Source organism: Mustela erminea, chromosome 1, assembly GCF_009829155.1.
Source record: "Mustela erminea isolate mMusErm1 chromosome 1, mMusErm1.Pri, whole genome shotgun sequence".
NCBI lineage: Eukaryota > Metazoa > Chordata > Mammalia > Carnivora > Mustelidae > Mustela > Mustela erminea.
Window position 1 is genome coordinate 10956022 of NC_045614.1, and position 72089 is coordinate 11028110.

General features: G+C 38.1%; 3 protein-coding genes and 1 pseudogene across 3 annotated transcripts; all 4 read right to left on the reverse strand.

Moving 5' to 3' along the window:
* Nucleotides 1–2810: 2810 nt before the first annotated feature.
* LOC116568070 (olfactory receptor-like protein OLF4) lies at nt 2811–3767 on the reverse strand. The gene has a single exon (XM_032303556.1). It carries the CDS (start codon nt 3765–3767, stop codon nt 2811–2813), a length of 957 nt encoding a protein of 318 aa, XP_032159447.1.
* A 20048-nt stretch (nt 3768–23815) lies between these two features.
* Nucleotides 23816–24748, reverse strand: LOC116568078 (olfactory receptor 7A17-like). The gene has a single exon (XM_032303566.1). It carries the CDS (start codon nt 24746–24748, stop codon nt 23816–23818), a length of 933 nt encoding a protein of 310 aa, XP_032159457.1.
* A 371-nt stretch (nt 24749–25119) lies between these two features.
* On the reverse strand, nt 25120–47462 carry LOC116568085 (olfactory receptor-like protein OLF4). Its single transcript, XM_032303579.1, has 3 exons — nt 46554–47462; nt 44672–44690; nt 25120–25148 (listed from the first exon to the last, which is right to left on the reverse strand). Exons 1-3 carry the CDS (start codon nt 47460–47462, stop codon nt 25120–25122), a joined length of 957 nt encoding a protein of 318 aa, XP_032159470.1.
* Nucleotides 47463–62863: 15401 nt separating this feature from the next.
* LOC116568092 lies at nt 62864–65487 on the reverse strand (annotated as a pseudogene).
* Nucleotides 65488–72089: the final 6602 nt, after the last annotated feature.

The following is a 72089-nucleotide window of genomic DNA, read 5'->3' on the forward strand; positions in this document are numbered from 1 at the left end:
TGAATATGAATGCCAAGATTCTCAACAAGATCCTAGCTAATAAGATTGAACATTAAAATGATTATCCACCACTGCAAGGTGGGATTTACCCCTGTGATGCAAGCTTGGTTTAACAGTTGCAAATCAATCAATGTGATAGAACAAATTAGTAGCAGAAGAGTGTAGAACTACATTGTCCTCTCAATTGATGCAGAGAAATAATTTGACAAAATACAGCATCCCTTCATGATTAAAACTTTTTAGAGTATTGGAATAGAGGAAATATTCTTCAATTTAATAAAATCCATCTATGAAAAACCCACAGCAAATATTCTCAATGGGGAAAAGCTCAGAGCCTTTCCCTTAAGATCATGACTTTTGGTTTCATCTCAGGTCATGACCTTGTGGTGGTGAGGTCAAGAGCTGCATGGGACTCCAAGCTCAGTGTTGAGTCTGCTTGAGACTTTCTCCCTCTCCCTCTGCTCCTTTTGATCTGTTCTTTCTCTCTTAAACAAACAAACAAACAAACAAATCTTTAAATAAGACATTCCATTTATTCAAATATCTCTTTCCATGTAGACGCCACTGGTAAATATGTGTTTGATAATCAGGTCTGTCAGTGACTACTGTAAACAATGAGACTTACAGACTGAGCAGAGAGCAGGAATCTAGCTAGGAGAATAAAACCCATGCATTGTTATAAAACACATTATTATGCTTATGAGGAAGAGCAGTGAATGTAGGGATATACAAAAATGACAGACCCAAATTGAAAAACTGTGGTCTCAGATTTATAACATGCCATAATGTAATATAACATAATGTAATGTAACGTAATGTAACGTAGCAACACAACAACAGTAAATAAATGGCCTAGTGGCCAAATGGAATTTTTTCCATCATGGTGGTTAACACGTGACTATTCTTTTAGTAAAACTAAAAACATATTTGTGCAGTGATTTTTGCCTTTAGGAAGAAATGAATCTTAGGAAATTCAAGCAGTTCCATGAGATAAATGGGTATTTCTAATTTTTTCATATCAAAGGTTGCACTTCTTGGCATTCTCCCAAAGGATACAAACATAATGATTTGATGGGACAGCAACACCCCATTGTTTATAGCAGCAATGTCCATAATAGCTAAACTTTGGAAAGAGCTCAAATGTCTATGGATATGGATAAAGATATTATATATATATAATATCTTTATATTTATAAATATATATATTTTATATATTTGCATATATATTTATAAATATATATATTTATATATTTTATATATTTGCAGTGATGTGGATGAAACTGTAGAGTATTTTGCTAAGTAAAATAAGTCAATCAGAGAATGGCAAGTATCATATGATTTCATTCACATGTAGAATTTAAGAATGTAAAACAAAACAGAACATCATAGGGAAAGGGAAGGAAAATAATATAAGATGAAATCAGAGAGAGAGAAAGAGAAACCATTGAGACTCTTAACTGTAGGAAACAAACTGAGAGTTGCTGGAGGGGATGTGGGTGGGGGGATGGGGTAACTGGGTGATGGGCATTAAGGAGGTCCTATGATGCAATGAGCACTGTGTGTTACATGCAACTGATGAATAACTGAACTCTAGCTCATTCATGATACACTCTTTGTTAGTTAATTAAATTTCAATAAAATAAAATTTCTAGGGGTTCTGATTTAGAGATGGTTAGAAGACATAAATAGACACTTCTCTAAATAAGGCATACAATGGCCAACAGACTCATGAGAAAATGCTTCACATCACTTTTCATCAGGGAAATACAAATCAAAAGCACAATGAGATTCCACCTTATGACAGTTAGAATGGCTAAAATTAACAGAGCAGTAAATAAATGTTAGTGAGAATGTGGAGAAGGGGAACTCTCTTCCACTGTTGGTGGGAATGCAAGCTGGTACAACTACTCTGGAAAACAATGTGGAGGTTCCTCAAGAAGTTGAAAATAGAGTTACCTCACAACCCAGTAATTGTACTACTGGGTATTTGCCAAAAAGACATAGATGCAGTGAAAAGATGGGGCACCTGAAACCCAATGTTCATAGAAGCAATATCTACAATAGCCAGACTGTGGAAGGGACCAAGTTGTCCTTCAATAGATGAATGTATAAATATGTAGGTCATATATACAATGTCATATTACTCAGCCATCAGAAAAGAGAATACCTGCCATGTACATCTTATGGATGGAACTAAAGGGTATTATGCTAAGTGAAATATTCAGTAAGAGAAAGACAATTATCATGTGGTTTTACTCATATGTGGAATATAAGGAATGGCAGAGGATCATAGGGGAAGGAGGGAGAACTGAATGGGAAGAAATCAGAGTGGGAGACACTTTGAGTGACTTTTGACTCCAGGAAACAAACTTAAGTTTGCAGAAAGGGAGGAAGGTAAGGGGATGGGATAACTGGGGGATGGGTATTAAGGAGGGCACATGATGTGATGAGCACTGGGTGTTATATTCAAGTAATGAATCATTGAACACTACACCAAAAACTAATGATATACTATATGTTGGCTAATTGAACTAAAAACAAACAAAAAACAAACAAACAAATGAACAAAACAAAACCCTAAATTAAATTTAAAAACCCAAATTTTGGGAATAAATTAAGAAATAAAGGAAGAAAATAAAGTGAAAAACAGTTAGATATCAGAGAATGGTAACTGTTTACTAAAATGCATAAATAAATTATACTTAGAAATTGAAAAAAATTAAAATTCTAAGAAATAACTGAAAGAAGCAAGTTCTACTTCCAGAATATGCTTTAAAAAATCATAACTTCCAACTCTAAGGCTTTGAGACCTACAGTCCCAGGACAACTGGCCCTTTGATAGCTGTCATCCCAGAGAATCTCATCAGAACTCGTTTTATGTCTCTGTTCCTCAGGCTATAGATGAAAGGGTTCAGCATGGGTGTGACCACCGTGTACATCACTGAAGCCACAGCACTTGCATGGGAGCTCTGTGTAACAGCAGAGCTAAGGTACACTCCTAGGCCTGTACAATAAAATAAGGAAACAACTGAGAGGTGAGATGCACAGGTGGAAAATGCTTTGTACTTCCCCTCAGCTGATGAGATTCTATGTATACAGGAAACTATCTTAGAATAAGAGTAAAGGACCCCAGCCAAAGGAGCACCACCCAGAAGCATAGCTGCAAAATACATTACCACATTATTGAGAAAAGTGTCAGAACAAGCAAGTTGGATCATCTGATTGAGTTCACAGAAAAAGTGGGGGATTTCGAGCTTTGTACAGAAGGACAGCCGCAACACCATTGAAGTTTGTAAGAGGGAATGCAAGACACTCGTGATCCAGGATGCCAGAACCAGCAATGCACAGAGCTGAGGATTCATGATGACTGTGTAGTGCAAGGGTTGGCAGATGGCCACAAACCTGTCATAGGCCATCACCGCCAGAAGATAGATGTCCAACCCTGAAAAGATTATGAAAAAGTACATCTGGGTGATGCAGCTTGCATAGGTTATGACTTGGCTCTGAGTCTGGATGTTCCACAGCATCTTTGGGATGGTGGTGGAGGTGAAACAGATGTCTGCAAAGGACAAGTTTATAAGGAAGAAGTACATGGGGGTGTGAAGGTGGGAGTCAGAGGCAATAACCAGGATGATGAGCAGATTCCCAAACACAGTGATCAGGTACATGGAGAGGAAAAGCCCAAATATGAGTGTTTGCAGCTCTGGTCCCTCTGAAAATCCAAGAAGAAGGAATTCTGACATCGTTGTATCATTGTTTGGTTGCATGTGGTTGCACTGACTTTTCAGGAAAGAGGAAAAGATGTCATTAATTTTCACACAAATAGCATTCCTCACATGCTTAAAATGCTACATTTTATATTTTGCAGTCAAGAAGTTAATTTCAGTATCTTGTTTAGGGATTGTCTTCCTTGAAGAGATTCCCTCCCATTCTATCTCTGATTAGGCTTTTTTTTTTTCTCCTTTTCTCCATTCTCCACAGAGGTCATGCTTTCTACCGTTCTATTGAGAATATCTTTTGGGAAACCTGGGTGGCTGAGTTGGTTAAAGATCTGACTCTTGGTTTCAGCCGAAGTCATGATCTCAGTATTTTGAGATGGAGCCCTTCATCAGACTCTGCTTTTGGTATGGAGTCTTCTTGATGTTCTCTCTCTCCCTTGCTCTCTGTTCTCCCTCCATTCACACACACTCTCTCTCTCTCAAAAAATTATCTTTCATGCATTCAAGGAGTATGTATTGAGTGTCAAACATGTTCCATGTGATGTGTGATCAATGAGTATATGATCCTTAAAATCAAAAGCCAGTATAATCCAGTGATGGAGAAAGAACAGAAAAAAATAAAAATATTAATAATATATGAGAGGGTATCATTGCTATAAAGAGAACAAGAGTAAGTATCAAGGAAAGAGAGGATATGAGTGTTATTTTGTAATTGGTGTTCAGTTAAGACCAGTAAATTAGGTGACATTTGAAGAAAGACCCTAAGTTAGTGAGAGCAGGATCCTTGGACAAGTCTGGGGAAGTGTGTGCTGGCAGAAGGAATTGCCTCTGTAGAGGCCCTGGGGATTATATTACTTTGAGCTACTCGAGTTCAAAAAAGGAAGTAAGTGTGGGAAAGGGAATGAGCAGGAGAGTGGTGAGAGATGGTGTCAGGCAACTTCAGAGATAGGTGACTTCACTGTAGTTAAACTCCAAGAAAAAGGAGTCAACAGTCCAAAGTGCATACTTCTTGTATTTTATAATCTACTTGCAGAGGTGTCCTGTAAATTGAAATGCAATCCCTCCCACATACCATCTGATCATTGAATTCTGACCTCTCTAATATGAGTCACCTTGGAATATGTTAAATTGTGAACCTGAGCTCTGTGGTCTCTTCTCACTCCACAAGACACATACACGTGTGTGTGTGTGTGTGTGTGTGCGTGCACACACACACAAGCAAACACACCCCAATTCATTGTCCCCTGGTCTGTGTTCTTACTATGACTTCTCACTCCCAACCCCAATGATGAAGTTGGAATGGCTGTAACTTAGGCTGGCCAGATCAATTATCATTCCTCTAAACAATGAAAATGCTACCCAACATTCCAGTTATTAAGTTTCTCATGGATAAATAAAATTGACAAATCAGACTGGCATGCTCATTTTCTGTCCTGTATTTTTAAGGAAACACAAAGAACCTCTCAAAAAGCAGAGAAAGGGAGAGAGAGAGAGAGGATCTAAAGAGGGAAATCAAACAGAAATGACAAAAAGATCAAATGGTTCAGGTGGTCCCTGAAACCTTAGAGACCAAGAGGAAGAAACCACCCTTTGTTCTGACAACATTCTAACTCTCATTATTTCCCTGATGCCCCTCAAAATAATAGAAGGACAAAATTAAATCCATCCCAAAGACAAAGGTAGTGGCATCTTCATGGTGTCATTAAGCTTACAGAACGAATGAACCTAGAGAAGAGTGTGCTAAGGGGAGAAACAAGCACTTCAGCAGAGGAAAAAGGCCAAGTACAGCATGGTTGTTCACAGTAGGATGAACTGTGTGGAGACTTGTTTCTCTGCACCTGTCACATGTTTGTTTGACTGATTGGGTTGGGATCTATGAGGGGGTGGGGAAAGTCCCTCTCCCTTTCCTTATGTGACATACTTTCTTGGTTTTTCCTTGGCTTTGCATTCTGATCTTTTTTTGACAATCACACACTCTGATCCTTTTCTGGACACACTCTGATCCTTTTCTGGTCTTTGTACAACACCTAAGGCCAATTCAGACCTCACTCTAGCAAGTTCAGCACATGTCATGATAATCTGTCCTGTCTCTAAATGAAGGTCTTCATAAGATTCATGCCCGAGGGTTTCATATAACATGCACTTATGCCATTATACTATAACTTCACTATCATTTTGCGAGAACAAAAGGAGCAGGGCCTTCATAGACAATGCTTAGTATAAGTTTTCAAAATGGGATGTGGAGTATGCACACATATGGAAATAAATTTGAGAAAATGAGAAGTTCTGACCTAAAAGCACCGGCAGTGACACCAAAGACAGTTATGTAGAGTGGTTTCATGAAACAGTGCTAGACAAAACTGAATGGAGCATTAAAATGAACTAAGATAAGATGTGCAATAGTAGTAACTGAAAAATATCAACATGGGTCAGCAATTGGTTGTTCACAGTAGGATGAACTGTGTGGAGAATATATCATAGAAATTCCCTAGAACTCTCTGACCTGAGCAGATGCTTTGTTCATATTTGTTCATTGAATAAGGAATTAGGTTTCAGATCACTATGGACATTTCATATATGTCAAGGTTTTATTTCAATTTATTTGGTAAAGGTTGTTCCATACAAGCTGGCACACATGTTATGCATCTGGAAGAAAATAAATTTGTTCTTAATTTCTCATATCTTAAATAATTCAGAGGGCTTACAGACCTCTATGTAAATGGGAAATGCTCATTCAGGTGAAGGTGTAAAATACTATAGATACAAGTTATAGGTTAACAAAACCATTTTAGTTGCAATTAATGTAATTAATTGTAATTAATTCTGTAATCAATTACAATTAATTACATTAATTAATCTCTGATTAATTAATTAGAAGAAGATAGACATATTTAACTATATAAAATTTAAAACTTTTAATGGACAGTATATCCAACCAAATGTCAATGAAGGGCTAGTTCTAGGGAAGATGCCAGAACATTAGGGGACCCTTGTTTCATCTAGTCCCTTGAATTCAGCTAGATATCTATTAAATCATATTGAACACCTGTGAACTCAATATGAGATACAAGAAAAGAATTTCTCTAATTCTACAAATAAAAAAGTGACCACTTTTTGCAAGACAGGAGGTATGGAGAAATGAAGAGATGCATTTGAAGGTAAACTGTGGGGAAAGGGAACCTTCATAAGCTGGCTACTGGAAAGTGATATAGCAGTGGAGTGCAAAATTGGAACTTTTAGAAGTCTGCTCCTAGAGGGATATCCTTGCCTGGAAGGTGCTTAAGTGGTGAAGCAGGGTAGAATCTCAAGTGGGACAATGTGGTCTCAGAATCTATAGGCTTCCAGAAAGAATGGGGGTGACTGAGTGAGACAGAGTTCCCAAGCATTGAAGTGGGGAAGCCAGCTACAGTCAGCAAGCCCAGGAATGGGCTTTCAGCTCAGTGTTGCCATAAACCAGGAAGCACAGTAGAATTGGGAAACCACTGTCTGAGAAGGGGCCCAGTAAGCAGCAGAGCTGGGGTGAGATCCTTCTCCTTCCCCCAGGAGGAGTGGCACAGGTGCACACTATGGGAGTATGCAAGGTTTTGAGACTTGAAATGGGGTTGCATGACTGAGATAGAAATGTAGATCACAGTCTGGGTGAAGACAGAGTGTGAATGGAAACCAGGGAGACAAAAATGATTGACTGCTTTTCTCTGAGGGCACACTGAAGAGTAGGAACTGAAACATTTTAGTCCTGGGGCAGGAGAGTGGGGTGCTACCATTTTTATTTTCATCCTCTAAAACCATGTGGGAAATCCTTCAGGTAAGAAAAAAAAAAAAAGAAAAAAGAAAAAATGCCATATAGAGCAACCTGAAGCCATTTTACACTGAGTCTGGCCTCTTGGCAAAGGTATTACAACTGGACTGGGCAAAGACATCTGAGAATCAGTGCAACATCTCCCCCAGAAGACCAGCAGGAACATCAAGCTTATACCGATTTTACAGATCACACAGAACTGAACATTTCCCCAGTGCTAGGGAAAATACTGTATAGAATTTGAGGTTTTTCCTTATGGTTCTTTAGTCTTTCAGTTTAAAATTTCCTCTTTTTTTCATTTTTTCCATTTTAAATCATTTCTTATTTTATTAATTTTTAAAAAGACTTTTAATTTTTTATTTGACATTTACATTTAATAGATATATTCTTCATTGTATTCAGTGTATCCATTAATTGTATCCATTCACTGGGGTTGCTGGGGTTGTGGTTGATATTTCTATATTTTGTCTCTCATTCATCTATTGTTTCTGGATAAAATGACCAGAAGTAAAAATTCCCAGAAAAAAAGAAGAAGAGACAGTACTAACTGCATGAGACTTAATAAATATGGATATTAATAAAACGTCAGAGCTAAAATTCAGGATGACAGTTATTAAGATACTAGTGGGCTTGAAAAAACCATAGAGGATACTAGGGAATATGTTTCTGGAGAAAAAGAACTAAAATATAATTAGGTCAAATTCAAAAAAGTTATTAATGAGATGCAATGAAAATGGAGGCTCTTATTGCCAGCATAAATGAGGCAGAAGAAAGAAACAGTGATATAGAAGATGAAATTGTGTAGAATAAAGAAACTGAGAAAAAGACAAACAACTACTAGATCACGAGGAGGGGATTTGAAAGATCAACAATTTCATAAAGTGAAACAATATTAGAATAACTGAGGTCCCACAGAAAAGGAAAGAGAGAGAGAGAGAGGGGCAGAAGGGATATTTGGGCAAATTATATCTGAGAATTTCCCTAATCTGGGGAAGGAAACAGGCATTCAAGTCCAGGAGGCAAAGAGAATCCTCCTCAAAATCAAGAAAAATAAATCAACACCTTGACATACAATAGTGAAGCTTGCAAATTTCAGAGACAAAGGAAAAAAATGCTGAAAACAGCTCATCTAACAGAGAGATCTGGCAGGGCAGAAAGGACTGGCATGATATATTCAATGTGCTAGACTGGGAAAATATGCAGTCAATAATACTTAATCCAGCAAGGTTGTTATTCAGAAAAGAATGAGAGATATAGAGCTTTCAGGACAAACAGAAACTAGAGGATTTGTGGTCACTAAACCAGACCTGGAAGAAATATTAAAGAGGATTCTTTAAGCAAAGAGAGAAACCCAAAGTAACAAAGACCAGATAGGGACAAAGACAGTCTCCAGAAACAGTGACTTTATGGGTAATACAATGGAATATCTTTCTTTTCTTTAATCTCTAAATTTTAAAAATTTTATTTATTCTTACATTTCTTTACAGTGTTCCAAAATTTTTATCTTTCAATAATTACTCTGAATATAGGTGAGCTAAATGCTCCAATCAAAAGACACAGTGTATCAATTTGGATAAAAGAACAAGACCACTACTAGGTATTTACCCCAAAGATACAGATGGAGTGAAAAGAAGGGCCATCTGTACCTCAATGTTTATAGCAGCAATGGCCACAGTCGCCAAACTGTGGAAAGAATCAAGATGCCCTTCAATGGACGAATGGATAAGGAAGATGTGGTGCATATACACTATGGAGTATTATGCCTCCATAAGAAAGGAAGAATACCCAACTTTTGTAGTAACATGTACGGGACTGGAAGAGATTATGCTGAGTGAAATAAATCAAGCAGAGAGTGTGAATTATTATATGGTTTCACTTATTTGTGGAGCGTAACAAATAGCGTGAAGGACAAGGGGAGTTAGAGAGGAGAAGGGAGTTGAGGGAAATTGGAAGGGGAGGTGAACCATGAGAGACTATGGACTCTGAAAAACAATCTGACGGTTTTGAAGGGGCGGGGGGGGTGGGAGGTTGTGGGAAGCAGGTGGTGGGTATTAAAGAGGGCATGGATTGCATGGAGCACTGGGTGTGGTGCAAAAACAATGAATACTGTTACACTGAAAAGAAATTAAAAAAAATTGTATACCCCTATAAGTCAGTGACTATCTTAAGCAGATACTAGATGCTCGTTGGCGAAAGATGGTCTATAGCTATTTTTTTTCAGGAAGGAATTTGAACAAAATAATGTCTGAGACACTGCTTTTGTTTAGTGGTGCTCTTATTCCAGGAATAAACTTAAACAGAACATGCCAAAAAAAAAAAAAAACCATCAAAATCTTAGAGAAGAACTCAGGCAGAAGCCTCCTTCACCTCCTCTGTGGCAACTTCTTTCTAGACATATCTCCAAAGACAAGGAAAACAAAAGCAAAAATGAACTACCGGGACTTCATCAAGATAAATAGCTTTTGCACAGCAAAGAAAACAGTCACCAAAACCAAAAGACAACCTACGGAATAGGAGATGATACCTGCAATTGTCTTATCAGATAAAGGGCTAGTATCCAAGATTTATTTTTTTAAAGATTTTATTTATTTATTTAACAGATGGAGATCACAAGTAGGCAGAGAGGCAGGTGGTGGGGGGGGAGCAGTTTCCCCGCTGAGCAGAGAGCCTGATGCCGGGCTCAATCCCACCACACTGGTATCATGACCTAAGCCAAAGGCAGAGATATTAACCCATTGAGCCACCCAGGTGACCCTGTATCCAAGATTTATAAAGAACTTATGAAACTCAACACCAAAAAAAAAATATATATATATATATAGCCAAGAAATGGGCAGAAGACATTAACAGGCATTGTTCCAAAGAAGACATCCATATGGCCAACAGACACATTAAAAAAATTCTCAACATCACTCAGCATCAGGGAAATACAAATCAAAACCAAAATGAAGTACCACCTTACACCTTTCAGAATGGCTGATAGTAACAAGTCAGGAAACAATAAATGTTGGCAAGAATGAAGAGAAAGGGGAACCCTCTTACACTGTTGGTAGGAAAGCAAACTAGAACAGCCACTCTGCAAAACAGTATGGAGTTTCCTCAAGAAACTAAAAAATAGAGCTATCTTATTACCCAACAATTATACTACTAGGTATTTACCCCAAAGATACAGATGTAGTGATCCAAAGGAGCAACTGTACACCAATGTTTATAGCAACAATGTTCACAATAGTTGAACTATGGAAAGAGCCCAGATGTCTATTGACAGATGAATGGATGAAGAAGATGTATTTATATACAATGGTATATTATTCAGCCATCAAAAAGAATGAAGTCTTACCATTTACCTTGACTTGGATGGAACTGGGGGGGGATGTTATGCTGACTGAAATAATTCATTCAGAGAAAGACAATTATCATATATCTCACTTATATGTGCAAGATAAGAAATAATGCAATGGATCATAGGGGAATGGAGTGAAAACTGAATGGGAAGAAATCAGAGAGAGAGAGAGAGAGAAACCATGAGAGGCCCTTAACTATAGGAAACAACTTGAGGGTTTTTGGAGGGATGGTCGGTGGTGGGATCGGGTAACTGGGTGAGGGGCATTAGGGAGGGCATGTGGTGTGAGGAGCACTGGGTGTTACATGCAAGTGATTGATAATTAAATTCTACATCTGAAACTGATGATGTCTTATATGTTGGTCAATTGAATTTAAGTAAAATGAAAACAAAAATAAGTCAATGAGCAGTAATGCCACAGGCTGCAGTATAGGCTAAGAGTTTATGGGCAGATAATAATGATAAGCATCTAAAAATGAACCTGGTGATAAAATATATAAATATCTGCTCAAGTTTAAAAATGATAAGAAAACAACAATAAATCTCTTGCACATACATCAGCCTGTGAGACAATTTAAAGATTTTGGATTCTACTTGGTTAGGAATTTTTCAACACGTAGCAAAAGAAGATTCTCTAATTTTGCTGGCAGAAAAGTGAACTGTTTCTATGCTGGGAAAAAAACCCCAAAGACAGCTATAAATATGAAAATACATATATTCTTTAGTTCAGTGATTTTCAATCTTGGCACAATTGACATTGTGGTCCAGACCATTTTCTGTGGTATCATGTGTCCTAGGCTTTGTGAGATGTTAGAGAATCCCTGGCTTCTTCTGCCACCTCCCATATGACTCCAAATTGCTCAGTATTCCCCTGGGGAACATTATTTCCTTCAGCAGAAAAACAGAGTTTTAACATAACAATCTTAAAATATTTTTGCAGAATTGTTGAATGTAGTTAGAAAGAATAGAAAAAGCTTTCAAAGTGTGAATAGCATAGCCACATTGTGAAATGTTATGCTGACCCTGAAATAAAGAATCAGCATTTCCCTAGTTGATTGGAGGTGAGTCCATGAGGTATTATTGAATAAGAAGGAAGAATGGACACAGGTGGGAAAAAAGACTGCCCTAAAACTTAAAAGAACATTTATGATGACACAGGGTACTACTCATCCATTTGTTTGTTGTATATATGTGTATGTGTGTATCATATAGGACCAAAAGTTTTAAAAAAAACACAAAGAATTTAAGAATAAAGATATTCAGGAGGAAAAAAAATTAGGTCAAATATAGTGGCTTCAAAACAACTGTATGAGACAAAACTGCATGAAAATCTAAAACTAAGTGATATAAAGACATAAAATAATAATTGAGTGTTGTCAAGATGGGTCGCTTGTCCAGATTAAACTTCTGAAGACTTAAAAATAAAAGAATATTATGGAATGAACTTTATGACTGGAGAGGAAGTAGTATCAAAGTTATAACTTTTTTCTTATATAAAGATATATATGTTCAAATATGCTTATGTAAGGTAAAGGCAGTATTCAGTCAAATGTAAAGAAGAGAAGATGGTCAAAGATTATGCGACTTTTAGAGATTTGAAGGGACACCTGCACCCCAATGTTTATAGCAGCAATGTTCACAATAACCAGAATAAAGAAAGAGCGCTGAATTCCATCGACCAATGAATGGATAAAGAAGATACGGTGTATATATAGAATGGAATATTACTCAGCTATCAAATAGAATGAAGTCTTCTAATTTGCAATGATGTGGATGGAACTAGAGGGTATTATGCTCAGTGAAATAAGTTAGTGAGAGAAAGACAAATACCATATGATTTCATTCATATGTGGAATGTAAGAAGCAATACTGATGAATATAGCAGAAGGGAAGGAAAAATAAAATAAGATGAAAACAGAGAGGGAAGAAAATCATGAAACTCTTAACTCTAGGGAACAAACTGAATGTTCCTGGAGGGGAAGAAGGTGGGGGGATGGGTTAACTGAGTGAGCAACATTAAGGAGGGCACTTGAAGTAATGAGTGCTGCTTGTTGTATGCAACTGATGAGTTAATAAATTCTACCTATGAAACTAATAATACAATATATGTTAATTAAATTAAATTTAAGTAATTTTTTTCTAAAAAGATGCAAGTTTCAGAAATAGATCTCATCACAAAGAGCCAAAAGGAAGCATGGGAAATAAGAGAAGTGTAAAAATAAGTGGAAAATATGTATAGGGGTGATTTATTAGCACTCAATGTACAAAATATTATTTTTAAATTTTTTATTTATTTTTTGAAATTTCTTTGCAGTGTTCCAGAATTCACTGTTTATGAACCACACCCAGTTCTCCATGCAATACATGCCTTCCATTTTACTCACCACCAGGATCATCCAACCTACCACCCTCTTCCCCTCCAAAACCCTCAGTTTGTTTCTCAGAGTCCACAGTGTCTCATGGTTCATCTCCCCATCCAATTTCCAACTAACTTCTCCTCTCATTTATTTTTTAATCTTGTTTATCTCAAGGGTGGGCAAGTGAAGAATATTAGTGACAGCTCAACTTTTCAGTAGGATAATAAAATAAAAAAATCTAACATAGAGAACAGCATATTACTGAGTGACAGATTTGGGTCCATATGGATAGTAAACACAACCCCCCACATTTATATCTATAGATAAGAAAATAGAACTCATTGCAAACAACAAAGCTGGTAAAACAAAAAACAAAGCCCTCCTTCAATTCCTTGTTTGAAAGAAGGCAATAAAACATGGGAATAAAATTCCCTGACCCCACTGTACAAATTCAAAGACCTGGTAGAGACAATGTACAATACACAAAACCAATGAATAACTAATCCATAAATATGTTCTGCTCCCTGGGTAATGAAATCATTGCAAAACAAAGCTTCTTCCAGTAGTTTATACTTGTCAGATATTTGTTTTCATATGATAACCCAGAGTAAAAGGGGATGTTGTGAAAATGTATGGTTCATGAATTACCACTGCAAGGTCCTACCTGCAAGCAATAAATCAGTGTAGGTCTTTCTCATCAATATAGAAACAGAGTCCAATATGCCTCATTTTAAAGATGAAATAGAAATGCCCTGACTTCACTGCACATCCCTCCATCTGTAGTATTTCTACTCTCTTTAAATAAAAAATTGGTTGGGTTCTATTTTTACTGGAACTACTTTATGCCTCCTGCCCCCTGACTTCATTGTCAACAATCACCCATGTGCTGCCGAGCTCAACGTTAATTTCTTTCTTTAACAACCTCTATGAATCCATTAATAGGGTTGTCAGGCAAGCAAATGAACATAGAGGTTTCTAGGTTCTGAGTTAAGATTGTGAAGGTCAGCTGACTTCAGGTATGTGGACCTGGATTGGACTGTATTCTGAATATTTCCTGCAGTATCTGGTGGGCTCTTAGACTCACCTGAATGGGAACTCTGAAGGAGGAGTCTCTGGTTGGCAGTTGTAATTCCTCTTGGATGGAGATGTTGGTGACTAAACTCTGTCCCCACACAAGATGGCAGAAAAGAGGCTGCTGCCAATCTCCCAGCCAAGCTTAGAACTCCAGAAGAAACAACCAGGTCCTATGCAGCCCAAGGTGGCATAGGTAGAAGGCTGCCACACAGGGGGATATTTAGAGCTTCCTCTGTTTGTTCATGAGGCATGTCTACTTCTTCTCCAATCTCTAAGCACATGATTTCCATGTGGTGCACTGGTGTGGACACAAAAAAAAGTTTTCCTGGAGATTGTGTGTTCCCAAAAGACCAGGTTATAACCAAGGGAATCCACATCTAATTATTCTTTCCTTGGGAACTGTGCTGCACCCAGAGTTCAGACCTCCTGACACCATATTCCAACCCTGACTTCAACTTTTCCCTGAAGTCTAGGCCTGAGAAATATGTCTGGGTTAGATCCCTTGGATCTCCAAAATGTTGACTTGTGGTGCAGACACTGCCCTGCCATCTACAGAATATTGGTGTTTTCCTTTTCAACAGTGAGAATGGTTTATTTAATATAAACCCTGAGCCACAACATATCTGAGAAACAAACTGAGGGTTTTGGAGGAGGTGGGGGGATGGGGAAACCTGGTAGTGAGTATTAAGGAGGCCACCTATTGCATGGAGCACTGAGTGTGGTGCATAAACAACGAATATTGGAACACTGAAAAAATAAAATAATTAAAAGAATAAAAAATAATTTTATTTATAATGGAAATTCTTATTGAATTGTCATGGGATCTTTGTTGAAAATTGATTGGCTATAAGTGTACTGGTTTATTTCTGAATTCTCAATTATATTCCATTGATCTATATGTCTATCCTTATGCCAATACCATGTTTAATTCCTGCTGCTTTAAGTTTTGAAATCCAGAAATGTGAGTTTCAAATTGATATGGGTACTTAAAACTCTTCGTAATTTCACATGAATTTGTATATAATTTTTAAGTCAGTTTTTATATTTCTGTAAAAATGGCTATTGGCATTTTCATAGGGACTGCCTTAATCTGTAGATCATTTTGTTATTTTTGACATCTTCACAATATTAAATCATTCTACATGAAAAAAAATAAAACAATACACTTATAAAAAGGAATTTTCAGTAGCAAGCTGAAGAAGGTCCTCCTAAATATGGGCCCTCCCACATTTTTAATCCCTAGTATGATTAACGTGTTGTTATAGCAAAGAAAGTTTAAGGTAATAGATTGTACATGGTTGCTAATCAACTGCCATTAAGATAAAAAAATTAGAAATGATTGTACTGGTGGGACTAAGGTAATCACAATGAGCCTCCAAATGTTGATGAGGGAGACAAAAGAGCTGGTGTCAGAGAGACTTTGAAACTGTTGCCCTACTGACTCTGAAGGTGGAGGAAGAGTCAGGAGCCCAGAAACACAGGAAGCCAGCAAGAGAGACTGGACTTGGAAAGGAAACAGATTCTCCCTTGAACCTCCAGAAGGAGCTCAAACCTGCAGACATCTTGCTATTAGTCCAATGAGACTCCTTCCATGCTTCTGACTCCAGAACTGTAAAAGCATGTATGTTTTTTTTTTTTGTCGAATCACCTTATTTTTTTAATATATTTTTTATTTATTTTCAGCATAACAGTATTCATTATTTTTGTATCACACCGAGTGCTGTATGTATTTGTTTTAAGCAATTACTGTGGGGGATATTGTACAGAAGCAGGAAGAATCTGCTATGGACATGGTCATTAACATTATTGAAGGAAACTGAGTTTAAGTCTCTCAATTCACTCAGCAACTTCCCTTGGATAAGGGCAAATGCATTTTTTTTTCTTTTCTCCCTTTTTAAAAATTATGTTCATTTAGCCACTGTATAGTACATCATTAACTTTTGACATAATGTTCCATGATTCATTATATGCAGTTAATCCAGTGCTTATTACAAAACGTGCCTTCCATAAGAACCTACACTAATAGAAAAAAAATCTATTTGGAGATATTCTGCCCCAACACATGGTAGAGCAAATTCCTTTGGCTTAAATGTGAGTGTGGTCTGACTATGAGGCCTTTGAGACAGTGACATGGGAAAGGAACTCATGATCAAAATTAAGGTCACCCATTGTAATTTATAATTTCGTGTCTATATTTTTTTAAATATTTTATTTATTTATTTATTTGACAGAGAAAGATCACAAGGAGATGGAGAGGCAGGCAGAGAGAGAGGGGGAAGCAGGCTGCTGAGCAGAGAGCCCAACGTGGGGCTTGATCCCAGGATCCTGAGATCACAACCCGAGCTGAAGGGAGAAGTTTAGTCCACTGAGCCACGCAGGAGACCCTTCTGTCTTTATTTTTTCATTTTTTTTTCATTTTTTTTTTTTATTGATTCAACCATTCATTTTCCCACAACCACTTGAATGTTTTCTTTGGAGTAAAAAATTATTTTCCACGTATTTCATTCTATTCTTACAATAGTCATATCAAGTTTTGCTTGGTATTCCACCCTGGTTTCAGAAATAAGGAAGGAGGCTCAGGTGTCTGGAAATTTTTTTCAATTTTCTCTATTTTTTAAAAAAATTTTAATCTTATTTTTTCAGTGTTCCAAGATTTATTGTTTAGGCACCACACCCAGTGCTCCATGCAATGTTTCCTCCTTAATACCCACCACTAGGCTCACCTAACCTTACCCCAAACCCTCCCCTCCAAAACCCTCGGTTTGTTTCCCAGAGTCCACAGCCTCTCATGGTTCATCTCCCCCAATTCACTTTTCCTTTCCTTCTCCTAATGTCCTCCATATCTCTTATTCTCCACAAGTAAGTGAAACCATATGATAATTGACTCTCTCTGCTTGACTTATTTCACTTAGCATAATCTCCTCCAGTCATCCACGTTGATACAAAAGTTGGGTATTCATCCTTTCTGGTGGCTGTGTAATATTCCATTGTATGTATGGACCATACTGTCTTTATCAATTCATTTGTTGAAGGGCATCTCTTCTCTTTCTACAGTTGGGCAATTGTGGCCATTACTGCTATGACCATTGAGGTACAGATGACCCTTCTTTTCACTACATCTGTATCTTTGGGGCAAATACCCAGTAGCACAATTGCAGGATCATTAGGATAGCTTGAGGGATCTCCACACTGTTTTCCAACATGGCTGCACCAATTTGCATTCCCACCAAAAGTGTAGTAGTTTTCCCCTTTCTTCACATTCTCTCCAACACTTGTTGTTTACTGTCTTGTTAATTTTGGCCATTCTAACTGGTGTAAAGTGGTATCTCAATGTGGTTTTGATTTAAATTTCCTTGATGAAAAATGGTAATGAACATCTTTTCATGTGTCTGTTAGCCATTTGTATGTCTTCTTTGGAGAAGTAACAATTACCTAACAATACAGGTAAGGTTTATGGAACTGTCTTAAATTATACACAAATGGAAACTTGTGCTAATCACTTCATTTTTTCCATTTTTATGTAGCTCCTTTAGTTCACCAAACTGTGCACTCTAAATCTGAAGTTTATTGTGTGTAATTATACTCCTGTGACTTAATAAAGTAGGGAGATATCTGTGGTGCATGGCTAATGGTAGGGTCTAGAGCATAGGTAGCTGACTCTACATTGAAGGTCTGGGAGAGAGCTCTTCTAACAGGGAAGAAAAGCAAGAGTTGTATGGATGTACGAACGGTGGGGAGAAAGTAAAACAATCCACAAGAGTTCATTTAATTTGTAATAGAAGAGTATGTTACATATAGAAATGTGGCAATAAGGCCATAAATTGGCTGAAAAAGAAGAGCACTATAGCTTCATATAACATCACTTATGAACCTTAGAAATGCAACATAGATTTCACACCTGACTCCAGACCCATGAGGAGCTCACCAGAGATCCAGAATATAATGCCATTTGATTGTAAATGTATTAGTTATGAGGAAAACAAAGGCAAGAAAATGTAGGCAAAAGTCAATTTCCTTACATCCTGCAGCCCCTGATGAATCCCTGAGACATGGAGAACGTGACACTCCTCCAGGAATCATGTCTGCCTTCATATTGATGTTTTATTATAGACTAAAAGCAACCATATCTTGGCAATAATCCAAACTGCAGGGTTCTGTAAACCTCATGTTCAGCATAAATTCCATAGAAACTTATATTACCTCTACCCCTCCTTCTACAAACTCCAAAATAAAAAATCAGTCACTTTTCAGAATCCTGATCCACCTCTTTATGCCCATATAACTTGCCCACATACTATAATAAAATCACATTTCTGCATGATAAAATGTCTTAAGAATTCTTTCTTGACTGTTGTGTTCAGCCACCCCACTTCAGTATGATATCCCATTTGACAAGGAGAGTCTGTTATACAGCAAGAGCTGACTGACACAATAATCCAAATAAACAGACCTAAGGCAGTTAGAACTTGTGCTGCATTCTATTTGCGGCTTATGATCTGATATTAAGGAGAGCAGTCATGATCATTGTTATTCAAGTTTATTTCTGGTGACATTATGAACAAGTGACTATATGCGGGCTCCTTTTTGGGTCACTGGGACAGTCTGAAGGACATGTGTATTGGTGACTCTGAACCACACAATCGGCAGGGCGTCCAACTTTCCAGTGAATCATCTTCTGATCATGCATGTGGAAAGATTTATGAGTAGGAAGGAGGCACAAAATGGATGATGCTGATAATGTTCTTTCACCATCTCTTAGCATTTGTGACAAATATTAGGAACGGAATTATTTCATGAATGAAAGAGCCATATTACCATGTAACTTTGTAAATTTTCAGTAGAAAGAGGAAGATTATTCAATGATAAAACATGCAATGAACTAACCAAACCTTCGTCTCAATGAATAAATCCCTTCAAATGTGGACACCAATTTTTCTCACTCTAATAGGCAGATGCACAACATAAACTTTGATGTAAAAAAAAGAAAGAAAGAAAAAGAAAAAAGAAACATTTTGTGTAGTAAAAAAGGGGTGTTTTGAAATTTTGCTTCATCATATTTATGGTCATCCTGACACTAAGAACAAACCATCTTTTTTTTTTAAATTTCTTTTCAGCATAACAGTATTCATTATTTTTGCACCACACCCAGTGCTCCATGCAATCCGTGCCCTCTCCAATACCCATTACCTGGATCCCCCAACCTCCCACCCCTGCTCCTTCAAAAACCTCAGGTTGTTTTTCAGAGTCCATAGTCTCCCATGGTTCACCTCCCCTTCCAATTTCCTCCAACTCCCTTCTCCTCTCTATCTCCCCTTGTCCTCCATGCTATTTGTTATGTTCCACAAATAAGTGAAGCCATATGATAATTGACTCTCTCTGCTTGACTTATTTCACTAAGCATAATCTCTTCCAGTCCCGTCCATGTTGCTACAAAAGTTGGGTATTCGTCCCTTCTGATGGAGGCATAATACTCCAGAGTGTATATGGACCACATCTTCCTTATCCATTCATCGGTTGAAGGGCATCTTGGTTCTTTCCACAGTTTGGCGACTGTGGCCATTGCTGCTATAAACATTGGGGGTACAGATGGCCCTTCTTTTCACTACATCTGTATCTTTGAGGTAAATACCCAGTAGTGCAATTGCAGGGTCATAGAGAAGCTCTATTTTTAATTTCTTAAGGAATCTCCACACTGTTTTCCAAAGTGGCTGCACCAACTTGCATTCCCACCAACAGTGGAAGAGGGTTCCCCTTTCTCCACATCCTCTCCAACACATGTTGTTTTCTGTCTTGCTAATTTTGGCCATTCTAACTGGTGTAAAGTAATATCTAAATATGGTTTTAATTTGAATCTCCCTGATGGCTAGTGATGATGAACATTTTTTCATATGTCTGATAGCCATTTGTATGTCTTCATTGGAGAAGTGTCTGTTCATATCTTCTGCCCATTTTTTTATATGATTGTCCATTTTGTGTGTGTTGAGTTTGAGGAGTTCTTGATAGATCCTGGATATCAACCTTTAGTCTGTACTGTCATTTGCAAATATCTTCTCCTATTCCGTGGGTTGCCTCGTTGTTTTTTTGACTATTTCCTTTGCTGTGCAGAAGCTTTTGGTCTTGATTAAGTCCCAAAATTTCTTCTTCACTTTTGTTTCCTTTGCCTTTGGAGACATATCTTGAAAGAAGTTGCTGTGGCTGATATCGAAGAAATTACTGCCTATGTTCTCCTCTAGGATTCTAATGGATTCCTGTCTCACATTGAGGTCTTTTATCCATTTTGAGTTTATCTTTGTGTACAGTGTAAGAGAGAGGTCGAGTTTCATTCTTCTACATATAGCTGTCCAGTTTTCTCAGCACCATTTATTGAAGACACTGTCTTTTTTCCATTGTATATTTTTGTCTGTTTTGTCGAGGATTAATTGACCATAGAGTTGAGCGTCCATATCTGGGCTCTCTATTCTGTTCCTCTGATCTATGTGTCTGTTTTTATGCCTGGGCTACAAGGATGGTTCAACATTCGCAAATGAATCAATGTGATAGAACAAATCAATAAAAGAAGAGAGAAGAACCACATGGTCCTCTCAATTGATCCAGAAAACACATTTGACAAAATCCAGGACCCATTCCTGATTAAAACGCTTCAAAGTATAGGAATAGAGCAAACATTCCTGAACTTTATAAAATCTATCTATGAAAGACTCACAGCAAATATCATCCTCAATGGGAAAAAGCTTGCAGCCTTCCCTTTGAGATCAGGAACACGACAAGGATGCCTACTCTCACCACTTTTGTTCCACATAGTATTAGAAGTCCTAGCAACAGCAATCAGACAACAAAGAGAAATAAAAGGTATCCAAATTGTCAATGAAGAAGTCAAACTCTCTCTCTTTGCAGATGACATGATTCTTTTTATGGAAAACCCAAAAGACTCCACCCCAAACTACTGGAACTCATACAGCAATTCAGCAACATGGCAGGATACAAAGTCAATGTGCAGAAATCAGTGGCTTTCTTATCCACTAACAATGGAAATACAGAAAGGGAAATTAGAGAATCAATTCCATTTACTATAGCACCAAGAACCTTAAGATACCTGGGAAGAAACCTAACCAAAGAGGTAAAGGATCTGTACTCAAGGAACTACAGAACACTCATGAAAGAAATTGAAGAAGACACAAAAAGATGGAAGACCATTCCATGCTCTTGGATCGGAAGAATAAACATTGTTAAAATGTCTATACTGCCTAGAGCAATCTATACTTTTAATGCCATTCCGATCAAAATTCCACTGGTATTTTTCAAAGAGCTGGAGCAAATAATTCAAAAATTTGTATGGAATCAGAAGAGACCCTGAATCGCTAAGGAAGTGTTGAAAAACGAAAATAAAACTGGGCGCATCACCTTACCTGATTTCAAGCTTTTTTTTATATCAAATTTTCCTTTCAAGGTATACCCCACTGGAGAGATATGTTTGCTAATCAGTGCTTGCCAGGGTCTATGGTAGGCTCTCTGGAAATTGGCTGAATCACAGACTAAAAACAGGAGACTTATTAAGAAACACTGGGGCATGTTTGTAGAGTAAGTGCCTGACATTAAGCTTTGGATTTTTGAGACATCCATTTCTTTTAAAAAAATTATTTTATTTTCTCAGTGTTCCAAGATTTATTGTTTATGTACCACACCCAGTGATCCATGCAATACGTGTCCTCCTTAACACCTACCATCAGGCTCACCCATCCCCCCAATACCCTCCCTTCCAAAACCCTCAGGTTTTTTTTCTCAGAGTTCAGTCTCTCATGGTTCATCTCCCCTTTTGATTTCCCCCAATTCACTTTTCCTTTCCTTCTCTTAATGTCCTCCATGTTATTCCTTATTCTCCACAAGTAAGTGAAACCATATGATAATTTATTCTCTCTGCTTGACTTATGTCACTCAGCATAATTTCCTCTGGTCCTGTCCATGTTGACATAAAAGTTGGGTATTTATCCTTTTTCATAGCTGTGTAATATTCCATTTTATATATGAACCATATCTTCTTTATCCATTCATCTGTTGAAGGACGTCTTTTCTCTTTCCATACTGTGGCGATTGTGGCAATTACTGCTATAAACATTGGGGTACATATGACCCTTCTTTTCAACTACATCTGTATCTTTGGGGTAAATAGCCAGTAGAGCAATTGTAGGGTTATAGGGTAGCTATATTTTTTTTTTTGAGGAATCTCCACACTGTTTTTCAAAGTGGCTGCACTAACTTGCATTTATACAAGCAGTGTAAGAGGGCTCCCCTTTCTCCACATCCTCTTCAACACTTGTTGTTTCTTGTCTTGTTAATTTTTGCCATTCTAACTGGTGTAAGTTGGCATCTTAATTTCATTTTGATTTGAATTTCCCTGATGGCTAATGATGATGAGGCAATCATTTCAAAGAAAAAAAAAAGGTGACTAAACTTATTATCAGGTGTGGGACACAATTACCAGAGAAGAACTCTGACTGCTCCAGCCATGCAGTACGTCTTCAAAAAACCCTAGGTAATGTCTATACTGACACATGAGTGACCCTGCTCTTCCTCTTGAGCAGCTGAATTCTAATCATATAAAATTCTCCAATAATGAGTGAACCCATAAACCTCTAGCCACTCTGGTCATGGACCCCAATAAAGGCAGATCCCTCAATGACAGTGCTGTGTCTCCCTCTCAATGCATCTCTTCACCTCTGAGACCTTGTCCAATGACCTCTGGGATTCCATGTGTCCTTCAGGATTTATAAGGGATAAATCTGGTTTTGTTAGAGTTGTCTTTGGGTGATGCTGAGCCATGCCTTGAAATCAAAATGAGAACCCAGGGGCAGGTGCAGCCACAGCAGAAGCTCTGGTCAGGGAAGCATCTGTGGGAATGTCCACAAGCACATGGGTGCAAGGGAATACCTGGGCTTTCCTAGTCTGTACACTCCTATCAGGAGCCTGAGACTTAAAGGGAGCCATGTTAGAGTCCACATTATCAGAAAGAGACATGAAGTTGTGATGGAAAAGATCTCAAAGTCAAAGGGAAAACTGTAATTTTGTATTTTCATCAACAATAAAGTTATGTGAAGGGCTTAGTGGACAAGTATATTTTCTTCCATATGAAAGAAAATATGATTATTCTTGGGAAATTTGGGGAAAATCTATATTACATGGTGTAAGTCATTTGAAATGAGATTAGTTTTAAGAATAGAACTTGTGCCATATAAGATACAGACAAAGGGGAATACAAAGTGATTTCCTTAACCACATGTAGAAGGAGCAGATTCTACTCCCACAGCCTGTTCAAGGAATAGCAGTTCTTGGCTCTGAGGCCTTGAACCCTGCAAGCATGGATGCTTCTTCAGCCCCAGAACAGTTGGTCCTCACATCGCTGGAACCCCAATGATAGTTGTGTGTTTTTTAAATTTAATTTCAAGTTATTTAACATACAGTATATTATGTGTTTCAGGGGTAGAACTTGTGGTTCATTAGTTGCATATAACACCCAGGGCTCATTACATCAAGTGCCCTCCTTAGTGCCCATTCTTTTCAGAGCCCTTGTTATATCTTTGTTCCTAAGGCTGTAGATGAAGGGGTTCAGCATGGGTGTGACCACCGTGTACATCACTGAGGCTACTGCACTTGAGTGGGAGCTCTGGGTGGCAGCAGAGCTAAGGTACACTCCTAGGCTCGTACAAAAAAATAAGGAGACAACTGAGAGGTGAGATGCACAGGTGGAAAATGCTTTATACTTCCCCTGGGCTGATGAGATCCCAAGTATGGAGGAAACAATCTTAGAGTAAGAGTAAAGGATCCCAGCAAGGGGAACACCAACCAGCAGGACAGCTGCAAAATACATCACCATGTTATTAATGAAGGTGTCAGAACAAGCAAGTTGGATCATCTGATTGAGTTCACAGAAAAAGTGGGGGATTTTCACCTCTGTACAGAAGGACAGCTGCAACACCATTGATATTTGTAAGAAGGAATGCAAGACACTTATGATCCAGGACCCCAGAACAAGCAGTCCACAGAGCCGGGGGTTCATGATGACTGTGTAGTGCAGGGGGTGACAGATGGCTACAAAGCGGTCATATGCCATCACAGCAAGGAGGTAGATGTCCAACACTGAAAAGATTATTAAGAAGTACATCTGAGTAACACAGCCTGCATAGGTTATGACTTTGCTCTGAGTCTGGATGTTCCACAGCATCTTGGGAACAGTTGTAGAGGTGAAACAGATGTCCACAAAGGACAAGTTGACCAGGAAGAAGTACATGGGTGTGTAGAGTTTGGGGTCTATGCTGACAGCGAGGATGATGACCAGGTTTCCAAACACAGTGATCAGGTACATGGAGATGAAAAGCCCAAATATGAGGGGTTGCAGTTCTTGGTCCTCTGATAACCCCAGAAGAAGTAATTCTGGAATTTTTGTATCATTTCCTTGTTCCATGTGGTGGAGGTGACTTTTGGGAAAGAAGGAAACAACATGACAGACTTTTACACAAACTGTATTACTCACATATTTGAAATGTTACTTTTTATACTTGGCAGTCCAGGAATTTATTTTAATGTTTTTTTTGCATGGATATGGCCCCCTTTAAGGTAACCCCTGTGTCATGTCTGATATAGTTGTTTCTCAATCAGTTTCTTCCCTAAGAACTCATATATTTTATAGGGTTACTAGGAAATTCTTAAAGTATTTTAGGAATATAAATTGACTGATGACCATGTTTCAGGCATTACCTAAGCAATGTGCATAGGGTGCTAAAGAACAAAAGTCCCTACAGTGATGTAGAAAGAATGTATAAGCATATAAGAGACTTACATAACTTTGCAGATGATGAGGGGTGCTAGAAAGAAAAGGAAAACAGGGATAAAGCAGACAGACAATTGGACATTGTATTTTTTGTGAGTATTTAGGCTAATTCTGCAAACAAGGTGACACTGGAACACAGAACTCAAGAGAAAGATTGATGCAGGGTTATGTGTGGAAGTGTGTGCCCAGCAGAGGGAATGGCCAGTACAAAGGTCCCAAAGAAGGTACTTGCTTCCAATGCTCATATCAATGAAGCCAAGCTAGTGCTGCAAGGGGAATGAACTGGAGCGAGACTGAGAACAGACAGCATCAGACATGCTAAGGGAGAAAGTGGCCTCTCTGCTACCTCTGAAACCTCTAGTCACAGGGACTTCTTTGTCCACACTGCCTCTCACGTTGTATTCATCATGTTGCAAAGGCATCCCCAAACTGAAACACATCCCCTTCTTAGTGATCTCTCTTGATCGAGTTATGGGCCCTGTGTTGTGTCACCTTGGGATTTATGAGTCCTGGGACCCTGTTGTGGGGACTGCTCACACTCAGTAGGTCACACACATGCAGGACACCATGACTCTTGGATTGTGTTATTCCCCTTTTTTCAGTCCCCACCAATGGATCCAATCCAAGAAGGACAGGTCATTAATCTTTCCCCTGCAGAGTCCAGAAATGCCAATTCTTAAGTCTTCCATGGAGAAATAAACTGGAGGCTCCATATTGGGATAGCCATTTTCTGCTGTGATTTACACAAACATAAAAAATCTAGTGAATAAACAGAAGACAGAGAGTGAGATGGGGGGGTGAAATGAATGAGGGAGAAGAATGATTTAATAAGCTCAGGTGGTCCCTGAGAGACTCTGAGGAAGAAAAAGCCCCCTTGATTCTGGAAGCTTCCTACCCCCTGATTACATCTCCCAATGTCCAGCACTAACAAGTGAACAGAACAAACTTGTTCCAAAGACACTTAGTGATGTATTTTTAATGTATTCACACATTGATAAAATATAAATGTATGTAGATATTAACATATCTATATCTATCTATCTATCTATCTATCTATTGCTATTATATATCCAAGACAAATGAGCAAATGGATAAACCAAAACTTGACAAAAGGAAGTATTCACAACACAATAAAAAGTGGACGTTTTTGTATCAAGCATAGAAGACTTATTTTGTCTGTCCCTCCTGTACCATTATTTGACTAATTCATTTCTATGTGGTATGACAGAGGATGAGATTTCCCCTTTCTCCATTCTCCTATGTGATATCTTTGCATTGATATTTTTGGGCTTTGGGTATTAATCTCTTTTTGACAAACCCAATGGGCACACTCTAATCCTCATTCTGGATTTCATACCACATGCGAAGGTGTCCCCAGACTATGCTCTGTAATCCAGCCCACACTATTATAGTCTATCCCTTTTACTGAATAACTTGCTTCATATGATGATGCCATATGATTACACACATTTATTTCATTGTACTCTGTCCTCACTGTAATGAAACATCCAAAAGAGACGGGACTTAAGCTTCTTGGTTCATTTTCTTTTTTCCACCAAGTTATCTTGGTGAAATATATGTTTAAAATAAAAAGATGTAAGGATATGAAAAGTTAAAATGAAAAGAATAAAAGGATCACAAAATCATGTTGGAATGAATAGTTTTAAAACAACTGCTATAAGCCAAATTCTATGAAAAATCAAAACAAACTAAAATAGATAAATAAACAAATAACAAAAATCAGTGATGGCAACAAATAGCAATAATTAGTGATTAATAATTAAATTGGGCAAGGCCTATACATAAAATAATACAAAATTTAATGTTCCTAGAGTGTTCTGGCCCAAGTCAGATGCTCAGTTTTTATTTGTTAAATCAGTCAAGAATTAGATCTCAGTGTATAAGGATATTTACCCTATGGCAAAGTTGTATTTCAGTTTTGCTGGAAATGTTGAATTCATAAATAAAAGCTTGCATAGAGGGACATCTACCTTGAGGAATATGAAATTGATCCCTTCCATCAGACATTTCACCAAATTTGGGGAGTTTATAAACCCAGTGTAAGTGTAACCGTACAATATGATAGCATATCAGGAAAACTATGTATGAAATTTACAGGTGGGAAGCATCACTTAAATAAAGTAAGAAACCCAAAAGCAAGAAGATAAGCAAATTTAAATAAGATTTAAAATGTTTGGGTGAGTTAGAATGACAAAAATCGGGGCAAAAAGCAATAAATGTTGGAGAGGATTTGGAGAAAGGGGAACCCTCTTACACTGTTGGTGAGAATGCAAGGTGGTGCATCCAGTTTGAAAATCAGTATGACGTTTCCTCAAAAAATTAAAAGTAGAGCTATATGGGTCTGCATTTTTCTCTGTTGGAAAGGCTTTAACTACACATTAAATTTCTTTATAAGAAAAAAAAAAAAAGTAGAGCTATCCTATGACCCAGTAATTGCACTACTGTGTATTTACCCCAACGATACAGATGTAGTGAAAAGAAAGACCATATGCACCCTTATGTTCATAGTAGCAGTTTACACAATAGCCATACTGTAGAAAGAGCCAAGATGCCCTTCAACAGATGAATGAATAAAGAAGATGTGGTCCATATACACAATGGAATATTACTCAGTCATCCAAAAGGATGAATACCCAACTTTTATATCAACATGGATGGGCTGGAGAAGATTTTGCTAAGTGAAATAAGTTAAGCAGAGTAAGTCAATTGTCATATGGTTTCACTTAGTTGTGGAATATAAGGGATAGCATGGAGGACATTAGGAGAGGGAAGGGAAAAATGAAGGGGGAGAAATAAGAGTGGAAGGTGAACCACAAGAGACTATGGACACTGGGAAACAAATGAGGGTTTTAGAAGGGAGGGCTGTGGGGAGCTGGATAAGCCTGGTAATGGCTATTAAGGAGGGCATGGATTGTGTGGAGTACTGGGTGTTGTATGCAAACAATGTATCATGAAACACTACATCAAAAACTAATGATGTACTGTATAGTGACTAATATAACATAAAAAAATAAAATACAACAGCAACAACAATAAAAATGTTTTGGTGAAAATATGTTCCAAAAGTCAACTCAGAAGAAATGATCTGAGGAAATCATCTGAAATCCTAGTAACTGCAAAAAAGGAAAAAAAAAAGGTGAAGGAGAGTAATATATGGGGGTGCATAATAAAGGCCAATCAGAATGGTCATCAAATATACAATGTGTGCTGATACTGAGGGATAGATTAAGAAAACAACAAGAAATATCTCTATCACCAGCAACCTGGATGAAAAAAAAAAAAAAGAAAAGAAAAACACTTACAGAGCTGTTACATTGTTTGTGGTTGGAAATTTTAAACTGATAGCCAAGGATTTACTCTGAATTTCATGGCAGAAAAGCATTAGAAGATTGAAGGCAGAACCTGAAGGCAGCTGTGATCCAATACTAATATTATTTACCACTGGGTTTCTCTGTCTCGGTGTCTTGGACATTCTGGTCAGAGAATGCCCTGGGGTGAGGGGTGTTCTGTGCATTATAGGGTGTTTAGAGTATCTTTGACCTTCATGCACACCTCTACAGTATGACAGGCAAAGCTGGCTCCAGACAGTGATCAATGATTCCCCAGGGGACAAAATCACAGCTGATAAGAACCACACATTGAGTGTAACAACCTCAGCATATTTTTTCTAGCATTGCTATAATAGCAATTGATTAGTAAAAAATATGAAAGACCTTAAAAGTGTGAGTGGGAGTCACTTTGTGAAATTGATATTAGTACTAATAATACATTAATTACTTAATCAAGCAAACAAATAAACACAGTGATCATTTGATCTGGACTAAGTTGAATTGGCTCTCAGGTGATGATGGGCCAATTTTCCTGTCTTCCATTCTCTCTGCCCCTGTTACCCATGGTCCACGGGGATGCTGGACTCACCTGGCTGGGGTATCAGACAGGAAGGTGTCTTTGGGGAAGTCTGAATTCCTCCCTGGATGACAGATGACAGGGACTAAATCTCTGTCCTCAGCTGAGACAGCAGGAAGGAGTGAAACAAAAGGCCCCAGCCAGAATAAGGACTCAGAACAAACAGACAAAATGCATGGCCCTTTCTATCCAAGACTGCACAGGCTGATGGACTGGAGATGAGGAGGTATTTACAGCTCTCTGTATCTGCTCATTAGGAACATTTCACTCTTGTGATTCCAAACTCTAAGCAAATGATTCCCATGTGGAAAATTCCTCTGGGCAGAAAAGGATGCTTTCATAATGAGTCTTCATTCCCAAAAGACTAGGTTAGATATCAGGTGAATACATCTTTTTGTTTGTTTGTTTTTAGTTTTACTGATTTTCCGTGACCTTGCCCCCCTTCGGGATGTGGAATGTTCTAGCACCTTATCTCATCTCTGACTTACAGTTTTCTTCAAGTCTGGAACCTGCCTAGATTAGGTCTCTTTATCTTCAAAGCATTGTCTTGTGGTGAGGACCCAGCCCTGCAACTCCTGACAGGGTCTATTTTTCTTTTCAATAAAGCAGAGAAGTGGATTTTTCTGATAATGAGCCTTGACCACTATACAGATTGGCTTTCAGACACATTTGCTGTTATAATTGGGAATCTTTACTTTATACAAGTTAAGAGCTGTGGTTTAGGCTCTTATTATAAAATGGTTGTTTATTATAACAGATGTATTTAGATCTTATGAGCTTCACATCTCATAGGGATTCTTTGATTTAATTTTTATAATCACCTTATCTCTGCAGAAGTACACTTAAGAACTCCAATCTACATTGTAGAAATAGTGCTTGGTTCTGCCTAGTGATCTGTGTAATTTAATATCAAAGTATTCTGTAGGTCTTGAGTGTCATTCTCTCAGGATCCTTCTAGTTCTCAAGCTCTGGGGCAGTGGTTCTCAAACAGAAATGAATTTTCCCCAGGTTACTACTGATTATATCTGAAAAGATGTTGCTGAACAGCTACAATATGAAGGAAAGAATCCCCAACATATTATCCTGCCACAAATGTCAACCGTTAATGGTGAGAAATCCATCTATACCTGCATCATTGTGCCTCTGAATCCACACAGATCCCACTACAGATCTAGAATCTGATCACAGGTCCAGGGAGGCCCAGTGATTATGCATGTCAAGCAAGACACTGGGAGATGTTAATGTTCAGGCCTTGTTGTGTGGACCACTCTTTGATTAGCAAGGCTGTGATCCTGCATTAGAGATGGTGTAGGGAGTTTTAAGTCTTTTAACCAAATATTGACATTGAATGGAATTTGAAGGAATAGTGTATTCACCCATTCTTGAGGCTATATAAATTCTGTGTTTATTGCTTTTATAAGTGACCAAAATAAGAAACTTATGAAAAATAATTTGTAGTAGTAAGCTGAAGAAGACTTTCAAATATGGGTCCTCTCACCTTTTAATACCTAGTTTTGTTATGTGTTATTTTTTATAGCAAAGAATTGTTATGATAACAGATTGTACAGGGTTGCTAATCAGCTGCCATTAAGATAAAAAGATCAGAAATAATTGTACAGGTGGGGCTAAGGTAATCAAAATGGTCCTCCAAATGTTGAGGGAGATGAAAGAGGCGGTGTCAGAGAGACTTTGAAAATGGTGCCCTGCTGGCTATGAAGGTTGAGGAAGAGCCAGGAGCCCAGGAAAGCAGGTGGTCAGCAAGAGAGACTGGAATTGGAAAGGAAACAGATTCTCCCTTGAGCCTTGAGAAGAAGCTCAAACCTGCCGACATCTTGCTATTAGCCTGATGAGACTCCTTCCAAGCTTCTGCCTCCAGAATTGCAAGAGCAAGTGTGGTTTTCAGCAACTGGTGTGGGGGATGTTTTACAACAGCAGGAGGAACCTCATATGGACATAGTCATAAAATTATTTGAGGAAACTGAATTCAGGCCTTTGAATTCATTCATCAGTCTCTCTTGGGTAAGGGCAATTTCTTCTTCTTTATTTAAAAGATTTTATTTATTTATTTGACAGGCAGAGATCACAAGTAGGCAGAGAGGCAGGCAGATAGAGAGAGGAGAAATCAGACTGCCCACAGAGCAGAGAGCTGATGTGGGGCTCGATCCCAGGTCCCTGGGATCATGACCTGAGCTGAAGGCAGAGGCTTTAACCCACTGAGACACCCAGGCACCCCAGTTAAGGGCAATTTCTATTTAGAGAGCCCACATTAAGTATAATACAGTCTAGTTTCATCTACATAGTTGCAAATACCATATGATTTCACTAATATGTGGAATTTAAGAAAAATAACAGATGAACATAGAGGAAGGGAAGGAAAAATAAAATGAGGTAAAAACAGGGAGGCAAAACATAAGAGACTCTTGATTATGGGAAACAAACTGAGGGGTGATGTAGGGATGTAGGTGGGGAATGGGGTAACTGGGTGATAGTTATTAAGGAAGGCACTTGTTGTGATGAGCAGTGGGTGGTGTATGTAAGTGATAAATCACTAAATTATACCCCTGACACTAATATTACACTATTTTTGAACTAACTTGAATTTAAGTAAACTCTTGAAAGAAAAATTAATAAAATGAAAGCAAGCATGTCTTAATTAAGTAGAAAATAAATTAAATAATCCTTTCAAAGAAACTGATCCTAGTTTTGTTGATCACTTCTACTGTTCTTTTAGTTTCTATTTCATTTATTTCTGCTCTGATCTTTATTATTTCTCTTCTCCTGCTAGACTTAGGCTTTATTTACTGTTCTTTTTCAGCTTCTTTAGGTGTAGAGTTAGGTTGTATTTTTGAGACCTTTCTTGTTTCTTGATAAAGGCTTAGATTAAGAGAAAAACTATTGATATATCTATAGTAATCAAGGATCCAAATAAAAGATAATAAAATAAAAAAACCCCACAAAGGCTTGAATTGCTACATACTTTTGTCTCTGGACTGCCTTTGCTGCATCCCAAAGATTTTGAACAGCTGTGTTTTCATTTCACTTGTTTCCATGAATTTTTTAAATTCTTTAATTTCCTGGTTGACCCATTCCTTCCTTAGTAAGATGCTCTCTAGCCTCCATGTATTTAAGTTCTTCCCAACTTTCCTCCTGTCATTGAGTCCTAGTTTCAGAGCATTGTGGTCTGAAAATATGCAGTGAGTGATCCCAATCTTTTGGTACTGACTGAGACCAGTATCAAACTGGTCTCATTTGCAACCCAGGATGTGATCTATTCTGGAGAATGTTCCATGTGCACTAGAGAAAAGTGTGTATTCTGTTGCTTTGGGATGGAATGTCCTGAACATACCTGTGAGGTCCATCCGGTCCAGCGTGTCCTTTAACACCTTTATTTCCTTGTTGATCTTTGATTAGATGATCTGTCCATTTCAGCGAAGGGAGGTATAAAATTCTCCTACTATTATTGTATTACTGTCAATGTGTTTATTTGATTTTTTAAAATTTATTTTTTATTTATTTTCAGCATAACAGTATTCATTATTTTTGCACCACACCCAGTGCTCCATGCAATCCATGCCCTCTATAATACCCACCACCTGGTACCCCAACCTCCCACCCACCTGCCCCTTCAAACCCCTCAGATTGTTTTTCAGAGTCCATAGTCTCTCATGATTCACCTCCCCTTCCTTTTGTTATTAATTGGTTTATATAGTTGGCTGCTCCCATGATGGGGCGTAGATATTTAAAGTCGGTAGATCTTGTTAGATAGACCCTTTAAGTATGATATAGTGTCCTTCTTCATCTACTATTATAGTCTTTGCCTTAAAATCCAATTTTTCTGATATAAGGATTGCCACCCCACCTTTCTTTAGATGTTCGTTAGCATGGGAAATTATTTTCTACCCCCTCACTTTATTTTTATTTATCTTTTTGGCACATAACTTACTATTTTTTAAATTTTTATTTATTTTTAAAATTTCTTTTCAGTGTAGCAGCATTCATTGTTTATGTACCACTGTTCCATGCAATACATGCCCTCCATAATACCCACCACTAGTCTCACCCAACCTCCTAAACCTCTCCCCTCTAAAGCCCTCAGTTTGTTTCTCAGAGTCCACAGTTTCTCATGGTTCATCTCCCCCTCCGATGCCCCAACTCACTTCTCCTCCCATCTCCCTCACTTTAAATCTGGAGGTATCTTTGGGTCTAAAATGAGTTTCCTGTAGACAGCATATTGATGGATCTTGTTTTTTTATCCACTCTGATACCTTGTGTCTTTTGATTGGGGCATTTAGTCCATTTACATTCAGGATAACTATTGAAAGATATGAATTTAGTGCCATTGTATTGCCTGTATGTTACTATATATTTTCTCTATTCCTTTCTTGTCTGTTACTTTTAGGCTCTTTCTTTGCTTAAAGGACCCCTTTCAATATTTCCTGTAGGGGTGGTTTGGTGTTTGCAAATTCTTTTAGTTTTTGTTTGTCCTGGAAGCTTTTTATTTCTCCTTCTATTTTCAATGACAGTCTAGCTGGATACAGTATTTTTTGATGCATATTTTTCTCATTTAGGGCTTTGAATATATGCCAGTCTTTTCTGGCCTGCCAGGTCCCTGTGTATAAGTCTGCTACCAGTCTAATATTTCTACCATTTTACATTACAGACCTCTTGTCCTGAGCTACTTTCAGGATTTTATCTTTGTCTCTGAGACTTGGAAGTTTTACTGTTAGATGAAGGGGTGACCTATTTTTATTGATTTTGAGGAGGTTCTCTGTGTCTCCTGGATTTTGACGCTTGTTTCATTCCACAAATAAGGGAAATTCTCTGCTATAATTTGCTCAAATATACTTTCTGCCGCATCTGTCTTTCTTCTTCTTCTGGGATCCCAATTATTCTAATATTGTTTTGTCTTATGGTATCACTTATCTCTCGAATTCTCCCCTCGTAATTCAGTAGTCGTTTATCTCTCTTTTTCTCAGCTTCTTTATTCTCCATCATTCGGTTTTCTATATCACTAGTTCTCTCTTCTTCATCACATATCCTAGCAGTAAGAGCCTCCATTTCTTATTGCACCTCATTAATAGCCTTTTTTTATTTCAACTTGGTTAGATTTTAGTTGTCTTATTTCTCCAGAAAGGGACTTTATTTCTTTAGAAAAGGTTTCTCCAGTATCTTCTATGCTTTTTTCGAGCCCAGCTAGTATCTTTATAACTGTCATTCTGAACTCTAGTTCTGACATCTTACTTATGTCTTTATTGATTTGGTTCCTGGCAGTTGGCACTGGCTCTTGTTATTATTATTATTATTGTTTCTTGTGGTGAGTTTTTCCACCTTGTCATTTTGTCCAGAGAAGAATAGATAAATGAAAGAACAAAACACTAAAAGGGTAACAACGTCCCCATAAAATATTCACTAAACAAATCAGAAGAGACCTGAAACCGGGGGGAGAAGAAAGGAAAAGAAAAATATGATTAGGCTGGTGAATAGAACAGAGCCACACCCTTGATTTTGGATGTATTTTCTTTTTTTTTTTTAATTTATTTTTTATTTATTTTCAGCATAACAGTATTCATTGTTTTTGTACCACACCCAGTGCTCCATGAAATCTGTGCCCTCTCTAATACCCACCACCTGGTTCCCCCAACCTCCCATCCCCCCAACACTTAAAACCCCTCAGATTGTTTTTCAGAGTGCATAGTCTCTCATGGTTCACGATTGTTTTTCAGAGTCCATAGTCTCTCATGGTTCACCTCCCCTTCCAATTTACTTCAACTCCCTTCTCCTAACTCCCCATGTCCACCATGCTATTTGTTATGCTCCACAAATAAGTGAAACTATATGATAATTGAATCTCTCTGCTTGACTTATTTCACTCAGCATAATCTTCTCCAGTCCCGTCCGTGTTGCTACAAAAGTTGGGTATTCGTCCTTTCTGATGGAGGCATAATACTCCATAATGTATATGGACCACATTTTCCTTATCCATTTGTCCGTTGAAGGGCATCTTGGTTCTTTCCACAGTTTGGCTACCGTGGCCATTGCTGCTATAAACATTGGGGTACAGATGGCCCTTCTTTTCACTCCATCTGTATCTTTGGGGTAAATACCCAGGAGTGCAATTGCAGGGTCCCAAGGAAGTTCTATTTTTAATTTCTTGAGGAATCTCCACACTATTCTCCAAAGAGGCTGCACCAACTTGCATTCCCACCAACAGTGTAAGAGTGTTCCCTTCTCTCCACTTCCCCTCCAACACATGTTGTTTCCTGTCTTGCTAATTTTAGCCATTCTAACTGGTGTAAGGTGATATCTCAATGTGGTTTTAATTTGCATCTCCCTGATGGCTAGTGATGATGAGCATTTTTTCATGTGTCTGATAGCCATTTGTATGTCTTCATTGGAGAAGTGTCTGTTCATATTTTCTGCCCATTTTTTATATGATTATCTGTTTTGTGTGTGTTGAGTGGGAGGAGTTCTTGATAGATCCTGGATATCAACCTTTTGTCTGTACTGCCATTTGCAAATATCTTCTCCCATTACGTGGGTTGCCTCTTTGTTTTTTTGACTGTTTCCTTTGCTGTGCAGAAGCTTTTGATTTTGATGAATTCCCAGAAGTTTATTTTGGATTTTGTTTCCTTTGCCTTTGGAAACATATCTTGAAAGAAGTTGCTGTGGCTGATATCGAAGAGATTACTGCCTACGTTTTCCTCTAGGATTCTGATGGATTCCTGTCTCACGTTGAGGTCTTTTATCCATTTTGAGTTTATCTTTGTGTATCGTGTAAGAGAAAGGTCGAGTTTCATTCTTCTACATATACCTGTCCAGTTTTCCCAGCACCATTTTTTGAAGAGACTGTCTTTTTTCCATTGTATATTTTTTCCTGTTTTGTTGAAGATTATTTGACTATAGAGTTGAGGGTCCATATCTGGGCTCTCTACTCTGTTCCACTGGTCTATGTTTCTATTTTTATGCCAGTCCCATGCTGTTTTGGTGATCACAGCTTTGTAACAAAGCTTGAAATCAGGTAACATGATGCCCCCAGTTTTATTTTTGTTTTTCAACATTTCCTTAGCAATTTGGGGTCTCTTCTGATTCCATACAAATTTTAGAATTTTTTGCTCCAGCTATAAGAATATAGCTGGAATGGTGGAATTTTTATTGGAACGGCATTAAATGTATAGATTGTTCTAGGCAGTATAGAGATTTTAATAATGTTTATTCTTCCGATCCAAGAGCATGGAATGGTCTTCCATCTTTTTGTGTCTTCTTCAATTTCTTTCATGAGTGTTCTGTAGTTCCTCAAGTACAGATCTTTTATCTCTTTTGTTAGGTTTATTCCCAGGTATCTTATGGTTCTTGGTGCTATAGTAAATGGAATTGATTCTCTAATTTCCCTTTCTGTATTTTCATTGTTAGTGGATAAGAAAGCCACTGATTTCTGTACATTGACTTTGTATCCTGCCACATTACTGAATTGCTGTATGAGTTCTAGTAGTGTATTTTCATTTGTTACAAGAAACTGCACCCCAAAATTTTAAAGAAAGAAAAGATAATATATAAAACATATATATTTTATATACATATATATACACATATATGTACATATATAATTTTTATTTCATATATATATGGGTAAATATAATGAAGAGATGGAATATGACTGTAAAGATAAAAATTCAAAAGAAATTTAAAAAAGATTTAAAAAAGGAATTGATAAGAAGTGGTTGAAAAAAGAAAAAGAATGTGATCCCGCTGAGACTAGAACAAAGCCATATGCCAGATTTAGGGTATATTCTCGTCTTTTAGAAGAAACTGTATCCCAAAATTTTAAAGAAGGAAAAACTTACATTTATACAAAAAAATAATGTTAAATACAATGAAGGGATATAATTTGACTATAAAATGAAAATTTAAAAAGATTTTTAAAAAGATATTGATAAGAAATTAGTTAAAATATGTTACAATAGGAAAGGGGAAACATTCAAAAAACAATAAAAGAAAAAAAAATACTGAAAATTTAAAAAAAATAACTTTGAAAGGCAAAAGGATCATGGGGAGAAAAGCCATGAATTCTCTGTGCTGTATACCCCTAGCACTGGCATTTTGCAGTTTTCATTGACCCGTAAACTTGGTCTTGGCTGGATGCTCTTGCTGATCTGGGAGATGGACTGTTGCAGTGATTCTCAAATGTCTTTGTCCAAGGTGGAAATGTGCCACCCTTGCCAGGAGCCAGGCTAAGCAATCTGCTTGGGTCTGCTCTTGGTAGCTTTTGTTTCCTGAAAGCTTTCCATACAGCTTTAGAGGATGTGCCCAATCTCTGGCCCCTGTTGAGCTGAAAACTCAGGACTCCCCCTCTTCAGTGCCCCCTCAGAGAAAAGAAGTCAATCAAGCCTATCTCCCTGGTCTCTGGCCACACTCTGATCTCACCCAACTCATGACCGAGCATTTCTATCTCTGACATATGGCTCCATTTGGAGTCTCCAAACCCAGCAGATTCCTGAAAAATTCTCCCACACCACTCCTCCTGGTGGAGGAAGGGGGGGGTCTCCCCAGATCTGCCACTTGTGGGGTCCCTCCTTGAAGAGTAGTGGCTCAGCTGTGCCTCAGATAGTGGTTTTAGGTAATCCTGAGCTGAGAGCCTCTTCCTTGGCTGTCTCTGCAGCTGTCCTCCCCACTCCAATAGAGCTCTGTTGCACTCAGGCACTCCTGGTCTTTTTGTGACCCCATAGGTCCTGAGACTGCACTGTCACAGTGAGGGTTCCAACCTCCTCCCCCGCCCTTAACCTCTGGAGTGATGCCCCTCAGTGGAGCAGACTCTGAAAGTTCTGATTTTGTGCTTCACTACTCTATTGCTTGCTGGGAGTGACCCCTCCCCTCGCCGTCTATCTTGTTATATATCTGCTCAGATTCACTTCTCTACACATCTGACCTTTCAGGAAGTTTTCACTTTTCTGTTCATAAAATTGCTGCTATTCTTCTCTACCATCTCCTGTTGAGTTTGTTGGTGTTTATAATGGTTTGATAGCTATCTAGCTGAATTTCTGGGACCAGACAGAATTCAGGTCTCCTACTCCTCTACCATCTTGCTCCGCCCCCTCATTATTGGTTTGTTAATATTTCCTATTTGTTCCTAATTTTTTCATAGTAAATTTGACATTTCTAGAGATTTATCAATTTCTTCTAGGTTTTCCAACTTGTGGGAGTGAAATTATTTATGCTTTGATTCTTTGTATTTCTGTTGTGTGAGTTGCAATGTATCATCTTTTGCTGTTAATTTTATTTATTTCCAGATTCTCCCTGACTCCTTTTCTTTGGCCTAACTAAAGTTTTGTCAATTATGTTTCACTTTCCAAAAATCACATCTTAGCTTTGTTAATCTTTTCTTTTTTTTAACTCTAATAATACTTTTTTTTTTGCTTTTTAAAAAAAATTTATCTTTAGCATAACAATATTCATTGTTTTTGCACCACACCCAGTGCTCTGTGCAATCCGTGCCCTCTCCAATACCCACCACCTGGTTCCCCAACCTCCTATCCCCCCTTCAAAACCCTCAGATTGTTAATCTTTTCTGTTGGCTTTTTGGTCTTACCATTTATGTTAGCTCTGGTATTTATTTCTTTTCCTCTGTTGCTTGGGACTTAGTTTGTCCTTCTTTTTCTAGGTCTGTGAATCATAAAATGAGGTTATTTACTTAAGGTATTTATTTATTTATTTATTTATTTATTTATTTAAAAATTCTTAAGGTATTTAATTTTTCTTAATGTAGGCATTTATTGCTATAAACTTCCCTCTTAGAGTTATTTTGCAGTATCCTGTAAATTTAGATATCTGTGTTTCCATTTTCATTTGATTCAAGATTTTTGGTTTCTTCTTTCACCCATCAGCTATTCATGGTTGGTGTGGTTTAATTCCCACATACTTGCTAATATCTCAGATATTTGTACTCTTATATTCATTGCAGCATTTTTTCACAATAGTCAAGACATGGAAACAGCCCAGTATCCATTGACAGATAAATTAATAATGGTGGCATATCTATACAATGGAGTTCACTAATAAAAAAGGAGAGTATCCTTTCTTTTGCTAAAACATGGATAGACCCCAAGGACACTAGGCTAAGTGAAATATACAGAGAAAGACAAATACTGCATGATCTCACTTATATGTGAAATAAAAAAGTCTGAACTTGTATATACAGAAAGTTGATGTTTACCAGTGGCTGGGGTTTGGGAAAATGAGAAAATTCTGGTGAAAACCTACAAATCTTCAAGCATAAGGCAAGTTCTGGGACCTTAATGTACAACCTGGTCATTATGGACAAATATATTGTGTTGTATATTTGAATGTTGCTAACAGTGTATACACATAAAATGTTCTTACAAAAAAAATGGTACCTATGTGAAGTGATGGAAGTACATCACAAACCCATCGTGATGATCATTTAACAACATACATGTATATGAAATCATAAAGTTGTATGCTTAAGCTTTCACAGTTTCGTATGTCTGTTACTGTACAGAGCAAAATGGAATCTCTCATTTCAAGCCAGAGCCTGTGTCAGGTAGGAACCCATGTCAAACAATGATGTAAGTGGTTAAGGTACTTCAGCTAAGTTATCCCTGGGACCAATGTCAGCTCACACTGCAGAACTGATAATAAGAACCAGAGGAGGTCTTCAAGAACCTGAGAAGGATTAATCTCGTAAAAAATGGAAGGATTTTGGCATTAAATTATTAGACTCTTCAGACCTAACCCCTCTATGTCTGAGCCTTATAAAGGGAACTTCCCCCAGAGGCTCTGCCCGATTGATCTCTGAACAGAACTCAGATCCTTCACTTTTTGTGCTTTTACAAAAGAATCTGTAAGTGCCAAGAGGTGACCCAGACCAGTTTGAGTCCTTATCTCAACCGTGTAGCCACAGAATGACTTTGCAGTTTGTTCTCTAACTTCCTACACCCTTCTGTTATCTTGTTTAGTGTGTGGTTTGTCATCTGTCCTGCTTTGAGTGCTATTTAAGAAGCCAAGTTTAATCAAATGATGAATTGTCATTAAGTTTGGAATCCTGAAACTACCTTAATTATGATTTAACTTGACCTTATGATTGAATAAAACTGACATTGTGGAAAAACAGACTTGTGTGTGCACCTTCATAGTGTGCTCAAGACAATTACATTTCAGTAAAATTGAAAAATGAAGAAAAAATATTTTCTTGTCTGTCTTCTATTTGCATTTCAAATGTAACCTCTTTCTAGTGGAAACCTCCCCATAAAAAAAAAAAAAGGTAAAACACAGTACCAAGATGAAATCCATTATGAATATTTCAATGGAAAGGTCAATCAATGGGAAAACAGTATTTATATAAGGACACCATGAAGATAGTATCAGTGATATGACAGCTTTTAGCTCCATCATTCAGTGAGTTACATACAAGGTCCCTGTCTGTCTGAGGCATCTGGAAATAAACTCTTTTATTTTTTAAGATTTTATTTATTTATTTGACAGAGAAAGATCATAAGTAGGCAGAGAGGCAGGTGGGGGGGGGGGAAGCAGGCTTCCTGCTGAGTAGAGAGCCTGATGTGGAACTCGATCCCAGGACCCTGAGATCATGACCTGAGCTGAAGGCAGTGGCTTAACCCACTGAGCCACCCAGGTGCCCCTGGAAAGAAACTTTTTTATTGCTTTGATCTTTTCTTAGACTAGGAATGGTGATCTACAGGCAAGGGGTGGTAAGAAATAGTTACCTTTAAAAGAAAGTCTGACCCTCTAGAGTAGAATCTCCATAATTGTCCAGTAGACACATGATTCAATCTCACTGTGTTCTCTAAGATCATTCCACTGGTGAAGGTGAACATGGATATGAAAAATTTCAAATTAAAATTTACACCAGTGATAGACTGTTTGCAGAGTTGGCCCCACATCCCCGTCTTTCTCTGTAGCCATGTGTATGACAATGCATGCAGTACCTTCCATCAGGTGGTGGAGACCCTTCCTTCACCTTTTTTATCTGGGATGGATTAGGATTTTTCATTTGCTGTGGCCAGCAGAATATGATAGGAGTGACAGTGGACCTTAGAACCTTGATGTATTTCTGCTGCTCTATCTTGGAACTCTGTATCCAAAAAGTGAATTAAGCTGGATGGTCTGCCAGAGGAAGTGAGGACATGTACAGCAGAGCCCAGTTGTCCAAGACAAGGTCACTCTGGCTAGCCAAGCCCCAGTTATATTAGGATGCCCTGGAGAGATCAGCAGAGTACCCCAAGCTGACACTCAGCTGACTCAAGACTCTTGAGGAAATGAATGGAGATTAGAACAACTCATTGCCAACCATACAATTCCACTTGATACTGAAGACATTATATCAAGCCATTTACTTTCAGGATGGCTTGCTATGCAGCAACATTCATTATCATTCTGTTATATGTAATTTTTTTTGTATATATACATATATATGTATATATACATATATATATGCCAGGATCAAACAACTCATCAGGAATTCATGCTTTCTTTTGACTATAGAAACATGTTGACTTTAGCCCAATGACACTCATTTTCAATTTTGACTTCCAGAACTGGAAGAGTATAAATTTGTTTCTTTTAAACCCTCAATGTGGTAACTGGTGATAGTAGCAATAGGAGAGTGACAAAGGTATTTCTCTGATTAAATTCTCTTTGGATAAACTGATTTTTTAAAGATTCTTTACTCGGGCACCTGGGTTGCTCAGTGGGTTAAGCCTCTGCCTTCAGCTCGGGTCATGATTTCAGGGTCTGGGATCAAGCCCCACATTGGGCTCTCTGTTCAGTGGGGAACCTGCCTCCCCCTCTCTTTCTGCCTGCCTCTCTGCCTACTTGTGACCTCTGTCAAATAAATAAATAAAAGCTTTTTTAAAATAATTTTTTATTTTTTATAAACTTATAATATATTTTTATCCCCAGGGGTACAGGTCTGTGAATCGCCAGATTTACACACTTCACAGCACCCACCAAAGCACATACCCTCCCCAAAGTCCATAGCCACACCCCCTTCTCCCAACCCCCTCCCCCAAGCAACCCTCAGTTTGTTTTGTGAGATTAAGAGTCACTTATGGTTTGTCTCCCTCCCAATCCCCCCAAAAAGATTATTTATTTACTTATTTTCCAGAGAGAGAGAGAGAGAGAGAGAGCGAGAGCGAGCAGGGGTGGGGGAGGGCAAGAATACAAGCAGGGAGAGTGACAGGCAATGGGAGAAGCAGGCTACCCCCCCCTCGTTTTTTAAAGATTTTATTTATTTATTTGACACAGAGAGAGAGAGATCACAAGTAGGCAGAGAGGCAGGCAGAGAGAGGGTAAGGAGGCTCCCGACTGAGCAGAGAGCCTGACACATGGCTTGATCCCTGGACCTCGGGGTTATGACAAGAGCCAAAGGCAGTGGCTTAACCCACTGCACCACCCAGGTGCCCCCAGGGTCCCTTTTGAACAAGGATCCTGACGTGGGACTTGATCCCAGAACCCCGGCATCATGACTCAAGCTGAAGGCAGATGCTCAACTGACTGAACCACCCTGGTGTCCTTAAGAAACCAAATTTGGTTAGAGAGGAGAAGGGAGTTGGGGGAAATTGGAAGGGGAGGTGAACCATGAGAAACTATGGACTCTGAAAAACAATCTGAGGGTTTTGAAGGGGTAGGGGAGGTGGGAGGTCGGGGTACCAGGTGGTGGGTATTATAGAGGGCACGGATTGCATGGAGCACGGGGTGTGGTGCAAAAATAATGAATACTGTTATGCTGAAAATAAAAAATAAATTAAGAAAAATTAAACAGAAAAAAAAGAAACCAAATTTAAGCCTCTCAATTCATTCACCTAGCTTCTTTGGGAAGGGCATTTGTGTTGAAACCCTACCATAAGTAGAAGAAAAATTTAAAGTCAGTCTGGAGATATTCAGCCCTATTCACTGGTACAAATAATTTCTCTTTGCATAAATGTCAATGTGTTTTTTTCTTGAGGCCTCTGGGCAATAAGACAGGAAAACCAATTCATTGTTAAAATTAAGACTACATGTTCTACTCTAAGTTTTTTGTCTAAATTTCTACATTCCTAGAATTTCTTGTACATGCAAATCTTTATTCTTTTCACTTCTTTACCCTTCAAGTTTCCCTCAAGCTTTCTTTCAACACAAATGATAGGTTGTAATGAGTTATAATTAGGGTTCTGAGCCTTGTGCATATACATCCATGCATGTGATTTTGTTTCCTTGAGATAAAAATGTACATGAATATACATACACTTCCATATACACAATTCTTATTCTTGAAAAATCTTTGCACCCAACAATGTCCACTCATTTCATCTCTCCTCACAGCACCCCTTAAATTTAGGTTTATGATTCCTCAATGCCTTTAGAAGAAAATGAAGGCTGGAAGGGTTATACCTTAACAATTGCCTAACAAAGCAGTTAGATTTATTATGCACCTTTTTGGAGTTCTCTGGTAGTGGAACAATGAAGTGCATCTCCTGATATTTCAATGACTCTTTCAATTCTTAGAGTTGTACATTTTAATATGTACAGTTTATTGCATGTAGTAATGCTACAGTAAATAAATTGGAATTTAAAAATCCTAGTGAAGCATGTCTCAAGGTCAGAAATGGTGCGTGGTTAATTGTCACACTTATTGGGGTGGGGGAACTGCCTTCCAACTGTGAAAAAGCAAATTCTCAATGTGGATATTAAAATAGTGGATTAAATTAAGACAATTCAGTTTTGATAAACTCATTTTTTGCAACTAGAAGATTAGCCCACATATATAAGAGGAGTAAAATGACATAAATTGTTCAAGACAGAAGAACAGTACAGACAAACACCTCATGGATGAACCTTAGAAACACAGTGTAGAGATTCCCAACTCACTTTAAACTCATGAGGAGCCCTGAAGATTTCCGAACAGCTCTCTAGACTACAATCCTCTTCAATAATAAGGACTTTATGTTAAGCCATCTTATTTTAACATGCTTTGTATGCAGCAATAGCTAACTGATAATGATCAAATCAGGAGGAACTGAGGGTATTTGTAACAATCTGATGCTTTTTACTCTAGGCATTTTTCTTTTCTTTCTTTCTTTTTTTTTTTTTTGCTTCATCATTTTTTGTATTGTTTTATTTTTATTTGAATTTTAGGTCATTAACATAGAGTGCAGTATTGGTTTCTGGAGTGGAATTCAGTGATTCATCACTTACATACAATACCCAGTACTCATCCTCATAATCAGGGAGATACAAATCAAAACCATGATGAGATACCATCTTATACCTGTTAGAATGGCCAAAATTAACAACACAAGAAACAACAGGTTTTGACAAGAATGAAGAGAAAGGGGAACCCTCCTGCACTGTTGGTGGGAATGCAAACTGGTACAGCCACTGTGGAGTACAGTATGGAGGTTTCTCAAAATATTAAAAATAGAACTACCCTATGATCCAGCAATTGCACCACTAGTCATTTACCCAAAGGTTACAAAAATACAGATTTGGAGGGATACATGCACCCCAATGTTACTAAGAGTATTATCAACAGTAGCCAAACTATGGAGAGAGCCCAACGTCCATCGTCTAAAGAATAGATAAGGAAGATGTGGTGTACATATACAATGGAATATTATTCACTGTTTCCTTTGAAAAATGTGTCTTCTTGAACAACAAATACAAATACTAAGCCTACATTTTAAAATGTTCTTTGCCCTTCAGTGTTTTTATAAATATCCAAGTGGATACACAATTGTAAGTTTATCAATATATAGTTATACACACCTTCCCATTTGTTTTATTAATAAGACATGTTTAGTGAGAAAGAAAAAAAATTGAAATAGCAGAGGTTACCGTGCCCTTCACTCCATTCAATAATTCAGTGAGCTCATACCCTGCACTGAAACATGAACCTCTCTGGTTTCTGCTGTGCAGAGATCTTGGTACAATAGAGCAGAGCAGGTCCCAGAACACTAGCTAACCACTGTATATGGTGCTCAAATGGAGAAAAATAATCATCTGCTCCAACACTGCTGGAAGACTTGTTTGTGCTTGGCTTAATGAAAAACTATGTATCTAGGCATTTTGCTGAATACTTGAAGGTAGCCTTCATAACTACTCTTTTCTACAACATTATCTCATGTAACTGTATTAAAAAATTACTCCTTTGAGGCCTAATTGAGGTAACATGGAAAGGCTAAAAGGACATGTTTGTATGTGCACAACTTGTTACTCTGAATCACATACCTGTACGAGAATCTAAGCTTGCTGGTGAGTCATCCTGTGATTATAAGGATCATATACAGTGGATAATACTACTATTGTCCATTTCCTGCCCCTTTAGAGGTTATGACAAAATTTTAAAGACTGAAGATATTTCATTTAGAGAAATGGAAAAAATCATGTTTGTATGTGGCACTGGAAAATTTCAATCAGAATCCAGAAAATAATAATAAAACCCCCCAAATGCTACCAATCTTACATACTAATGAATATACTTTATAAATGGACCCTGATATTCTATAATTCAATGAGTGGATGAAATGCATGAGAAAGAAATATTTTGCATAGCAATAAATGTATGATTTAATATTTTTGCTTCATCATCCTTAAAGTCAAGTGAGATTTTAAGGCCATATTGTGTTCATTATTTTTTTCCATATTTGTTTTTCTGTGTAGTTCCACTTGGAGACATGGATTCTATTGTTTCTTTTGCCAGTGACTGTGGTATGCATGGTGGACACAAGCTGTGTAACAACAGGATCCTAATGTGTAGAAAAATCCCCTTCATCAGCTATAACCACCAGTATGTCAAAGCTTGCATTCTCAGGAAGAGCAGTTAGGGTAGTGACAAGAGGAGTTAGAGAGGAGAAGGGAGTTGAGTGAAATTGGAAGGGGAGGTGAACCATGAGACTATGGACTCTGAAAAACAATCTGAGGGTTTTGAAGGGGCATGGGGTGGGAGGTTGGGGGAACCAGGTGGTGGGTACAGATTAAAGAGGGCACAGATTGCATGGAGCACTGGGTGTGGTGCAAAAATAATGAATACTGTTACACTGAAAATAAATTAAAAAATGAAAAAAAAGGAAAGGAAAAATGATCACAAAAGTGAAACACAGTAGTTTCAGATTTGTCTCTGTTATAAATTTATACAAATAGCTGTGACTCACTATGATATATTTTATTTGAGAAGAAATTATTCTTAGCACATCCATGTTGTCCTTTGAAATAAGGAATAATGTCCAAATATTTCACACCCAAGGTTAGGAACAACATTGAGAGACTAGGCTAATAACAAAGAAAATCTCTTAGGTATCAGAGGTCACACAAAGCTTAATAAATTGAGTTACATATATTGTAGTAAAGGTCAAATGTAAAAAGTAGAAATTTCAAGAAAAGAATTAGAAGAGGTGTTCTCCATTTCCACAGTCTGACCAAAGAATCTCAACATTTGGGTCAGGCAATCATGGGCACTTCCTCAACCCAGGACAATTGGCCCTTTAACACCTGCTATCCCAGAGATTCTCATCAGAGCCTCCTTTATGTCTTTGTTCCTCAGGCTGTAGATAAATGGGTTCAGCATGGGTGTAACCACCGTGTACATCACTGAGGCTACTGCACTTGAGTGGGAGCTCTGAGTAGCAGCAGAGCTGAGGTACACTCCTAAGCTGGTACAATAAAATAAGGAGACAACTGAGAGGTGAGACACACAGGTGGAAAATGCTTTGTACTTGCCCTGAACTGATGAAATACCACATATGGAGGAAACTATCTTAGAGTAAGAGTAAAGGATCCCAATGAAGGGGCCACCAGCCAGGAACATAGCTGCAAAATACATCACCATGTTATTAAGAAAGGTGTCAGAACAGGCAAGTTGGATCATCTGATTGAGTTCACAAAAGAAATGAGGAATTTCCAAGACTGTACAGAAGGACATCCTCAATACCATTAAGCTTTCTAACAAAGAATGTAGGACGCTTATGATCCAGGACCCCAGAATCAGAAGACCACAGCGCCGGGGGTTCATAATGACTGTGTAGTGCAAAGGATGACAGATGGCTACAAAACGGTCATAAGCCATCACAGTCAGGAGTAAGACATCCAATCCTGCAAAGAGTATAAAAAAATATATCTGGCTGAGGCAGCTTTTGTAAGTGATTAATTTTCTCTGAGTCTGGATGTTCATCAGCATCTTGGGGACAGTGGTGGTGGTGAAGCAGATGTCTACAAAGGAGAGTTTGGCAAGGAAGAAGTACATGGGAGTGTGGAGGTGGGAATCAGAGCTGACAGCCAGAATGATGATCAGGTTTCCAAACACAGTGATCATGTACATGGAGAGGAAAAGCCCAAATATGAGGGGCTGCTGTTCTGGTCTCTCTGAAAATCCCAGAAGAAGAAATTCTGAAACTGCTGTAAGGTTTCCGGGCTCCATGGGTTGGGAGTAACTATCAAGATATAGAAAACAAATGACCAATTTCACACAAACAAGTGCTTTTTAATGTAGTGTAATTGTTACCACTTATATTTTATAACCAGGAAATAAACTTCAATGTATATGTGAGGTCTCATCCCATGAGGACATCACATTAAAAAATTCCATTTCCATCTTAGTCTGTTTCCCTAGCATAATATAAACTCTCTTTTTACTGATAATACTTTTCATTCCTTGAGAAATACACGTTGAGTATTTATCATGTCCCAGGCACTGTTTAGGTGATGAATATAGGGTGCTAATGAACAATATCCTTATAATCCTATGATAGAGAATGTAAGTGAATACTTAAAATCAAACAAGATGTCAGATAGTGACAGGAGTTGTGAAGACAAGGAAAGCAGGTATAAAGGAGAGAATTGATGGGGCGTTATTTAATTTTTTTTTATACTGGACCTCCACACAAGACCTGCAAAGAAGGTGACATGTAAACAGGACCTTGAAGGAGACTGAGGTTATATCAGGAAGTGTGTGCCCAACGGGAGCAAAGGTCAGTGTCAAGGCCCCAAGGAAGCTGCTTGATTCAGAAAATCAAGACTCAAACAAACAAACAAACAAATAGAACTTCCCTATGACCCTGCAATTGCACTACTTGGTATTTACCCCAAAGATAAAGATGGAGTGAAAAGAAGGGCCATCTGAATCCCAGTGTTCATAGCAGCCATGGCCACAATCACCAAACTGTGGAAAGAACCAAGATGCCCTTCAGCAGACAAATGGATAAGGAAGATGTGGTCCATATACACTATGGAGTATTATGCCTCCATCAGAAAGGATGAATACCCAGCTTTTGTAGCAACATGGACAGGACTGGAAGAGATTATGCTGAGAGAAATAAGTCAAGCAGAGAGTCAATTATCCTATGGTTTCACTTATTTGTGGAGCATAACAAATAGCATGGAGGACATGGGGAGTTAGAGAGGAGAAGGGAGTTAGGGGAAATTGGAAGGGGAGGTAAACCATGAGAAACTATGGACTCTGAAAAACAATCTGAAGGGTTTTAAGGGGTAGGGGGGTGGGAGGTTGGGCTACCAGGTGGTGGGTATTATAAAGGGCATGGATTGCATAGAGCACTGGGTGTGGTGCAAAAATAATGAATACTGTTATGCTGAAAATAAATAAAAAATAAATTTAAAAAATAAGATAAAACAAACAAACAAACAACAACAACAAAAAAAAAAAACAAAGAAAGAAAAAGGCAGATGATGAGAGATGAATGACACTGTGTGTTGAGGAATGAAGCAGTCACCCCAGATCAGCTGAAACTTCAAGATACAGGCTATCCTTCATTGTATTAATTTTGTAGGACTTTCTTAATTTTGTTATAAAGATATGTCATGAGTCGAAATGGACACCCCCATTAGTAACTTCTGTTGCTTGAGTTCTGGGCTCTGTCAATAAGAGTCACCTTGGAATATATGAGCCCTGGTGCCCATGCTCTGAATACTGCCCTCAGTTCATAACACACACACACACACACACACACACACACACACACACACACACACGACTTCCTGGACTACTGGCTGCCTTGCCTTTTTCACCGCCAGGCACACTAGTTAGACCAGCAACAGATACATGTCAAGGTCACCACATCTTGTTATCTTTCCCCTAAAAAATGCAGAAATGGTACCCAGGAATTACTATGGACAAATAAACTAGGGGACAGCTATTAGTATGCTCATTTTCTGATATCAGTTTAAAGAAACGTGGAGCCCTGGGTGTGGCACATAAACAATGAATCTTAGAACACTGAAAAAAAATTTTAAAAATGAACATAAGCGTTCTGATCAGTAAAGAAAGAGATAAAAGGGAGGAGTGACGTGGACAAGAGAGAAAAAAAAATAGATCTAATAGTGCAGGTGGCCCCCAAAATCACCAACCAGGAGGAAGAAAAAGCATCTTTGGTTCTGGTGACATTCCTGCTTTCATTAGATCCCTTGATACCCAGCAAAAATAATAAAGGATCAAAAAGATTAAAGTAGGGGAGCCTGGGTGGCTCAGTGGGTTAAAGCCTCTGCCTTCGGCCCAGGTCATGATCCCAGGGCCCTAGGATCAAGCCCAGCATCAGGCTCTCTGCTCAGCAGGAAGCCTGCTTCCTCCATTCTCTCTCTTTGCCTGCCTCTCTGCCTACTTGTGATCTCTGTCAAATAAATAAATAAAATCTCCATATATATATATATATATATAAAATCTCCATATATATATATATAAATAAAATCTCCATATATATATATATATATAGTAGTAATATTTTCATGGTGTGAAACATATTATAGATGGAATGCACCAAGAGAAAAAGAGCAAAATGTATAAACCAACACTTCATAACAGGAAATATTAAAGGTAGAACAGCAGGTGGGATGTTTTAATATCAAGGAGCAGAAGGCTTTCTTTCCTGGTGGCTAGTCCAAATTTATTTGACCAATTGCTCTTTATTTGGCCTGATGGGGGGCTGAAGCAGGCTCCTTCCTCACTTGTCTTATGTGACATTTTTTATTTGTTACTTCTTTTTTTGGGGGGGGGGGTTTCTGATAGTTTTGACAAATCCGATGGACACTCTCTAGTCCTGGTTCTGGTCTTCATCCCAGATCCTCCTCTATACATCCGGCATTTGCCATGACAATCCATCCTCTTATTCAAGATAGCTTCTCCATGTGGTTTTTCTGCAATGACATTATATCACACACACATTTATTTTAATCCCCCAAACTTTGGCCATCTGTGCAAGACCAAGTGAGCAGGCACCTTCTGTGCATTGTTCCCTTTGTTTTTCCCAAGCTCTGGTAGTATATGTGCCCTTATGTAAAAACACATTGAAGAAAATGAGAAGTTATAGAACAAGAAGAATGGCAAAGGAGATGAACCCATTAACTTGGGTCATTTGTTTATATTAAACAAACTAAAAGGAATATCAAAAACAAACTGACACCACACACCCATTGAATAGTATCAACATCAGCTAGTAGTTAATTTTGCAAAGAGAATACAACACAAAATGTACCTAGAACTTTCTGGCACACGGTGGTTGTTCTCTAATTATTTGCTGAATGATTTAGAAATTAAGTCACAGTAAACATGCACATTTAACAGATGGGGACATTGTACTTAAATTGGAACAGACTGGATTGTGGAATAAAATCTGGCACAAATGGCTGTCTGGAAGGAAGTGATTTTTTAAAAAAATCAGAGGTATTAAAGACAACAGAATAACAGTAAACAATCTTTTGTAGATGAGCATAGGAAAAAGTGCATATGAAATCTACTGGTGGGTAAAACCATCATGATTAAAGTGAGAAAATTGGAAGCAAAAAAGGAAGGTGTATTTAACTCCATAAAACTTAAATTTTTTTATGTTCAAAAATACCCAACCAAAATCAGTTGAATGTTAACAACTTTGTAAAAATCATTTGAGATGTTGTTTAGTGTGGAAATAGGCATGAAATGTATGGACAAATAATAATAATAACAGACAAGTGAATGGGAATCCTATATATGAATCTGCTCAAGGTGAGTGATAGTTTGAAAAAGCAAAGAAAGATTTTTTTCTCACAACAATTAGCTGGGAAAACCTGCTAAGATCTGGCTTGTTGATTGGGGCTGGAACTTCTTAACTGACAGTGAAAGGGGCACTCTCTAATTTTGGAGGCAAAAAAGGGGTGGTGTGGCATGATGAGGAAACAACCTGAAGGCAGATATTCTTTAACTTAGGGTTTCTTAGTCTCTGCATGACTGACATTCTGGGCCAGATCATTCTCTCTGGTGGGTCTCCCTCTGCACTGCAGTAAGTTTAGCAGCACTCTTGACCACCACCTGCCCCTCCCCAGTGTGACAGTGAAAACTCCCTGGATATTGCTTCAATGTTCCCTGGGTAAAAAGATTGCCTCTGGTTGAGAAGACTGGTTTTAACTTACCGATCTCCAAATATTTTTGTAGCAGTGACACAATATTCTTTCTTTTAGAAGAAATAGGAGCAATCACTGATTGTGTGAATAGCATGGCCACACCATGAAATGTTACACAGACATTGAAATAGGAGCAAGAATTTTATCAGTTGATTAGAGGCAAGTTCAAGAAAAATAGTTGAGAATAAAGGAAAGGTGGGCTCAAGGAGAGAACAAAGACTGCACTAAAACATAAAGAGCATTTATGCTGTGCATAGGATCCCAATGAACCATTTGTATGAAAGTGCACGAATATTATTACATGCATAATATGGAAAATGAAGTTGTAAAAGAAATTAGAATTTATGGAATAAAGAAAGTCAGTGAGGATGACATTAGGTTAAGTCTATGGTTTCTAAACAACTGTATTGAGTGAAAACAGTAAAATGGAATGAAAACCTGTCACTAACTTATATAAAGACCTACAAAAACAATAACTTAATGACACCAACATGGGTCACTAATTCTGATTCAAGATTATATCACCAAAATAGGGAAATCAAAGGATATATTGGAATGGCACTTACACTGTGGGGAGGAAGCAGTGACTAATTTTAAATTTATCTTATGTAAGGATCTACAGATTCAAACAGGATTATAGAACGGAAAGGTGATATTTAGTCAAATGGTAAAGAAAAAAAAAAAAAGTCTTCCAGATGATGGCCAAGGAGCATGCAAGCTTCAGAAACAGACCTAATCACAAAAGAAACAGACCTAATCACAAAAATCACAAATGAACAATAAGAAATTATGGAGACATGAAAATAAGTTGGGAACGGGTATAAAGAGTAACACTACATCAAAAACTAAAGATGTATGGTTATATGTTGTCCAATTGAACATAATGAAAAATGAAAAAAAAAAGGTAATTTATCACTGCTAAGGATGGAGCATTCTTTTTGTGTGTGTATAGCAAGGACCAACACATGAAGGACATTGAAGTGCCTGCAGGACTTCTTTAGTAAGAAAAAGAAAAAGGAAAAACAGTGCATAAGAAGGAATGTACAGAGTGGTGATTACATTAATAACACTGTGTTGCTGATTGGAAAGTCACCAATAAAGTAAAGCTTAAAAGCCCTCATCACAGAAAATTGTTTTGCAATGATGCATGGTGACCACAGTGGCAATCATTTTGTAATATATTACAAGTATGGGATCATTATGTTCTACATGAAAACTAATAGAATGTCATATGTTAATTATACCTCAATTTAAAAAATTAAACTGAGAGAGCACAATATGACTTGACTGATAGATATGACTGCATAAAATACTTGAACTTCCTTTTTATTATGTTATGTTATGTGAGTCACTATACAGTACATCATTGGTTTTTGATGTAGTATTCCATGATTCATTATTTGCATGCTTTTATACATTCCCAACAAAAACATTTGTATAGACATAAAAGAACTAAGTGGCTAACCATTTGTATGAAACTCCAATTGCTTGTTAGAAAAGACCAAAAATTTTTTAAAGATTTTATTTATTTGTCAGAGAGAGGAGAGAGAGAGAGAGAGAGAGAGAGAGCGAGCATAAACTTGGGGAGCAGCAGGCAGAGGGAAAGGCAGAAGTAAACTCCCTACTGAACAAGAATCCTAATGTGGGATTGGACCCCAGGACCTACTGAGACACCCAGGTGTCCAGAAAGGACCATTTTTTAAAATTTCATTTTTTAAAAATATTTTATTTTCAAGCAATCTCTATACCCAATATGGGGCTTGAACTAACAACAAGAGTTACATGCTCCACCTACTGAGCCAGCCAGACACCCCAAGAATCACATTTAAAAAACAAAACAAAACATTCTTGTAACACTATCTAAAAGCAAAAGACTTAAATAGACAATTTTTAACAGAGAAGCTACCAAATGGCCAAATAACCCATAAATAAAATCAACATCACAGGTTCTGCACAGGTTCTAAAATAATGCAAAATAGAGCTTATTAGCATACCCATTTTCATCCACTACATTTTTTTCCATGTGAATTCCCAGAATGAGAGAAGATAATGTATGTATGCTCCATGATATTGCAAGGATGTATTTGTAATTATCCCTTGATCTGGGTCTTTTCATCCACGTGGAAGCATAGTATAAGATGCTGCAACTTAAAATAAAAGGACATGCCCTCACTTCACAGTATATCTCTGCAAAACTAATACCCTCATTTGTTGACTCCTGTTAATAAATAATATCCTTGCACTTCTGTTGTACTTTTACTGGAAGCACTTTATGCTTCCCCATTCTTTCTAACTGGGTTTTATACCATTTAATCATCAACATTACTACTTCCACTTCTGATTGCAAGGTTTACTTTTATTTCCAGCTTCCTAAGTAAATAAATTCATTTGTTGGTAAAGCCAGAAAGCAGCTACAGTGATCTCTGGCATCTGGGCCATGATGGATGGATTCTCAGTGACCTTAGGTACAAGTTCTTTGCTTCTGTTTCCTCTGATTGTCTCCTATAGTGCCTACTGGGCTCTTGAACTCACCTGCATGAGAACTCAGAGAGCAAGTTTTCCTTTACAAGTCACAATTCCCTTTGTAAATCACAATTCCTCCCAGTAGTTGATGATGGAGATCAAACTGTGTGCAGACAAGATGGCAGGAAGGCATCAAGCATTGGTCTCCCAGCCAGACTTAGGACTCTAAAAGGAGCAATGATGTTTCATCCAACCAAAATGCACACCTTGTTGTTATACAGCAGAAGAGGTATTTACAGCTCCCCATGTTTGCTCATTAGGCACATTTATGTCTTGGCGCTCCAATCTTTAAATGCATGATTTCTCCTGGGGATACCGGTCTGGACAGAATGGAGATATTTTTAGTTGATTCTCTGTTCTTAGGAGACCACGTGGTATGCCAGATAAATTCAGTTTCTATTACTGTTTCCCCATTAATTTTCCTGTTTCCAGAGGTCTAAACTTCCCATCACTTGATCACAACCCTGACTTAAAGTTTTCTCAAAAGTCTAACACTGAGGGGGTGCCTGGGTGGTTCAGTGGGTTAAGTCTCTGCCTTCAGCTCGGGTCATGATCTCAGGGTCCTGGGATTGAGCCCCGCATTGGGCTCTCTGCTCCGCAGGGATCCTGCTTCCCCCTCTCTCTCTCTGCCTGCCTCTCTGCATACTTGTGATCTCTGTCAAATAAATAAATAAAATCTTAAAACAAAACACCATTCCTTATTGCTTTATACATTAGAACAGACTATAAATCCCTATGAGGCCCATTTCTACAGTAGAGAATGGAGTTCATAAAAGTACTACTAAACCAAATGTATATTTGTCAAAAATAAATTTAACACTCCTTAAAGTGTGCTAAGCTAGGTCGTGGTGCATGAAATATAAATGTTATCTCTTACAGTTAATGAACACTTCATAATGAGGAACTGAATGCCAGATCTTAACTTGTGATCTATGATATTCCTAATTGTTTTGGCTGAACTATCATGAAGCCAAGGAGTGCAGTAATCAAGATTTTATAATAAAGGAACAAATGTCTTACCTTTCTCAAGGAAAGAAATAGTAATTTTCTAGAGATATCAGCTGTTGTGTCCCCACCATAAGTAAGTGTTTTGAAAGCCCAAGGGAATGAGTCAGATGAATTCCTCAGTGTTAGACTTTTTTTTAAAGATTTTATTTATTTATTTGAAACAGAGAGAGAGAGAGATCACAGGTAGGCAGAGAGAGAGGGGGAAGCAGGAACCCTGCGGAGCAGAGAGCCCAATGCGGGGCTTAATCACAGGACCTGGGATCATGACCCAAGCCAAAGGCAGAGGCCTCAACCCACTGAGCCACCCAGGTGCCCCAGGAATGGTGTTTTGATTAGAATTATGTCAGGATGCTTTTAGTTCTGAAATTCTGGCACAATGGTTCTCAACTGGCGATAATGGCCATGTCTGAAGGGCTGCTGCCAAACCCCTGTAACCCTCAGGCCAATACCCAACAAGAATAACTATCCAGCCCGAGTGTCTACAGTGAGAAGTGAGAAATAGGATTATAGACCAGCTCTTCCCTACCTGCATTGTGCATACAAATCACCAAAATTTATAGTTAAAATGCAAAATCTGACTCATCAGGTCTCCAGTGGGCCCAGAATTTCTTCACTTTCTAAAAAGTTTTAATTAATTTATTTCCTTAGAGAGACCATGAGTGTGGAGATAGGCAAAAGGAGAGGGAGAAGGGGAATGCCAACCTGACTCTGAGTTGAGTGTAGAACCCAATGTGGGGTTTCATCTCCTGAATCTGAGATCATGATCTGAGTCAAAACCAAGAGTATACACTTAAAGAACTGAGCCTGAAGGACCCCCTAGAGGATATGCATTTCTAATAAGCTCCCAGGTGTTGTTGATGGTGTAGGTCTTGGTCACTTGAGCATCATTGTGGAGCAAGGCTGTTGTCCTGTGGTAGAGTCACCTTCAGGTAGTTTTTGGTCTTTTCCACTGGGATCTTTGTTGCACATATTTTTGAAAAGAACATTTTTTCCCTCACTCTTTAGGTGGCAAAAAATTCTTTACTTATTTATTTATTTTTTAAATAGAAGGGTTATTGAGAGATAGCAAATAATATATAAAGAACACAGGGTGTGATGCAAAAAATAATGAATACTGTTATGCTGAAAATAAAAAATAAATAAATAAATAAACCTGAATAGACCGATATCTCGTAACGAGATTGAAGCAGTGATCAAAAACCTCCCAAAACTACCTCACTTTGGAAGTAGTTTTGGGAGGTTTGGGAACATGGAGTGACAGTGTCAAGTCTTAAAACAGAGAGGGAGATTCAGAGTAACCATGAAGTCTTCCATCATCCACAAGCAATGACATTTTTCATTCTTCCTTTCCAATTATTTAAATTTTTATTGCCTGCTATCATGTCAATGTTCAGGCCAGGAACCTAGTACAGTGTTGGGGGGCGGGGGGAAGTAGTGATGGCAGCGTTCTCTAAATTGTTCCAGTCTTAAGATAATGTCTTTAGGAACTTGTAATTCATAATGGACTGTGATTTAGCTGTAAATTATTTGTAAATGACATTAACTTCTTCATGTTAAGAAGGTTTCCTTTTATTCCTCATTTGCTAAGACTTTTAATAACTATATACGTATTTTCTCTGTTAATCTTTTAATATGTTGTGGAGGTTTAAGGGGATAGGAGAAGAATAAATTAAACAAGATGGGATTGGGAGGGAGACAAACCATAAGTGACTCTTAATATCACAGAACAAACTGAGGGTTCCTGGGAGAAGAGGGGTTGGGAAAAGGGGGGTGGGGTTATGGACATTGGGGAGGGTTTGTGCTATGGTGAGCGCTGTGCAGTGTGTAAACTTGGCGATTCACAGACCTGTACCCCTGGGGATAAATATGTATTATATGTTTATAAAAAATAAAAAATAAACAAATTTTTTATAAAAAAAATAAAAAATAAAGGGAAACCAGAGGTTTTTGGGAAAAAAAAAAAAAAAAAACCTCCCAAAAAACAAGAGTCCAGGACCTGATGGATTCCCCGGAGAATTCTACCAAACTTTCAAAGAAGAAATAACACCTATTCTCCTGAAGCTGTTTCAAAAATTGAAGCAGAAGGAAAACTTCCTGACTCTTTCTACAAAGCCAGCATTATCCCCAAACCAGGCAAAGAACCTATCAAAAAGGAGAATTTTAGACCAATATTACTGATGAATATGGATGCTAGGATTCTCAACAAGATCCTAGCAAACAGGATTCAACAGCACATTAAAAAAATTATCCACGATGACCAGGTGGGATTCATCCCTGGGCTATAAGGATGGTTCAACATTCGCAAATCAATCAATGTGATACAACAAATTAATATGAGAAGAGAGAAGAACCACATGGTCCTCTCAATTGATGCAGAAAAAGCATTTGATGAAATCCAGCATCTGTTCCTGATTAAAATCCTTCAAAGTATAGGGATAGAGGGAACATTCCTGAACCTCATCAAATCTATCTATGAAAGACCCACAGCAAATATCATCCTCAATGGGAAAAAACTTGCAGCCTTCCCGTTGAGATCAGGAACAAGACAAGGCTGCCCACTTTCACCCCTCTTGTTCAACATAGTATTAGAAGTCCTAACAACAGCAATCAGAAAACGAAGAGAAATAAAAGGTATCCAAATTGGCAATGAAGAAGCCAAACTCTCTCTCTTCGCAGATGACATGATTCTTTATATGGAAAATCTAAAAGACTCCACCCCCAAACTACTAGAACTCATACAGCAATTCAGCCACGTGACAGGATATACAAAGTCAATGTGCAGAAATCAGTGGCTTTCTTATACACTAACAATGAAAATACAGAAAGGGAAATTAGAGAATCGATTCCATTTACTATAGCACCAAGAACCATAAGATACCTGGGAATAAACCTAACCAAAGAGGTAAAGGATCTGTACTTGAGGAACTACAGAACACTCGTGAAAGAAATTGAAGAAGACACAAAAAGATGGAAGACCATTCCATGCTCTTGGATTGGAAGAATAAACATAGTTAAAATGTCTCTACTGCCTAGAGCAATCTATACTTTTAATGCCATTCCGATCAAAATTCCACCAGTATTCTTCAAAGAGCTGGAGCAAATAATCCAAAAATTTGTATGGAATCAGAAGAGACCCCAAATCGCTAAGGAAATGTTGAAAAACAAAAATAAAACTGGGGGCATCACGTTACCTGATTTCAAGCTTTATTACAAAGCTGTGATCACCAAGACAGCATGTTACTGGCATAAAAACAGACACATAGACCAGTGGAACAGAGTAGAGAGCCCAGACATGGACCCAAAACTCTATGGTCAACTAATCCTCCACAAATAAGTGAATGCTCCACAAATAAGTGAAATTTTTTTGAATTATATATAAATGGACTCAGGCAGTATGTACTCTGATGGATACCTGTCTCACATTGAGGTCTTTTATCCATTTTGAGTTTATATTTGTGTATGGTGTAAGAGAATGGTCGAATTTCATTCTTCTACATATAGCTGCCCAGTTTTCCCAGCACCATTTATTGAAGAGACTGTCTTTTTCCACTGCATATTTTTTCCTGACCTCCCACCACCCTGCCACATTAAACCCCTCAGATTGTTTTTCAGAGTCCATAGTCTCTCATGACTCACCTCCCCTTCCAATTTGGAAGGGGAGGTGAATCATGAGAGACTATGGACTCTGAAAAACAATCTGAGGGGTTTGAAGTGGGGGGCCTGTGGGAGGTTGGGGTACCAGGTGGTGGGTATTATAGAGGGCACGGATTGCATGGAGCACTGGGTGTGGTGAAAAAATAATGATACTGTTATGCTGAAAATAAAAAATTAAAAAAAAAACATTTAGAGAAAATCATATAAAAGGCTAGCCAAAAATTTTTTCTGAAGAAAAGATGGAGGAAAAGAGGAGTATGGAAAAAGAAATGCAGAAAAATAAGATACTAATAATATGTGACTGATTTTCAAGTTTACTACTTCAAAATGGTCACCAAAGCTTCTTCACAAGGAAAGTTGGTGTGGATAATAATTACTGACAGTATGGGGAAATTAAATTTGAGAAAGGATAGTCATAGAAATAAAATATAATTATTATCAAACATTTATTATGTTCCAGAACCTGGACTAGAAGTTATTAGACTGAAATACTCTCACTTATTTAATATACATTAACTTCTGTGAAAAGATTGTTATCATATTTATTTTTTTAAATTGTGTTATGCTATTCACTATACAATACATCATTGTGTTTGTTGTAGCATTCCAATATCATTGTTTACATACAAAAGAGACTGTGGAGTCTGAGAAACAAACTGAAGGTTTTGGAGGGAGGAGGCTGGGGGGATGGGTGAGCCTGGTGATGGGTATTAAGAAGGGCACATATTGTATGCAGCACTGGATGTTATATGTAAACAATGAATTTTGGGACACACATTATTTTAGTCCATGGGACCCATTTCATGCTCTGATTTCTAGAACTTTTATAGAACTGCTTGTTTTGAGACACTAGTATGGGTATTTGTGACAGCACTGAAAGAAATCTAATACAGATATTTATCCAATAAGACATTGTTTGTAGGAACTGAGTTTGAACCTCTAAAATCATTCAGTTATCTTCCCTTAGGCCAAGGAATTTTGTGTTGAAATCCCACACTAAATAGAGAAATTGGAGTTAATTTAGAGATATTTGGTCCTATTAGGTTGCAGAGTATTTTCTAATGTATAATGTATAATGGTTCTGATTTTAAGGCCTTTGAGGCAGGATTATTATAGGAAAAGTAATTTATTATTAAAATTAAGTCACCCTAAAGCTTTTTCTAAAGATTTATTTATTTGCTTTAGAGAGAGTTAGGGGAGAGGGACAGAGAGGGAAATAGAAACTCAAGCAGACTCTGCAGTGAGTGTGGAGCCTGACAGGGGGCCAATCCCAGGACCATGAGATCTTGACCTGAGCTGAAATCAATGGGCAGACACTCACCAACTATGCCACTCAGGTGTCTCATAAAGAAATTTTAAATTAATGTAACTCATTCTACTTTAAATCTTTGTGTCAAAATTTCTACATTCTTTCTATTTCATGTTCATGCAAATATTCCTTTTCGCTTCAATATTCTCCAAATTTCTCTCATGTTTTCTTTCAATGAAATTGTTGAGATTGTAAATGAATAAGTGTATGTATGCACATGTTTTGTGAGCATGTTTACTTGAAAGAAAGATGTGCATGAGTGCACAAACTCACGTACACACACACACTTCTCACTCTCAAGTGTTTTCTATGGGCTCAACAGAGTGTATCAAAACTTTATTTATTCCTCACAGCAGCCATTTCAAATTCCACATTTCTTCAGAAATAATGAAATGGATGTTCAGGTGAATTACATTTTTAATGATAACAAAAATGCAGATACAACTTTCTGTGCCTCTTTTCAAGTTATTACAAATGGACCCATACAGTATGTATGTTTAATTCAAGTATGATGCTTTTAATTCAGCAAAATGTACATTCAACATATGTGCAGTTTACTGTATGTAGTTATAGTCCCAAAATTAGTGAGAATTTAAATTCTGATGCTGTATGACTCATGTTGAATCAAAAGCACATGTAGCTGAGTCACACCTGATGGAGTGGGAGAAATGTCTTATAATGGGGAAAAAGGCAGTGTCACATATGGATATAAAAATAGCAAAAATCAATTAAGACAACTTACATTTGGTAAATTATATTTTTTATAAACTATGAGATTAACCTACATATATAAATGGAGTAAAATGGATTAGGTGAAGAAAGAAGTGAACTATAGCTCCACATATCATCGTGAATGACCTTTAGAAGTACAATACAGAAACTGTTAAGTAGCACAAAACACATCAGAACAGCCCACCAGACAATCTCATTCAAAATTAAAGGCATTATATGAAGACATGAGTTTTCAGAATGGCTTGCATGCAGTCCTAGCAAACAGATATGATTATAAAGAAAACCAGAATTGAGAATAGGATGATAATTTGGTGATAAAACATACAAGACACTAAGCAGTCCTTCATCTCAGTAAATAAACATTCTCAGTTGTGGACACCAATCTTCTATGTTTCAATAAAGAGATGCATAGCATGAACTGTGATATAAAAAAAGGGTAAAAAAAAAAGAAATATTTTGTATAGTAAGAAAATGACTTTATTCATGTTTTGAGATTTCGTTTTGTCGTATTTATAGTCATCCCGACACTAGGAACATAGCAGGTTAATCTGTTTATTCAAATTTGTTCTTCCATGTAGACTCCACTGGGAGAGATATGTTTGCTAACCAGTGCTTCCTAGGGGCTATGGTAGATTTTGTGGACTTGAGCTGACTCACAGAATAAAAGCAGGAGACCAGAAAGGAAATACAGTATCATGTTTATGGAGTAAAGATCTGACATTAAGCTTTTGATTTCTGAAACATCCATTTCAAAGACAACCATGGTGAATAAACAAATTGTTTGGTGGAACACAATTACCAGATAAGCATTCAGGCTGCCCCAGCCATGAAATACCTCTTTAGTAAGCTCTGGTTAACCTCCATACTGTCACATGAGTAACCCTGCTATCCCCTTCAGCACCCGGTTTCTACTCATTTAAATTTTCTGATAAATCCTGAGCTCACAATCCCCTAAACATTCTGACTATGGACACTAATAAAGCCAGATCCCTCAGAAGAACTCACTTTCTCTTTTCCTCTCAATGCATTTCCCCTCCTCTGAAGCCTCTCTGAAAGGCCTTTGGGCAATCCCTGTGCCCCCAGAACCTGAGTAATACACGTGGTTTTTGTTCTTTAGTTCCTCCCCCCGCCCCCGTGTTCCAAGATTCATTGTGCATCACATCCAGTGCTCCATGCAATACGTGCCCTCCTTAATACCCACCACCAGGCTCTCCCATCCCCCACTCCCATCATCTCCAAAACCCTCAGCTTGATTCTCAGGTCCACAGTCTCTCATGCTTCATCTCCCCCTCTGATTTACCCCAATTCACTTTTTCTTTCCTTCTCCTAAAATCCTCCATGTTATTTCTTATGCTCCACAAGTAAGTGAAACCATATGATAATTGACTTTCTCTGCTTGACTTATTTCACTCAGCATAAACTCCTCCAGTCCCATCCATGTTCATACAAAAGTTGGGTATTCATCCTTTCTGATGGTTTTATAAGTGTTCTCTGATGGGTGTTGCTGAGGTGTGTCTTAAAATCTCAATAAGAACCCATGGTCAGTGAAGCTACAGCAGAGGGGCTGGTCTGTGGTAGCATCTGTGGAAGTGTCCACAAGTACAGGTGCAGGGGAGTGCCAGAGTTTTCCTAGCCTGAGGCACACTGCCAGTAGCCCAAGACGTAAAGAGAACAGTTTAGAGTCCACATTATCAGGAAAAGGAGTGAAGTTGATGTAAAAAGGTCAGCAGACTGTAGGTGAAACTTGGGCTTTTGTATTTTCATCTATAATAAAGTCATATGAAGGGATTAGTGGCCAAGTGTAGCTTCTTCCATATGAAGCATACAACTCATGATTATTCTTTGGGGAAATCTAGAGAATATTTACTCGGCATGATATAAGTCATTTGGAATGAAAGTATTTTTAAGAAATCCAATCTTCTCCATGTAAGATATAGAAATTTCCAAGCATTTATTATCCAGGACTGGGGAAAACATTAGGAATATATAAAAAGGACAAACGGGAAACTGAGTATCATATAGAGTAGAAACTTAATCAAGTGAGTTACTTAAATGTATAGAAAAGTTGAATTGAAACAAATGGAATTTCCAGGAAATAAATAGAAGGAGCAGAATCTATTTCCACAGACTGGTCGATGAATAGCAGTTCCAGCTCTGAAACTGTGACCCTGCAATCAGGGGTGCTTCTTCAGCCACAGGACCATTGGCTCTTATGTCACTGGAATCCCAGTGATTCTTTTCAGAGCCCTCTTTATGTCTCTATTCTTTATGCTGTAGATAAAGGGGTTCAGCATGAGAGTGAACACTGTGTGCCACAATGAGCTACTGCACTTGAATGGGAGTTCTGGGTAGCAGCAGAGCTAAGATACACTCCCAGGCTTATACAATTAAATAAGGAGACAACTGAGAGGTGAGATACACAGGAGGAAAATGCTTTATATTTGCTCTGATCTGATGATATTTTACATATGAAGGAAACAATCTTAGAATAAGAGAAAAGGATCCCTCCCAGGGGAACACCCACTAGTAGCACAATTACAAAATACATCACCATGTGATTAAGAAAGGTGTCAAGGGCACCTGGGTGGCTCAGCCATTAAGCATGTCCCTTCAGATCTGGTCAGGATCCCAGGGTCATGGGATCGAGCCCCACATCAGGCTCCCTGTTCAGCGGGAAACCTGCTTCTCCCTCTCCTATACCCCCTGCTTGTGTTTCCTCTCTCCACTGTGTCTCTCTGTGTCAAATAAATAAATAAAAATATTAAAAAAAGAAAGGCTAAGGAAATGTTAAAAAAACAAAAATAAAACTGGTGGCATCATGCTACCTGATTTCAAGCTTTACTACAAAGCTATAGTCACCAACACAGCATGGTACTGGCATAAAAACAGACACATAGACCAGTGGAAGAGAGTAGAGAGCCCAGATATGAATCCTCAACTCTATGGTCAAATAATCTTCGACAAAACAGGAAAAAATATATAGTGGAAAAAAGACAGTCTCTTCAATAAATGGTTCTGGGAAAACTGGGCAGCTATATGTAGAAGAATGAAACTCGACCATTCTCTTACACCGTACACAAAGATAAACTCAAAATAGATAAAAGACCTCAACGTGAGACAGGAATCCATTAAAATGCTAGAGGAGAACATAGGCAGTAGCCCCTTCAATATCAGCCACAGCAACTTCTTTCAAGATATGTCTCCAAAGGCAAAGGAAACAAAAGCGAAAATAAATTTTTGGGACTTCATCAAAATCAAAAGCTTCTGCACAGCAAAGGAAACAGTCAAGAAAACAAAGAGGCAACCCATGGAATGGGAGAAGATATTTGCAAATGGCAATACAGACAAAAGGTTGATATCCAGGATCTATCAAGAACTCCTCAAACTCAACACACACAAAACAGGCAATAATATCAAAAAATGGGTAGAATATATGAACAGAGACTTCTCCAATGAAGACATAAAAATGGCTATCAGACATATGAAAAAATGCTTATCATAACTAGCCCTCAGGGAGATTCAAAGGAAAACCACATTGAGATACCACCTTACACCAGTTAGAATGGCCAAAATTAGCAAGATAGGAAACAACATGTGTTGGAGAGGATGTGGAGAAAGGGGAACCCTCTTACACTGTTTGTGGGAATGCAAGTTGGTGCAGCCTCTTTGGAGAACAGTGTGGAGATTTCTCAAGAAATTAAAAATAGAACTTCTCTATGACCCTGCAAATGCACTCCTGGGTATTTACCCCAAAGATACAGATGTCGTGAAAAGAAGGGCCATGTGTACCCCAATGTTCATAACAGCAAGGGCCACGATCACCAAACTGTGGAAAGAACCAAGATGCCCTTTAACGGATGAATGAATAAGGAAGATGTGGTCCATATACACTATGAAGTATTATGCCTCCATCAGAAAGGACGAATACCCAACTTTTGTAGCAACATGGACGGGACTGGAAGAGATTATGCTGAGAGAAATAAGTCAAGCAGAGATAGTCAATTATCATATGGTTTCACTTATTTGTGAAGCATAACAAATAGCATGGAGGACATGAGGAGTTAGAGAGGAGAAGGAGTTGGGGGAAATTGGAAGGGGAGGTGAACCATGAGAGGCTATGGACTCTGAAAAACAATCTGAGGGTTTTGAAGGGGTGGGGGGTGTGGCAGGTTGGGGTACCAGGTGGTGGGTATTATAGAGGGCATGGATTGCATGAAGCACTGGATGTGGTGAAAAAATAATGAATACCGTTATGCTGAAAATAAATAAGAAATAAATTAAAAAAAAGAGAGAGATACCCCCCCCAAAAAAGAAAAAAAGGTAAGGTGTCAGAACAGGCAAGTTGGATCATCTGATTGAGTTCACAGAAAAAGTGGGGTATTTCCACCTCTGTACAAAGGACAGCTGAAAAAGCATTGAGCTCTTTAATGAGGAATTCAGAACATGGATGACCCAGGACACCAGAACCAGCAGTCTACAGATCTGGGGGTTCATGATGACCATATAGTGAAGGGCTTGACAGATGGCCACAAACCAGTCATAGGCCATGACCATCAGGAATAAATTTTCCTGACATCCAAACACAATGGAAAAAAAAAATCTGACTGAAGCAGCCTTCATAGATTATGACTTTGCTCTGAGTATGGATGTTCCACAGTATCTTTGGGACAGTGGTGGAGGTGAAACAGATGTCTTCAAAGGACAATTTGGCAAGGAAGAAGTACATGGGGGTGTGGAGGTGGGAGTAAGAATGGACAACCAGGATGATGAGCAGGTTTCCAAACACAGTGTTCATGTACATGGAGAAGAAAAGCCCAAATATTAGCAGCTGCATTTCTCGTTCCTCTGTTAAGCTCAGAAGAATAAATTCTGAAATCCATGTTATCATTTCCTGATTCCATGTGGTGTAGCTGACAATCAGGAAAGAAAAATATAACATAATAATTTCCAACAAATGGGCTTCATTTATTTATTACATTTTTTATTTTAATTTTTAAAAAAATTTATTTTATTTTTTCAGTGTTTCAAGATTCATTGTTTATGCACCACACCCAGTTCTCCATGCAACACATGCCCTCCTTAATACCCACCACCAGGCTCTGACATCCCCGTCCCCATCAGTTTGTTTCTCAGAGTCCACAGTCTCTCATGGTTTGTCTCCCTCTCCAATTTCCCCAAACCTACTTCTTCTCTCCTTCATCTATTGCCCTTCATATTATTCCTTATGCCCCACAAGTAAGTGAAACAATATGATAATTGACTCTCTCTGCTTTACTTATTTCACTCAGCGTATGCATCCTTTCTGATGGAGGCATAATACATTTCATTGTATGTATGGACCATATCTACTTTATCCCTTTTTAGGTTTTTATTTAAACCCAGTTAGTTAACAGAGAGTGTAATATTAGGTTCAGGTTCACCACACAGCAATTCAATATATCTATATAACACCTGGTGTTCCTTAGAAGTGCCCTCCTCGGGTGCCTGGGTGGCTCAGTGGGTTAAGCCGCTGCCTTCGGCTCAGGTCATGATCTCAGGGTCCTGGGATCGAGTCCCGCATTGGGCTCTCTGCTCGCTAGGGAGCCTGCTTCCCTCTCTCTCTCTGCCTGCCTCTCTGCCTACTTGTGATCTCTGTCTGTCAAATAAATAAATAAAATCTTAAAAAAAAAAAAAAAGAAGTGCCCTCCTCAATCTGCATCACCTATTTCCCCACATCCTCCACCATCTCTCTTCTGGTAACCAGGAGTATGTCTCTATTTTATTATTATTATTTTTTTTTACATTTAAAAAAAATTTTTTTTCAGTGTAACAGTATTCATTATTTTTGCACCACACCCAGTGCTCCATGCAATTCGTGCCCTATCCAATACCCAACACCTGTTTCCCCCCACCTCCCACCCCCCACTCCTTCAAACCCCTCAGATTGTTTTTCAGAGTCCATAGTCTCTCGTGGTTCACCTCCCCTTCCAATTTCCAGCAACTCCCTTCTCCTTTCCATCTCCCATGTCCTCCATGCTATTTTTTATGCTCCACAAATAAGTGAAACCATAGGATACTTGACTCTCTCTGCTTGACGTATTTCACTCAGCATAATATCTTCCAGTCCCATCCATGTTGCTACAAAAGTTGGGTATTCATCCTTTCTGATGGAGGCACAATACTCCATAGTGTATATGGATCACATCTTCCCTATCCATTCGTCTGTTGAAAGGCATCTTGGTTCTCTCCACAGTCTGGTGACCATGACCATTGCTGCTATGAACATTGGGGTACAGATGGCCCTTATTTAAACTCCATCTGTATCTTTGGGGTAAATACCCAGTAGTGAAATTGCAGGGTCATAGGGAAGCTCTATTTTTTTAATTTCTTGAGGAATTTCCATACTGTTTTCCAAAATGGATGCACCAACTTGCATTCCCACCAACAGGGTAAGAGGGTTCCACTTTCTCCACATCCTCTCCAACACATGTTGTTTCCTGTCTTGCTAATTTTGGCCATTATAACTGCTGTAAGGTGATATCTCAATGTGGTTTTAATTTGAATCTCCCTGATGGCTAGTGATGATGAGCATTTTTTCATGTGTCTGATAGCCATTTTTATGTCTTCATTGGAGAAGTGTCTGTTCATATCTTCTGCCCATTTTTTAATATGATTGTCTGTTTTGTGTGTGTTGAGTTTGAGGAGTTCTTTATAGATCCTGGATATCGACCTTTTGTCTGTGCTGTCATTTGCAAATATCTTCTCCCATTCCGTGGGTTGCCTCTTTGTTTTCTTCACTGTTTCCCTTGCAGAAGCTTTTGTTTTTTTTAAATAGTTAATTAATTTATTTATATATTTTATATTTTATTTTCAGCATAACAGTATTCAGTATTTTTGCACCACACCCAGTGCTCCACGCAATCCGTGCCCTCTATAAAGCTTTTGGTTTTGATGAAGTCTCAAAAGTTCACCTTCACTTTTGTTTCCTTTGCCTTTGGAGACATCTTTAAAGAAGTTGCTGTTGCTGATATCGAAGATATTACTACCCATGTTTTCCTCCAGGATTCTGATGGATTTCTGTCTCAGGTGGAGGTCTTTTGCCCATTTTGAGTTTATCTTTGTGTACGGTGTAAGAGAATGGTTGAGTTTCATTCTTCTACATATAGCTGCCCAGTTTTCCCAGCACCATTTATTGAAGAGACTGTCTTTTTTCCACTGTATATTTTTTCCTGTTTTGTCGAAGATTATTTTCTCATAGAGTTCAGGGTCCATATCTGGGCTCTCTAATCTGTTCCAATGGTCTATGTGTCTGTTTTTATGCCAGTACCATGCTGTCTTGGTGATCACGGCTTTGTAGTAAAGCTTGAAATCAGGTAACGTGATGCTCCCAGTTTTATTTTTGTTTTTCAACATTTCCTTAGTAATTCAGGGTTTCTTCTGATTCCATACAAATTTTTGAATTATTTGCTCCAGCTCTTTGAAAAATACTGGTTGGAATTTTGACCAGAATGGCATTAAAATATAGATTGCCCTAGGCAGTATAGACATTTTAACAATGTTTATTCTTCCGAACCAAGAGCATGGAATGCTCTTCCATCTTTTTGTGTCTTCTTCAATTTTTTGCATGAGTGTTCTGTAGTTCCTCGAGTACAGATTCTTTACCTCTTTGGTTAGGTTATTCCCAGGTATCTTATGGTTCTTGATGTTATATTAAATGTAATTAATTCACTAATTTCCCTTTCTGTATTTTCATTGTTAGTGGATAAGAAAGCCACTGATTTCTGTATATTGACTTTGTATCCTGCCACGTTATTGAATTGCTATATGAGTTCAAGTAGTTTGGGGGTGGAGTTTTTTGGGTTTTCCATATAAAGAATCATGTCATATGCGAAGGGAGAGAGTTTGACTTCTTCATTGCCATTTTGTATACCTTTTATTTCTCTTTGTTTTCTGATTGCTGTTGTTAGGACTTCTAATATTATGTTGAACAAGAGTGGTGAGAGTGAGCATCCTTGTCATGTTCCTGATCTCAACGGGAAGGCTGCAAGCTTTTTCCCATTGAGGATGATATTTGCTGTGGGTCTTTCATAGATGGATTATATGAAGTTCAGGAATATTCCTTCTATCCCTATACTTTGAAGCATTTTAATCAGGAACAGATGCTGGATTTTGTCAAATGCTTTTTCTGCATCATTCAGAGGACCATGTGGTTCTTCTCCCTTCTCTTATTGATTTATTCAATCCCATTGATTTATTTGAGAATGTTGAACCATCCTTGTGGCCCAGGGATGAATCCCACCTAGTCATGGTGGATAATCTTTTTAATGTGCTGTTGGATCCTGTTTTCTAGAATCTTGTTCAGAATCTTAGCATCCATATTCATCAGTGATACTGGTCTGAAATTCTCCTTTCTGGTAGGGCCTTTGCCTGGTTTGGGGATCAGGGTAATGCTGGCTTCATAGAAAGAGTCTGGAAGTTTTCCTCCTGCTTCAATTTTTTTAAACAGCTTCAGGAAAATAGGTGTTATTTCTTCTTTGAAAGTTTGGTAGAATTCCCCAGGGAATCCATCAGGTCCTGGGCTCTTGTTTTTGCGGAGGTTTTTGATCACTGCTTCAATCTTGTTACTAGGTATTGGTCTATTCAGGTTGTCGATTTCTTCCTGGTTCAATTTTGGGAGTTTATAGTTTTCCAGAATTTCATCCATTTCATCTAGGTTGCTTAGCTTCTTGGCATCTAACTGTTGATAATAACTTCTGATGATTGTTTCTACTTCCTTGGAGTTAGTTGTGATCTCCCCTTTTCATTCATAATTTTATGAATTTGGGCTTTCTCCCTTTTCTTTTGGATTAGTGTGGCCAATGGTTTATCAGTCTTATTGATTCTTTCAAAAAACCAAATTCTAGTTTCATTGATATATTCTACCATATCCCTGCTTTCTACCTCATCAATCTCAGCTCTAATCTTAATGATTTCCTTTCTTATGTGTGGAGTTGGTTTGATTTGTTGTTGATTCTACAGTTCTTTAAGGTTTAGAGATATTGGTGTGTTCCGGATTTTTCAGTTTTTTGGAGGGAGGCTTGGATGGCTATGAATTTCACCCTTAGGACCACCTTTGCTGTATCCAATAGGTTTTGGTCCGAATTGTCTTCACTCTTATTGGTTTACATGAATTGTTTCAGTTCGTCTTTGATCTTCTGGTTGATCCATGTGTTCTTTTTTCTTTTTAATTGATATAATTTTAAAAAAATTATTTACTCAGCATAACAATATTCATTATTATTTTTTATTAATTTATTTATTTTCAGCATGCCCTCTATAATACCCACCCCCTGGTACCCCGACCTCCCACCCCCCACCCCTTCAAAACCCTCAGATTGTTTTTCAGAGTCCATAGTCTCTCATGGGTCACCTCCCCTTCCAATTTCCAGGAACTCCCTTCTCCTCTCTAGCTCCTCGTGTCCTCCATGCTATTTGTTATGCTCCTCAAATAAGTGAAAGCATATGATACTTGACTCACTCTGCTTGACTTATTTCACTCAGCATAATCTCTTTCAGTCCCATCCATGTTGCTACAAAAGTTGGGTATTCGTCCTTTCTGATGGTGGCATAATACTCCATAGTGTATATGAACCACATCTTCCTTATCCATTCGTCCATTGAAGGGCATCTTGGTTCTTTCCACAGTTTGGAGACCGTGGCCATTGCTGCTATAAACATTGGGGTACAGATGGCCCTTCTTTTCACTACATCTGTATCTTTCTGGGAAATACCCAGGAGTGCAATGGCAGGGTCATAGTGTAGTTCTATTTTTAATTTCTTGAGGAATCTCCACACTGTTCTCCAAAGAGGCTGCACCAACTTGCATTCCCACCAGCAGTGCGAGAGAGTTCCCCTTTCTCCACATCCTCTCCAACACATGTTGTTTCCTGTCTTGCTAATTTTGGCCATTCTAACTGGTGTAATTAAAACTATATTGAGATAACCATGTGTTCTTAAGTAAGGTGGTCGTCTTTAGCTTCCAGGTGTTTGAGTTCCTTCTGAGCTTTTCCTTGTGATCGAGCTCCAGTTTCAAAGCGTTGTGATGTGAGAATATGCAGGGAATAATTTCAGTCTTTTGATATCGGTTGAGTCCTAATTTGTGACCCAGTATGTGGTCTATTCTTGAAAAGGTTACATGTGCACTTATGAAGAATGAGTATTTTGTTGTTTTAGCGTGTAATGTTCTGTATATATCTTTGAGGCCATCTGGTCCAATGTGTCTTTCAATGCTCTTATTTCTTTATTGATTTTCTCCTTTGATGATTTGTCTTGTTTCTGAGAGATGCAAGTTAAGATCTCCTACTATTAATGTATTTATATCAATATGACTCTTTATCTTGATTAACAGTTTTCTTATGTAATTGGCTGCTCCAGCATTGGGGGCACAGATATTTACAATTGTTAGATCATCTTGGTGGATAGTCCCTTTAAAAATTTTGTAGTGTCAAGCAGAGAAAGTCAATTATCATATGGTTTCACTTATCTGTGGATCATAACAAATAACATGGAGGACATGGGGAGATGAAGAGGAGAAGGGGCTTGAGGGAAATTGGAAGGGGTGAACCATGAGACACTATGGACTCTGAAAACAACCTGAGTGTTGTGAAGGGACAGGGGGTGGGAAGTTGGGGGAACTAGGTGGTGGGTATTAGAGAGGGCACAGATTGCATGGAGCACTGGGTGTGGTTCAAAAATAATGAATACTGTTATACTGAAAATAAATAAAAAGTAAATAAATTAAAAAAAATAATTATGTAGTGTCCATCTGTAACTCTGACTACAGACTTTAGTTTAAAATCTACTTTGTCTGATATGAGAATCACTACCCCGGCCTTCTTTTGAGGCTCATTGGCATGAAAGATGCTTCTCCATCCCTTCACTTTCAGTCTGGGTGTATCTTTAGGTTCAAAATGAGTCTCTTGTAGACAACATATGGATGGGTCCTGTCGTTTTATCCAATTTGCAACACTGTGTCATTTTATGGGCACATTTAGGCCATTCGCATTGAGAGTGATTATTGATAGATACGTTTTTATTGACATCGTGTTACCTTTGAAATCTTTCTTTCTGTAAATTGTCTCTATATTTCTGTCCAATGCTAGTCTTAGGATTTTTCCTCATTTATAGAACCCCCCCTTAATATTTCCTGCAGTGTCGGCTTGGTGGTTGCATAGTCTTTGAAGCCTTGCCGGTCTTGGAAACTCTTTATCTCTCCATCCTTTTTGAATGTCAGTCTGGTGGATAAAGTATTCTTGGCTGCATGTTCTTCTCATTTCGTGCCCTGCATATATCTTGCCAGCCCGTTCTGGCTTGCTAGGTCTCTGTGGACAGGTCTGACGTTATTCTGATGGGCTTTCCTCTGTTAGTTTCCTCTGTCCTAGCAGCTTTTAAGAGATTATATCTACAATTATGATTCCT

What these genes read in the sequence shown, in the direction of transcription:
- LOC116568078 (XM_032303566.1), bottom strand. Translation starts at nt 24,748, where the DNA reads ATGGAACAAGGAAATGATACAAAAATTCCAGAATTACTTCTTCTGGGG.
- LOC116568085 (XM_032303579.1), bottom strand. Translation starts at nt 47,462, where the DNA reads ATGGAGCCCGGAAACCTTACAGCAGTTTCAGAATTTCTTCTTCTGGGA.
- LOC116568070 (XM_032303556.1), bottom strand. Translation starts at nt 3,767, where the DNA reads ATGCAACCAAACAATGATACAACGATGTCAGAATTCCTTCTTCTTGGA.